Source organism: Balaenoptera physalus, assembly GCF_965194825.1.
Source record: "Balaenoptera physalus genome assembly, chromosome: 16".
Taxonomy (NCBI): Eukaryota; Metazoa; Chordata; class Mammalia; order Artiodactyla; family Balaenopteridae; genus Balaenoptera; species Balaenoptera physalus.
The window spans coordinates 36,128,728-36,200,816 of record NC_138898.1 but is presented as its reverse complement, the minus strand read 5'-3'; positions in this window follow the sequence as shown (position 1 = coordinate 36,200,816).

Genomic DNA, 72,089 nt, shown 5'->3' with positions numbered 1-72,089 from the left:
TTCTGTTTCGAGAAGGACTATTTGGTTCTTTCTACCTAATGAATTCTGCCTATTCCACCCACTGACAGAAGAAAAGCTAACAAAATTCATTCATGGGGTCTTCCTCTTAGTGCTTACCAGTCTATAATTCAACAGAATTTCACATCCTATGATATATTTCAAATAAAAATGGGATGTTTCTTTTAGGACAATAAAAGACCGTGATATACGTGTCTGTTTAAAATTTTCAAATAAAAGTTTGGCAGTCATCACAAGACACAAGCAATTTCATTTCCCAGTACATTCTTTTAAATGACATTCTGTTGAATAGGAAGAAAACCAAAATGATGATCACTCTGGCCATAAATTGTGGAAATAGGAAAATGGTTTTCATGTAGAGCTGATCAGCATTGGACACAGAGGACGGACATGTCATGAGAACCACCAGCATGAAAGAAATGCACACAGAGCCTGAGTCCACAGGTCCCTGAGGCATCTTGACCCTCACGGAGCTTTTGGATGGGCAGGCGCTCTGCCACCTTTTGAACCAGATGATGTTTCCAAATGCTTCATTTATTGCCTGGTCATGTGGCAAGCTCTCGAGAACAGTGCTGTCTAGCAGAAACAATAATGTGAACCACGTATGTACATTTACGTTTTCCAGTAATCAACAAAATTTGTTTAAGTGAAATTAATTTTAATAAAATATAATATTTAACCCAATGTTTCCAAAATACTATTATTTCAACATGTGATCAACATGAATATTATTAATGTCATACTTTACCTTTTTTTAATACTAAAACTTTGAAGTTGGGTGTATAGTCATCTCAGTTGGTCTAGTCACATTTCAAGTGTTCACCAGCCACAGATGCCTAATGGCTACTGAATTAGACATCAGAGCTCAAGAATACGTATATAAAATTTCCCGTCAGCAACGATTTGTTCTCAAATTTCCAAAAAGAAAATAACTGATGTCACCTCATAAACATGACCCCTTGGTAGCTCATAAAGAGGGGCTAATAATTGCCCAAAGATCTGTGACAATGTAGCATAAGAATGGCAACTTTGACCTTTGAGAAAATATGATCACATTTTAATAACTCATGGCTTCATTTGGACTGTTTTTTGAGGGTTCAATGCGTTGCTTTATTACACTTGGAACCAAAAGGATACACACACACAAAAGAAAAGTTGAAAGGTGATTTTTTTATTCCAATTTTTTAAAAAAGGATGAAACTGCAAAGGAACAATAAAATTATCCCTAAAATATTTTTCAGAGCTCCTGAATGTCTATATCTGGACTGACTCACCTTTTCATGTTTAAATAATTATAACAGGACCGTCTCAAGGAGGAGAATCTGTAGAACAAGATTACAGCTGGGTGCCAAGGAATGTATTTTGGTATTGCCAGGCTGCAGATAAGAAAATCATAGCCAGGAGGGTGAAATGGTCCCTTTGGCACCACAGTAAGGGCAGATGTGGCAGACAACTGAAACAGCACTTGCCTCCTCACCCCCAGGCTCTGCAACAGCATCATCAGCATTATCGCTGCCTCGCCTGTCCTGGGATGCATGTGATGACCCAAGTCTTTGCAAGCCGAGAGGCTTTGTGAACCTCTCATGCAATGTGACATGAACTGATGATACCAATTTAAGTATTTTCCCAAAGTCAACTTAAACATCATTTTTACACCTATAATTTATTGAAACTGCAGTAACTCTGGCCAATTATGGATAGATTTAAGTAAGGAGAACTTTCTGAACTAACTCACCCTGAAAAGACAGAGAGAAGGGTGTCATAGGGATAAAAACATCCTCAGAGTGGAGGAATAATCCATGGATCTTTTTGATGACAAATCAGAACTTCTAGTTTAGAGAAAGTCTTCTCCTCCTACAATGTGACCAGTGAAAATGTATTTTCTAGGAACACAGCTGAAGACTTCACTATTTTTGAGAGCCTGAAAGCCTCTTACAGGGCAATCAAGAACTGACAATAAGTCAGAAACAAATTTTTGGCATCCCTAGAATGGCAGGTAAATATATGAATAGCAAGGACATAAAGATTTTTCTCAACCAAACCAATATTTTAGTAAATGAATGAATCAGTGAATCAATGAATGAATAGATACATACACACACACATACTAGTATTTAGAGTTAGTCACTAGTCATGGTTTTTAGACCCTTTTACTTTACTTAGATGCATTTTACAAGGAACTGGAGTTTGCAGAGTAAAAGTCTAATACAGTAGCTAACCTACTTGACTGGGAAAAGATTACTACACATCCTCTCTTTCTCTAAATGCTAAAAATAATAATTCTTTTCATAAAGAAAAACTTGATATATCAAAGAATCATATTTTCAGGGAGGAAAAAGCAGATTGAAGTAAAATGAGCTTGAATCTGGTGGCAAGTTTTATTTGGTTTCCACTATCTGGGGCAATAACCTAAACTCTCTAAAATAATAAGGGTGAAGTAAAGCATCTCCATTCACCAATACTCTTTGCAATGTATAACTAATAGGCAATTCCTAAGGCACTGTTGAGACCATGACTTTGCATGAGGGGATTGTCTGGGGGAGGAAAAGCTGCACTTCCACAAAAAGTGAGATGGAACTGATTTTACTCTTCCTCCTTTATTCTTTTCTTTCCTTGGAATATCCATGGTAATAACACCACTGAAGCCTAGGCCCCAAACTCAGAAATCCCTATGGATTGTCAATTGCAGGTCAATTTCCCTCAATCTGTTCTAAGTGATCATTCAGTCTCTACTAACACCTCCACTGCTTCTCAACACAGGTATTTTTTTGTTCGTTTGTTTTTTTGTTTTTGTTTTTTGTTTTGTTTTGTTTTGTTTTTCCTTTTCATGGAGAGCTCTATTCATTAGAAAGTTTTAATTTATGTTGAATCAAATTATTTCTAACATATATCCACTGGCCTTAATTCTTAGTAAATAATGTACAAAGATAGTCCCTCATTCCAGACTCTTGAGGATAGCTGTAGCAGACAGAGAACAAGTATATAACACAATTCCAGCACTTAAGAAAGCTGCAATCTGAGGAGAAAGGCAGATTTTATCAATTAGGGAAAAGTTAGCAACTGAAAGGGGTCTATTGCTCTGCATGCAATAGAATTAAGGGTCCATAAAAGATGGGAAAGGTAAGGAAGATAGCATAGAGAAAAACAAGCCTAGATAAACAGAAGTAAAATAGAGAACCTCCCCGGATGCAGCAGAAGGAAGAGCAGGAGGCAAGACAATTGCAGGGATTTGGATAAACTGCATGTCAAACACAAAAGAACACTTAGTAGACAGACACCTGTGATACAGATAAAATGTTTTTCATTAATGAAGTGATGTGTAGGGCATTTAAAAAATCTGGCAGGTCTAAATCATTTTAGGAATGATTTTTCTAGAAGAATATGAATTAAATACAAGTATTGTACATTTAGTTCTGTTTTATTTTTCAATTAGCTTTATACTTACTTTGGACAGCTGTATGGCACATGCATTAATTTATCTCATTTCAAATTTTTAAGTATTGATATATCTGAAAAACTTTTCTTATCCAAAGCATGTATTTCAAACATATTTTACATTCTTGTTCCTCCAATACCTGTCAGCGGTCAGATACCTAAATTCCTCATCTTACTGTAACTTTTGTGGAATCATGTTCACATATGCCATGTAGGGTAAAAATGTTGTAGCCAATATGCTTTTGATTTAAAAGGAAGGCTTGCTTTAGTCTCAAGTCCAGTCTTTCTAGCTGTTATGACAGCAGCTACAATAGCCACAAATATACAATATGAATACATTTTTCCTACTACATCCAAAAAGATGGTGAACATCTCTCTAAAAATTTATTTTTCAGCTCATCTTCCTTCTCTCCATTTGAAATCAAATGGCAATAACATCTCGAGGAGGTTGACAGGCATACAGATGCTTAAATTAAGGAAATAATATAAAATTGTCATAAAACTTTTGGATCTCTTAAGATCTTTGGCAAGTCAGGTATAAATGAGTAGACGCAGGCTTGAATAGGTCTAGGTTTGAATTCCATTTTTGCTATTAATTAGGTTATATGAACCTGGGCAGGCCACTCTGAGGGCCAGTTTCCTGATCTGTAAAGTGTAGACAATTATGGTGAGGAATAAATAAAACATTTATATTAGAAAAGGAGCTTACAGAATGCCTGGCATATTATAGTTATTCCAAGAACAGCTTTATTCATTTATTCACTCACACATCTCCATTAATATAAATAAAATATATACCCAGTTATTTCTAAATTCTTTTGGATCAAAATAAAAGTAAAGAAGTAGAATGAGGGCTTATGTTGAAACTGTGTGGAAAAAATGCAATGTATGTTTGTCACATACTCTGCTTCTGACTTCCTATCTCAAATGACTAGGCCTTTTGGGCTGGCTTCAGTCTTTTAAGCAGGGATACCATATGCTTTGTTCTAATATTGTTATTTGGAGTCAAGGATGAAATCCTGGATATATTCTGAGGAGAATTCAGGGTGACCCAACGGTGTGTATAAGGAAAGGCTGGCATTGAATCTCTTACTTGGAAGAAGTTGACCATATTTCCAAGGGAATGTTGTAAAGTATGGTTGCCTAGAGGCAAACAATTTAATTCCTAAACCATTTCACTTACCTTTTGCAAGTCAGATTTGCCTCACAAATGCTAGCAAAAAATAAAAATGTTCCCTAATATATGATATGGTGTTCCATTTACCATCCAGCTCTCAGGTAATTTTAGTCGTTTGTTAATCCAAAAAATTCAGAGAATTATTGTCTTATGATTTCAAATCTGATCTGGCCTCCAATTTCTGGTCTTTGCATTGGCTATTCTTCAGAAATGGGTTCCCAATGGCTTTATTTTTATTCTTTTATTATCCACTGAAGGTCCCAGTTCTAAAACCACCTCAAATGCTTTGTATTCAATGAAGTTTACAGAACACATCCATGAATAACCTGTAGTTTAGGATTTTAACTCAAAATATTATAATATCCCAGAATTAAAAAAAAAATACATGGTCCTAATCTATATCTATATATCTATATCTATATATATGAATAATCATACATGTACATACACACACACATTCACACACAACTGTTACATAAATCTATGGCTGTAGAACTATTTTACATCCATCATTTAACATTGTGTAATTTTAGGAATGAAGCGAAAAATTACACAGGTAATCTTAATAAAGGCTCAGAAACCTTGAAATAATTTGTGTAGCCTTCTATATCATCAGACTTTAGCTCTTGAACCTTCAATGGCTATTGTATTTATTTTTAATGTAAATGAAAAAAGTTAAAGAACTATTTGTCATTTCTTTCTTTCCTAGACTAATATCGCCACCTGGGTTGTAGGACCAGGATTTTGAGTGGCCAGTACAAATGAAGGGCTAGAGAAATCTTTACCACAAAAAAATCCCTTGTGAGTCTATATCCACAACTTCAAGAAGTTAGGAATGAACTTTATCTCAGCCAGGCCGACAATGATAAGATTTCTAAAGGAGGGAAGATTGACCACCCACAGCCCAGCTGTCTCTGAATCAGATCCAGCCAGACTTGCAAATACCACTATCACAGTACAAGTAGCACCTCCAAACTGACTGACCTGTTGATTGGCAGGCCCTCAGGGAGTTTTATCTAATTGCCTAAGAACAGGAAGGAAAGGAAAACACATTCATTTTCAAGTAAATGTAGACAATTTTTACTTTGAGCCTGGGGTGGAGGAAGGGAAACACAGATTTACTCACACTGTTTTTACTTGGAGCCAATATGCCCCAAGTGGAATCTCTCGCAATTTGATTTTTTCTTTTCTTTCAAAGATTGCCTGAGAAGATACCAAACTGAGGCCCTCCCCTTGGAAAACCACCTGGGAGCTGAAGAGACACATCTCATTTCCATGTGTATGAATAATACTGAAGGTGACAGGGTGGCAGCTGACAGCCCAGGAAGTGAATGACTCACTGTCTTTGTTTGTTTCTGTTTTGTCAGCAGAGCAAAAACATTAAAAATAACCTACACAAAGAAATCAGTAAGTAACCTATCATCCATGTCTAGGACCTGAGTGTCTCGTTGCCTCCATCTCTCCCATCCTTATTATTAAATGAGTCAATGGTTGAAAAACTCCAAATGTTTCATATGGAGTTAAATTGGATGTTAAATCACCTTAGTCTAATTTCATATGGCAATAAAGGAAGACCTCAGAAAGAGTATGCTGGCGTTGAGAGAAGTGAGAAGTTTGAGGGACACACCATACTCTAGCAAAATCATCCTATAAATTGAGAATGTGTTACGCTCCAGCACAGATACATTTTTAAAAAGAAAAGAAATCTAGTTGCTGAAAGACACAAGCGACTCCTCTCTGCCACTGATCAGTTTGCTGGAAGGACACATGCTTTGTGGCGGTAAATATCATCTTTTTAGTTTTAAAAATATGTCAAATTACTTGCCAGTAAAGCATGATGAAACCTTTACCACTTAACTCTCCAAAGGCATCTAAAATATCCAAAGATTTAATAAATCATTGCCAATATACTCATACATCCAACAAAAGTAATCCAGGAAACACACCAACACCTTCTCAGGCAGAATACTATTTAGGAGATTTGTTCTTACATGGCCATGTTGTATGTTATGTGGAAAATATTTCAGATTTTACCTCCTCACCATTTAGATTCATAGATGCTATTTTTACCTTCTCCAAGTTTCCTGGATGACTGAAGTCCTTACAGTTTTCAGTTAGTCATATCCCATATTCTACTAATTTTCAGATGCTTGGAATAAGGACAGTGATTGAGACCATGATGAACTTTTGAGGCTGAAGTCCTATCTTTATCAATGAGGACATAGTTACTATTTTATGAGTCACCCCAAACTACCTCTTGCCTTTGGTGGCAGAGAGTCCAGAGGGCAGATTTTAGAGCAGCTATTTTTGTTATTGACGTAAGAAGTGGGAAAGTTATGAGTAGTTTTGACCATGTAACTCATTTAGACCTCACTTCCCATGTATGTTACAAATCTATTCTATCCTCCTAAAGCAGTTGGTTAAAATAAAGCTAGATAATTCTCTAACTCATCCTATGAGGGAGTCATCATTTGCAAGATCTTGGAAAGTCCCAGGTTAAAGTCCGCTGAAAGCCACAGTTCCCATTTGAAGCTCAAAACCAATTTAAGGGCCATCTAAACAATTTACAAGTCAACCAGCGGTGATGGGAATAAAGTACAATTATCCTCTTCTTCCTGCGTCGCGAAGCGCAGCTGCAAATGTCAACATTCAGCCACTCTCCAGCCCCCACTGACTGCACCTCCCTTTAATCTGAGTTTCCTTTTCACTCTTGGGAGATTAGCCAGCACACTCCTTGGTGAGACCCACTTTATATGGCCTATGATTGCAGTGCACAGGTTCATAAATGCCCAGGGACAGAGCATGTCTCCTGAATGACAACAAATTTCATGGTATCATGCATGAAACTAATGATAGCCTAACTTCCATACCTCTAGTTCATCATACACCAAGAATGACACCTTTGGTCTAAAACCAAAAGGATGGAGAATTGCTGAGAAAAAGAACACGGGGTTACAATGGAAGCTCCATTGAAAGAAAGCTTGCAAAGAAATTATAAAAAAATCAATGTTGTTCTAAGAAACATAAGGACAAGTTCCCAGTGTAGGACTAACTGAAACCAAAGGAGAGAAAATGACTGATTCACATGCCAGAAAAATAGAAACTCCATAGAACTCAGTCAGTGGCAAGCAACCAGCTCTGTGAAATGGATTTAACCATGTGCATCCCATGTTTTGGGGTACTTCCTACTATCATGTTTCAAGCTAAAATATTATAAGTTATAGAAAAGAGGAGAAGAATTTGTAGCACTATAGATTTATAGCTGTTGTTCTGAAATTACTGTGTAGAAATACTCATATAATGAGGCTCCTTTTCCACAATTTAATAATGCAGAATTAGGAAGAACATTTATATTACAGATTGAGGCTTAGAAACATTAAAAATATTTTACAGTTATAAGTAGTCCTAAAATAACAAAATTGTTTAATGTTGAATTGGCATTTCTATATTATATTTCTACTATGTCCTACTTTTTTATATTATTCTATATTATACTATATATTTACTATTTATATATTACTACATATTATAATACAGTATAGAATGACAACATACTTTATTACTAAATATATGTAATTATATTCTATAGCATAATTCTATTACTATATTCTGCTTCCTCCTCTTTGCCTGAGTTTAAAAGAGGGACTTCCTCCCACAAGGACTCAGAGGCAGGGAATATACAAATCAATTTTCACTGCAAAGTAAAGGAGCTGTTACAGTGGAGGATTACTGGACTGAATGGCAATATTATGACATAGTATGAGTGTGTTTCATGTTTGGTAATTGCAATCATTGTTGCTTTTGTTGTGGTCATCCATGTACAATGCTTGGTGTCAGTCTATTTATCTCTTGTAAAAATAAAATACAGTGTGTGTGTGTGTGGAAAAAAAAAAAAAAAGAAGAACATACATATGGCAAAAAAAAAAAAAGAATTCAAGGAGCTGGGATATAAAGATACCTATATGGTTTCATTTCTCCATTTTATATGGAGAAATAGAATACTAATTTCAAGCAGATCAGGAAAGATTAAGAATGTATATTGTAATCTCTAGATCAGCCTTTAAAAATAATATAAAGACATATAGGTAAAAAGATAATAAAATTGCCATATTTAACACACTAAAATAGGATACTAAAAATATTCAAATAATTCGAAAGAGGGAAAGGGAAAAACAAAGGAACAAAAAAACAGTAGAGAAAAACAGGAAGCAAAAAATAAAATTATTAAGTCCAATCATATCAATAATTATCTGAAATATTAGTGGTCTAAACACTAATGAAATGAAAGAAATTATATGAATAGTTAAAAGAGTGAGACCCAACTATACACTGCTTACAAGAAACACACTTGGAATATAAAGACACTGATTGAAAGTAAATGGATAGAAACATATACATTATTCAAACAATAGCGTAAGAGAACTGGAGTGGTTACACTAATATTGGATAAAATAGATCTCAAGACATTATTATTAGAGATAAAATGGAATTTCATGATGAAAGAGACAACTTCAGGAATCCATAATTATTAATGTGTATACATCTAGTACAAGAGCCTCAAATACATGACACAAAAATTGATGGTAAAAAGGGAAAAATACATAATTCCACAATCATAGTAGGAAATTTTAAAATTCTTCTCTCAGATCTTGAAAGAACGTTAGACAAAAACTCAATAAAGACACAGAAAATTTGAACAACAACAACAACAAAAAAAAAAAAAAAAAAAAAAAAAAAGAGGGACTTCCGATAGCTGAGAGACTTTTCTGACACATAATTAAATCAGATAATTTTATTCTGCTCAATGAAGAAAGCCAACAGACACTGTAAAGCTAAAAGCATGCTTGAAGAGGATTCAGAGTGAAACTTTTCTGACATCACTGTCAAAGTCAAAACATATAATTCTCCCATTTCATCATTTTATTAGAGTCTTTATGATATCAACAGCTACTTAACATGTGACTTCTCTACATCAGACATTTTGATGACTACTGCTGGGTAAATTCTAAACCTATACCACCCACCTCCAATTCCACTCCTGACAAAACATAAGAAAATGGAGTAACTTGAAAGTGTAAGTAGCTTGGCTTGGCCACATTAGTCCCGACCTGACATGAGAGCTTAGGAATTGAGGTGAGATATAATAATTTGTAGATTATTATTGCTGGACTATTGTATTAGAAGGGGCTAGCATTTGATTTAAACTATAGAATTGGCAATGCCATTGAATATCAGTCCACAGTAGGAAATCCTAGTTGGGTCAGAAATTATTTTGGGTAAAGGGACAACCATGTAACTACGTCAGTTGACAGTTTCACATTGAAGGAGGCTATTGAATATATGCATTTCTCCCCTCCCTCCCAAAATTCCGTAGGAAAAGTAAAATGAAGAGAATAAATTTAAGGCAGCAGTGGAAAACTGAGAGGGTTACACCAACCAGCTCAAACAATGAGAAATATCCAGAAGATACAAAGCAGATGTGAAGCCCAAAATGATGAAGAGCTCACAGGACAACACAGGCTTAGACAGAACTGTTTTTTAATATAATAGAAATTCTCATCAGAACTTCATACTAACCTGATACTGAAGCTTCAGAAGCAGGCCATGGTAAGGGTCAGTGGAATATGTTAGTGAACACCAGGGCAGTCTGATCCTCAAGGTAGCTGATGACTAAGACATTTGCCCTCAGGCAAAAACCAAAAGATCGTCTTTCTGAGTAAAGTTGGGGATCTGCCCAACAGTAATCCCAAAGATGTACTGGGGATTAGGGCAGGGAAGCAGTATGGCAGGCAAGTTTCTATCACTACAAAGAACAAAGAGGGCTCTTTCTGGACACTCGATAAGGCAAGCTCTCCCTCCATCCCAAAGGAGAGCCACCTGACTACATACTCATCCCTACCTGTCTCCCTCCCATCTTACCTGCCTCTTTTCAGAGCCAGAGAGCTTGTAATTACTCTCAGAGTACAATTTTTTCCCCATTTGTGTCATGTGTACCTACTTCAAATACTGATATCAATAAATCAAGCCATCATTTGCAAATATAAATTGATATGCCAGAATAATCCATTGAAGAAATCAATATCCCAGAGAGGCACAAACTGAACAGATCAACTAATTCAAGAGAAAAGAGATAATCCAGAGCATAGATAACTCTAAAATAAATGTAATTAGTCTTTTCAGATTAATTATAGTGTATATCATGGAAATACATTTGGGCATTGAGTGCACAAGTATCTGTATCTAAACATGATTCTCAGAAATTTTTTATGTATATTAACATTTACAAAGCACAGTCTTGATCACCTTTAAAACCCACCCAAGCTGAGGACCCATGATTCTATTTCAAGTGCAATTCCTGGGTTTTATACTTCTCATGGGATACAAACAACTGCTGATATTACACAAAGGAAAGAAATTAAAATATTCTGAAATTTTGAGATATCACAAATAATGCACTGTTCCATTGAACATTGAGCCCACAGGATTTAAGCACAAGCAGTGTGGAGTTTGCCTTGCTGTAAACAGGACACTTGCTCAGTCTTTGGATCATTTATCATTGTCTCTGTGGATGGTGTACTCTGCTGAGATGGCAAGTAAATCTGGGGTCCTGACATCGAAGTAAAGGACTACAGTACTTGAGAAATACTTGGCCAGGAGTGAGCGTTCAACAGGATACTTGTGAATACTACAGGGGAACTCATCACACACAGTGCTTGATCTCAACACTTGATTTATCAGTCTAAAGTATCTTTTAAACAATGCTCTATGCTATAGCCTGAAGAGCCTAAGTGGGACAATTGTTAGAACAGTCAACATAGAGAAACTATTTGAGAAAAGCCAGCTTCCAAATGGGGATTTTCATCTGTGTATTGTATTCATTTTAACCCTCTATGTATTTTCAGTTTCCTATGAAAGAATTGAAATTTCCTGAACAACAATACTGCCAAGAGTTATTATCCCTCTTGCTTACCTTCAAAGAGTCTGCCTCTATTAAAATGGCTTATGTAAAAATCTGAGCATTATTAAGATAACGTGCAGCTCTCCAGACATCCACCTAATTGGAAAGAACAGTCCAGAATGAATATATAGACTTCCATATTCACTTACGGTGCAGTTTAACCCTGGAAAGAAAGCTGATGGAAATTTTCTGGAAAAAAAAATGGCTTTCTAAACTTTTATTTTTATGAAGATGTTTTGACACTAGCCTTTTGGTACACAATGCAGAGAATTTATGCATTAAAAAATGGTTCGCTAGAAAAGATGTCTCTGTGTTTTGCTTTATTTCATTTATTCTTTGCATAGAATTGTTGCATCATTTCCAGACCAGGTTGAGTTCACGTCTCTTATGCTGTAAGGGCCTCACATCAGACCAAACTCTGCATATAATGTTAGGGTGACAGACGTCAGGGCTCTTAAATATTAAGATTTCATATACTTTTTCCTTATCTGCTAAGAGGAGCTATCTTTTTAATGTATTTCTAAATAGAAAAGAGAGAGAATACAAAGAGATGGACTCACTTGCCTCTTGCCATTTTCTCTAGTAGGTTTAAAATTTTGGTTGTGACTTTGGCCCAGTGGCCAGATTAGAGGCAGAGGTCACACAGAAGGATGAAGCTTGCCTACCATTAGGAGAGGAAGGACGACCAGGAGCGTGTGTGCACCTGGTGTTTCTAGCCACTCATCCTCAGGTGACACTCTTGTCCCCGCTCTCCTAAGCCCTGGTGTTCACCTCTCCATGTGGTAGCAGGGAATTTTTCACTATGGAATTAGGACACTGTACTGATCACACCCCAAATCATTTCCTCCACTGACAGGGCTGGGCTCCCAGAATGAGGCATGTAGTCTGGAAGTTAGTTGAGTAATCAGCTAATTCTTCCCTGTGGAATGCTCACACTTCACAGTGGGTGAGCATACTATACAAATATCACAAGATATTTGAGAGATACATTCCACTGTTGCCCTTATACTACAACCTGACTAGTTATATCTATGAAGTTATATCTACAAAGTGTGTTGATATTTGTCATCACCAGGCTTACCAGCTCATCTCCTCTCAACCAAAAGGACTTCTGGGACCAAGAGAACACTGACTTGCCAAGCTGCTCCCTTCCAATTCCATGGATTTTATTCTTCACTATTAGGACCATCTTACCAGCGGAAGTATTTGCACAGTGGTTTGAAAAGCTTGCTGTCACTGTGAGCCGCAATACATTTTTTATGTTGAAATACTCATATCATCTCATCTTTTGAGAGAAATTCAAATGAAATGCATGCACTTAAAATCTATAATTAGGGCTTCCCTGGTGGCGCAGTGGTTGAGAATCTGACTGCCAATGCAGGGGACACGGGTTCGAGCCCTGGTCTGGGAAGATCCCGCATGCCACGGAGCAACTGGGCCCGTGAGCCACAACTACTGAGCCTGCGTGTCTGGAGGCTGTGCTCCGCAACAAGAGAGGCCGCTATGGTGAGAGGCTCACACACCGCAATGAAGAGTGGCCTCTGCTCGCCGCAACTAGAGAAAGTCCTCGCACAGAAACAAAGACCCAACACAGCTATAAATAAATAAATTTATTTTTTTTTTTAAAATCTATAATTACATATCACATTAGAACTGGAAGAACTTTGAGATGATCTCTACCCACAGCCATGATTACAGATGGGAAAAATGAGGAGCAGAGGTGAGACTTATGAAAAGAATCCAAAGTTAGTTGCACCTAAAGTTTTTTCACTTTGTCATCTCTCAGCAAGCCACAGGAAAGATGACTTAATTGCTGTGCTGGGGGATCCCTACATGTTAACTGTGCTTTTGCACTACCTATATTAATTTATTGTGAATAGTCCTTTCTTATGTTTTGAAGAAAAAAAAATGTGATGTTTATAGCTTTTCTTAGGTGAGCTCATGACAAAATTGAGGGAGAAAATCCATTATTAACTTACTAATGAAGAAACCAATCAGTACAACTATTTAAGTAAAACCTGGAGTAGTTCTAGGATTATAGCTCCAGCTTGAATTCCCCTCCCCGCCTCCTTGCTTGAGACAGTAGGAATGTCAAAAAGAAAATAGAGGCCCTGATGGGCAGTTTCCAGCACTAAAGAAGAGAAAGCTGAACTGATGTGATTAAAAGTTGCAATATATGACTCTAAAATCAATAAGTGATGGCTTTAATAGGTAACTCCACAAGTAAAAGAAGGCATATCAATTGTAGCTAGAGGAAGTTGGGCATTTGAGTAGCAATGGTCTCTCTTCTTTGACTGGTTGGTTAGACCAGTAGGTGTCCTGCTGGCTACAAGAAGAGCAGGGCCCTGCCCCAAGCTCTCTGTGGGTGATGAAGGAGACGAAGGCTGACACAGTCTAGGAATTTTTCTAGCTGCTGCCACTCTAGAAAAAGACAAAAAAAATTTTTTTTAATAAAATAATATAAGAAACAGAAAGTGACAACCAGAGAAAAGGATAAAGAGAGAGAAGGGGTAGGAAGTAGAAAGAAAAAAGTATGACCAAGGTGCATTAAGTTCCCTAAGATTCTTTTTTTTTTTTAATGTTTTTATTGGAGTATAATTGCTTTACAATGGTGTATTAGTTTCTGCTTTATAACAAAGTGAATCAGTTATATATATATACATATATCCCCATATCTCTTCCCTCTTGCGTCTCCCTCCCTTCCACCCTCCCTATCCCACCCTTCTAGCTGGTCCAGGATTTCTTAACTCCAAAACCAGCTGCCAGAAACCTTCTCTGACTTGTTAAGGGCGGGTTTGAGTGAAACACATGGGAGGAGGCAAGTTGAATACGGATCAGAAATTTCTTGCAGGGTGAATTGTAGACCCATCACAGCCTCACGAGGTAGATAAGTGTTAGGAAACAAGTTTGCTCAAAATGATTCCTTTCCAAAAGTGTCCAATCTTGAACTTCACTTGGAAAAATATTCTTTAAATCCTGATAAGATCCCAAGACAATATGTCATCTCCCCTGAATTGGAAAAGCTTTGGGAGATAAGCTGCTGAATCTTTTACAACTCCAGGCCCCTAGGGATTCCTTAGACTAGTGGTGATATAAGCAAAATGGATAGCATGTTCTACCTTTTAATTCTGGTATTTCTCTTCAGGACTCCTCTCATTATCAGTGGATCCCCTGCTAAGATCAAATGCATTCCCCAAAGCAATAGGACAGAGATATCTATTTTGTCACTATTAGTTAAAAGGGTGGGACTGACATTCCAGGCCTTTCTCTGTAGGAAATCAGCCTCATTAGGAATCTAACCACCAATAAAGAGCAGTTATTTTTGCACTGATATGAAAAAATATTTTACATCTGCAAACAGCAAGAGCTGAAAAGAACTTCAAGGGGTATTCAGTTGAGATCAATTTGAGCTGCTAAAAAGTAAAATTCACGAACACATGCTGTTCATAAACTGCTGACTGTTTTGTTTTGCTTTCCTTCACACTTTTAACCTTGTTGACTCAGAAGAAATCATTCCTCCAAGATAACAACCAGGAATTGTGAGTACTATGAATTCAAGCACAGTTTTGTACGAGGTAAAATAATAGTAGTGATAATAATAATTATTATCATCAAAATGTTCAAAATGAAGAAATGTTTCACAAAAGCTAGAGTTTTAAAGGCTATCTGCTTACACTATTGCTATTTCGCTCTGTATCTTAGGGGCAGGTATACAGAAAGAAATGAACCATCACCAACTGCTATGAAAATTGTTTAGTCAAGAGCATATTTTCCACCATGTGGAGGAAAGTGTATATGGGCTTCTCTGGGTATTTCTTCCTGTCCCTTCACTCTCCAATTTTTAACCTACCTTATCAATGTACATTGAATTGGCCAAGAAAACCCATGTTTCAGCAAGCTTGGGTGCCATGCTTAAGAAATCACAAAGTGAGATGTCAGTGGCTGATATATCATGCCTTACCATATTTGGGGGGGAAAAATATGAAGATAATTCAGGTTCATTGATTGACAATAATATACTAAAATATTTAGAGTAGGAAAAAAATAAGTAAATAATTACATAAGTAATCCTTTGCTTTTTTAAAAAAACCTTTCGGTTGGATTTCCAAGAATGACTTATGAGTGGAAGGCAGGAAGCCCAGTCTCCGCAAATTAGAAAATGCTGCAGCTTCTTTCAGGCAGACACAGCCCCTTGTCAGGAAGGCATGAATTTTAAACCTCACTCATCCCATTGACTGGGTGTCCTAGTGCAGTGGCACAATTATGTGCAATGGTCCTGCTTAAGAAGATTACAAAATTACTCTGGATGGCCATTAAATACCTGCATGAATTTTTCAAGACATTTCTTAGCCAAGGATGAGCGCGTTTGCTTCATAGAACACAAGTGTTAACTAATAAGAAAGGAACACGAATGACTAGGGAGAAACTTTATTATCACAAAACTTGTAAGGTAAATGATCCAAGTTTTACTAACCTACTGATTTTTGGAAACTATTTCCAAAAAGATGTTTTTCGTTTCCTGTATGGCTCAACTAAACTAAAGGTAATAGAGAGTTTTAATGAAAACAGTAAATTATTTAGGAAATGACTTGACAGAATTATCAACTAGCCATTCAGCCATGCCAGACAAAAGGATAAAAATGACTGACAATATATATAACATACAACCTTGTATTTTTCCTGCAAGATGGCAAAGTGGACAGAGTTTGTCTTAGAGGAACACAATCTTTCTTTAAGAAACTTGGAATTTAATATGGGCAGCAAGAAACATGGCATTAGGTGTTTCATGGTGTTTGGCTCCCTAAAGGAAGAAAACACAAAGGGACTCAAGCCACGGTTTTTACATTTTGTCCTGGGTGTCATTTCCTTGAACTGTCTCAATATAGATTCTGTTTTCTAAGCAGGCGAGCTGAGACTTTTTTCCATTACTCTTGGCTAGGATCTGGATTTAGTCAAACTGGCCACTGTCACTACTTATGTCTAATTAGAACCACCTGTGAGAATTTTGTGTCAAAAAGAAAAAACGTAAGCTAATGTTCATAATGATTACAAGATTTAATCTCAAATCTCATTTGTTGTTTTAGGCCTGATAATGAGACTTTCCAAACACCTCTCACGTTTTAAAAACTGATTTTCTTTGGATTTTGGCTGAGAGTGTTCATGTGTTTGTTTTTTGTTTTTTAATCTTTACTTTTTTTCATGTGTTTTTTTTAATCTTTATTTTTCTTCATGTGTTTTATATAATGTACATTTATATATAAATGTATGGAAATTTCTATATATATTTAGAAAGAAACTCTTCTTAAAAAGAAACTTCACACCTCTTTAAAGAAAAAGTGTACAATATTGAAATCTGAGTTGGAGTGAAAAAGTGTGGCCTGATGACTTTCTATTATTTCGAATGATACAGAGGGAGCTGAGCTGACACCTTGTCAAAGAAATAGCATCACAAGTGTTCACTCTCCTTCTACCCATTTTCCTCCCAGTCACATTTTCAACATTTTCTTAAAAAAAACTTTTTCCAGTGTTAAAGTCACTGGCTTTGGTCTTATCACAACAGTATGAACAGTTTTGGAAATTTTGAGGGGAGAAAAAAAAAAAAAGTCATGTTGAGCCAGGATAGAATTATGAAAGCAGAAGGGGGGAGGAAAAAAGCTTGTGCTTTTTTCCATTTTCTGTCATCAACTGTAAAATGTCAAATCCTTCAAATGTCTGGTTCTGAATATGAAAAAGTCAACTTTGGGAAAACAAATGAAGCTCTCTATGAATGAAAAAAATGCCACTTGTCATGAATAGTATAAACATTTATAACTTAATTTTTTGTTATAATGTTACGGCATAGAAGAATTTTTTACATTGCCTTTTAAAAAAGCACATATTGATCTAAAAAATCTATGAATTTAAAATTCAAGACTAAGCTCCATAAAATAAATGTAATTAAATCATTCATATATCCCACTTTTTCCTTCTCTTTTTCTTACAAAGTGAACCATATTCAATATCTAAGCTGACAAAAAAATGCAAGGTTCAATAAAGAAAAATACAATCCAAGCCTCTCATCCCCCCCAAATAAAAAGTATATTTAATATAACAATATGAACCCACTCAACGTGAAGAAATGTGCACTAGGGGCTTCCCTGGTGGCGCAGTGGTTGAGAATCTGCCTGCCAATGCAGGGGACACGGGTTTGAGCCCTGGCCTGGGAAGATCCCACATGCCGCGGAGCAGCTAGGCCCGTGAGCCACAATTGCTGAGCCTGCGCGTCTGGAGCCTGTGCTCCGTCCGCAACAAGAGAGGCCGCGATAGTGAGAGGCCCACGCACCGCGATGAAGACGGTCCCCACTTGCTGCAACTAGAGAAAGCCCTCGCACAGAAACGAAGACCCAACACAGCCATAAATAAATAAATAAATAAATATTTAAAAAAAAAAAAAAAGAAATGTGCACTAGAACTTTGGATAACTTCCCTTAGACACAATGGCAAAACTGTCACCAGTCATCAGGGAAATTAGTAGACATCCTCAAATGTCTTTATTTTATCCTTAACTTATCAAGGTCCTTGAGTTCCCTTTATAATTACTTTGTCAGCCCCAAATCCCATGTTTCCTAATCAGTGGCCAAAAGGGAGAATCGGGTGGTTTTTCCTCCTGAAGAAGATTCCAGAAGTGGAAGCTGGCACTGCTAGCACTGGGATTTTGCACGCTCTGGTTATAAAAATGCAGATGAAATTTTAGCTGTGGATTATAACTATTTTCTTTGAGTCCTATGGGAAATTGCAAACATCCTTGATATCTGGTTTCCCTTCTAGGCTGTTGAGGCTCTTTATAGGACAGGGAGTGAGGACTTAGATGAGCATTAAACTGGGAGGTGGGTTTAGGTTTGAATCTCGCCTCTGCTTTTAACTAGCTGAGAAGTTGGTCAATCAAGTGTCCTGACTTTTCCTGGACTTCGTTCACTCATCTGAAAAATAAACTTGACTATTCCCACTTCAAAGAGCTAGGCAGATTAAATATGGACATTAATGCAAAAATAGGCAAGTAAATTGTCAAAAGCTACACAGATATAAGATATTGTTTGAATTTTTGTTCTCAGATGTTCCCTTGCATCTAGCTCATTTCACTACATACAAACCCAATAAAAGAGGACAGAAAAAATGTCTATATCTACCTGGTATCTAGACCACTTCTTGTCTGCATGATACCATTTGCTCTTTTTATTCTTAGGACCCTCCTTTAAGATGGATGAGGAGTCCTTCCCCACTCACTTCTTCTCCCATAACCACAAAATACAAGAAATAATATTTACTCTATAGCTCATTCCTGAAGGCACAGTAACCATAACATTTCCTGACTTCAAGTTCACTGTTAAGTATTATATACCAACTCATCAATATACTTTCATCTCTTTCCTCTGGATCTCCTTTCTTTGTTTTTCTTTTCTCTCTTTTTATACTTCTGTATACACAAAATTCATACTTGTTCTTTCTTTGAAAATCTTTCCTTACACGTATCCGTCTATTTCTTTTATTTGAATTTGTGTTCATTGAACAAACTGACAAATATACAAAGTTCCCCAAAGTCCTGCATAATGTCGGAAAAACCTTTGTCAATAGCTTAATAAAGATTATTCTTAAAATGTTTAACCTGGGTCTTGAAAAAGCGTATATTTTGTTCTAAGTGCATCTCCTTGATGACTCATCTGTTAATAATCTACAGCTAGCCCATGTTTAACTAAAGCCTGTGAATGAGACAATAGATCTCACCTTCAGGGAGCTTATAACCAGGTTGGAGAGTGAAAGGGGATTCATCAACTCATAATGACGATTTTGGCACTGTGGACCTAATGTTTTGGTACCTTCCTGCCAGCTCTTTTTTCATAAGTAGCATCCATTCCTGCAAACACACGTGGCTATATGTGATAAAACAGATGGCATTCACATCCCAGACAATATCTAGAACGGATAATGCAGGGATACTAAACAATGGAGTTCTAAAAGTCCACTTTTAAACAAAACTGTCCCCTTAAAGAGATATGAGATGCCATATTAAAAAAACAAAACAAAACAAAACAGCTTCCACCAAATAAATATCACCAAGTTACAGAAGAGTCTTGTCAGTGGACAGGACTGGGGGGATGGGGGAGAGATAGGGAGTTGACTAAACATTGTGTGGCAAGCTGGCCGTACCTAGATGTGGCTTCTTAGCTGGCCTCTACTGCTTTTGAAGCCATGAACATTCCCTTTTCTTGGTTCTTTCATCAGTTCGGGAACCATGAAATTTTCCTGCATAAGGCGCTTATTCAGGTTTTTATATCTGCCCACCTATTTTATTACCTTTTATACTGCATGTGAGGCTGGATCCATTTGCAGCAGAACAAAGCTAATTACAACTTTCACGGCCTAAATATAGCATAATGACAGAGTGCCAGTCAAGGGTAGCACTGAGCTGAGAAACCTTTTGGCAGGCTAAGACAGAGGTTACTCAGCTTCATGTGGACAGCTCCAGGGGCTGAATGACTGCAGGGCTATGAGTTACCCTAAAGCTGTGAGCAGGTCACTGAGCAACCAGTTTGACCTTGGGAGGAAAGTTTGTCTCATGTCCACTTTGCTTGCTTTATGTTAGCCTCTATTTTGAGAGAATAAATTGCAAATGTATAAAAGCCGATAGCTGGATATAGAAGATCAATGCCAATTTCAAGGATTAAGAAACTCTGAGATGGAAGAATTGACAGAACCAAGGCATCCAGAAGAGAATATTCCTGGGAATGCCATTTGAAATCATCTCCCAAATGGCATATACGGCATAACTTCCACCAGAGAATAGTTTGTCATTGGGTTTCATCATTAAAGATGCCCCCTTTCCAAACCCCCTCCCCATGTTACTGTTTTTATTCATTTGGGGGTTTTGGTGCCTATTCTTACAGTTGCCACATTTGATTCTATGGATATATGTGCATCGCTTGTTTCTAATACACAAGCATCTCTCTCATGTGTGGGAGTTTCTATGGTATCGATGCATAAGTAGTAGTTGGTGGTCCTGATACTTTTACAGCCTTTATGTCAGACTCAGACTCTCCAGACCTGTCTGCCATCAGCAACTTCATTTTGCTGAGGATGTCTGACTTCAGCTACTTGGGTTGTCTCATATTCCCCTAGCTGTTCATTCTGCAACTTTGACTCTCCCTGAAATTCCATACTCATGCTTTGTATTAATGCTTGTTAATAGCATTTACTTAGAACCTTGCAAAGACTCTAAGTGAACAGAGGAAACAAAGGACATGCCCATTGCTGTCACCAGAATTCTACATTCCACCCTAGGGACAAAGTTGGTTCTTAGGCTTAGAACCCAAGGCAAAGCATATACAGTTTCTTACTAACCACTCTGCCTGCCTCTGTGAAAAAAACTTGAAAAGGCCTGGCTTACTACACAAAATGGGAAAAAGGCATAGCATTTTTAAAAAGAGAAGTTAGTTATAGGCATTATTATCTGACTAGACAAATGAGAACCGCTCAGGCCAAGCTACCTTGCTCTTTGGGGAAACAAACACAGCTTATATTTAGAAGGAGAAGAGGAAGGTCATTTGTGATGATATCTGAACCTCAACGTGAATCTGCCTTGAAATATACGATGATTTTTTTCTCATGGGTGAAATTAATATATGTTGCTTAGATGTAAAGATAGGCTGTGGTAATTAAATTTTTAAATATTCTATTGTTAAATGCAAGCATGGTTAAAAAGGACCAAGTATGTTTCAGTATTACTATTAGGAACTTTCTAATTGTTTTTATGCTCTGAAAATGTGCTTTTTGCTAGAATTATGAATCATATTATATTTTCTACATCATCCTAGAGAATTTTATTCATTTAAAGATGTTGTTATATTCTACTAAGTTTTCATAAGCAATCTTTGCTAAACTACTTTATGGGCTGCTTGTCTTACTGAGGGTTTAACCAGGGTGCAACTGCTCTGTTTTCCACTCTCCCTCTTCACCTTCTCTGTGCCCTTGGGTCTTATTATTATTTCTCTGCTTATGGGCACATCTATAGGAGATGGCAGAAAAAATAAAAATGCATGAAACCTCATCAGTCAGACTGTCTCCTCTGCAGCCGTTCTGGGGGGAAAATGGGGTGAAAATGTTGAAACTCTTGGCTTCAAAGAGGTTTGGGCACAATATGGTGATTCCACCAATGGCTCCTCTATTTACCATGCATGGTTATAACCTAAATTTCATCTTTTTCTGGAATTTAAGTGGCCTTGTCTTTGCTTTGTGTGGTCTATTTATTTTGACAACTTTGCAACAAAATCATTACTGTATCAACTTTTCATCTACTAACAAAAAGCCAAAGAAAAACTTGTAAACTTTAGTACCAGTGTAGCCTTGTGTATGTGGGAAGTGTGAAACACAAATTTTTTGACAGCTATAAAATTGTTCCATAATGAAAATAGGGGGACCTGTAATTTAGTTTTATATTTTTCACATTAACAATAGCATGAGCAGCTAAAAATATAGTTGAAGTCATGCAAGTAGCACTTCTCAATATTATGTCTGAGTTAAAAAAATATTCAGGTTTGTGTTTGGCTATGTGAACATAAACAACCATATAGTAACTTCTTTTCACACCCCATGCCATATTTATAACACAAGCACAGACAGAGTTTAAGAAATCAAGCTTCCCTAGAAAACCATTTGAATAATGCAGGAACCATAATGAAACAAAATACCAAAAATGTTTTAACTCTGAAAGTCTCTACTTTTCTCAAAAACAATATTGTTACGTGTAGAACAAGATTTTTATTTTTCTATAATTGATCTGTGTTGTATGTTTGAACTTTTACTAAAGTATAAATAGCTAAAGAAAGGTGTCTAAATCATCAGTGAACGGCTTGATGGATTTTCACAAACTCCTCAGTCTCATGTAACGAACTCCAAAAATGGAACTTGAATTGTCCCAGAATCCTCATCAGGCTCCCTTCAATTTACCCCTGTCCCCAAGCACCAAAGGTAACCCTCTCTCACTGATCAGTTTTGTTCATTTTTGAACTTTTTATGAATTAATCAAGAGTAGCCAATGTTAACAAGCAGCTTGCATGTTTCAGTGATATTCCCACCTCCTACATGGAAAAGTCTGCGGTAGAAATAGAATATGTTACACAATTTAAATATGTAAAATATAGACTAAAACTTTGCTTGAATAAAATTTCAAAACCACAGAATATGTGCTTATGAGTGAGAGTCTGGCCCTTCTTCTGTTCCTGACAAGACCCTGAGGTGTAGATAATACCCAAAGGAATAATAATAAACAACTGTTGACATTCTCTGTGTTAGACACTCTTCTAAGTATCAGTGAAACATCTCATTTAATTCTCACAATAACCCTATCAGGCAGGAATCCATTTCACAGAGAAAACAAAGAGGAGATAACTTACCCAAGATCACATAGCTAGGAAGTGTTGCAGGAGAATGTGGGCTGGAGGGCCTGTGTCTTCATCCACTAGACTGACTTGCTTCCATGGCATAGCATCTCTCTACCTTCCTGCAGGCAGTGATTGTAATGCAACCACGGAAGAATAAAAAGACTTAGAAACTTGTGAGCACACCTGTTAGGATAAACAAGCAGAAGTTGAATGTCCTTTTTTTGTGAAAGTATGGAATGCCGAGAAAGCGGAGAAAACAAGCTGGCATCAATTACGAAATGTTTTTAGCCTTGGTTACCTGGAATCTTTAATTAACCAGAAGGGGGCAGTCTCATAAAAAAGTAGTTACATGATAGAGAAAATCAGATTAAAGCTAGGAGTAATTAGAACTGCACATATTTCCAGGCCAGTGGTTCCCAATTAGAGGTGATTTTGCCCCCAGGCAGACATATTGCATTTTCTGGAGATATTTTTTAGTTTGCAAGATGGTGGGAGGTGGGGGTGGAGTAGGGGAGGGGAGGGAAGGGAAATGGGGGAGGTGGAGGAGGTGGGGGGCAGGGGAGGGAAGATCAGGTTCAGTGAGAAGCTGGTGACTTGCTACTGGCATCTTGTGGGTTGAGGTCAAGGGTGCTGCTAAACATCCCACAATGGGCTCATCCCACAGGACAGCCCAGCAACAAAGAATTATCTAGCCTCAAAAGTTAATAACACTGAGGATGGGAAACTGGCTTTAGATAATGGCTTAGAATTAAAGTCTTCTCAATTTTTGGAATTGTCTTTTATGCAGAAGAGTGGAAAGAGGAAAAAATTCGCAAGAGGTAGCCCTGAGTGTGGGCTCACTGCGTGTGGTGCTGTGAATGAGCACAAAATCTCACTGGGACTCCTGTTTTTATGTGGGAAATATGATGAGTGATACTTGTGTCAGGTAGCTTTTGTTTAGAATAAATATATGAAGCATCAAGCATAGTGCAGGTACCTGTCAAATTCCAATGTGCCTCAGCACTGTCTGCATTACCAGATGCTCGTTTCCTAAAGATTTATGGCTAGTGGATAAAAATATTTTTGACTTATTTTAACAATTTGACACAAAAATGCAAAATGGTTACTCAAATGAACTTTGGAAAAAAATAAATACATTCATTTATCTGAATAATTTTTAATGCTGAGCCATCTAGTTATTTTTGTGGTAGAAAAATGGGCTAGTTAGACCCCTACTTCATAGGCTAAGTAATTCAGATCAATCGACTGACTAAATCCTTTCTGACCAGAGCTTCCCATCTCTAAAATGCATGATAATCATGTTTGGATTTTGTTAAGGGACAGATTCTGATTTGGCTGGTCTGATGCACGACCTGAGATTTTGCATTTTAACAACCCTCCAGGGATGCCTGTGCCGCCACTAGTCCTGGACTACACTTTGAATAGCAGATCTCTGAGCACAAGAATTGTTAAAGCCCAAATAAGTAAATGGGAAATGCTCTTGGAGATACATGCAGAGTCTATAACACTAGTCGCTTAGCTCACATAATGGTTGAATAGGTACACAGATGCTGGGCTCCCTCTGGGCAATGAAATTCAACTTTCTAGCCTTATATTGAAACAATTAAGAAAATAAGCTCAGCATCTTTTAGGGGGAGAGGGGAAATTGAAAAGGAGAAAGGCAGACATTAAATCCAAGACACCTCAGATACAGCTGACTGTAAGCCCAGGACACTGCACTCCCTTGTCGCGAGCTTAGCCAAGGATCGAAATGCGGTCTTTGTTAAGTGGCTGAACATCAGTAGTTAAAGCTCCAGACAAGAGGAAGCCCAGAGCTCTATAATGAAAACATTCTGTGGCTGCTCAGGCCCCTAAGCTCTGCAAGGAATGGATTACTGTCAGGGGATGTGTCAAAGGGCTTATGTTTAGGGCAATCTAATTACTGTACTTAATAAAGTCCCAAAGCGCTAGAGTTCGACTTCTTGAAATGACTGGGAAGACATTGATGCTTCTTAAGAAAGAAAGGAAGGCAGATGGAAAGGCCAGAGGCCTCTGTAAACCTACTGCACTGTCACCTTCTGAGGTTCCAAATATGGGTGTCCACGAACAGTCCTCAGGGATCTAGATTCTTCCAACTGGTGCACACACACATACATTTCTGAGAGCAGAATCCACACATTTCTTTAGGGTATGAGAATGAGTCTGCTTGTTTCCTGCTTTTCTTTTTCCTTCATAAATTCTGTGGTTCTATCTATTAACAACTAATCAATGCCATCCTGATCCCTTCAGCTCCCCCTCCCCTGGACATATGTCACTACAAAACTTCTATTCTCATTGCCAATGTCAGTCTCCAGGATTCTGTCCTATGGCTCAAACATTCTCCAAATGGTAATCATGTCAGACCACTTGGAGACGCCACTAGCATATCCCTCTGAAAGTTGGACCTTGTGACATCACTTGCTGAATACGGCAAGATTAAAGTGGAAAGACAAAGCGGAGAAGAACTGACCGAGTTAATGAGAGTGACAGAATATGGACATTGACCTGCTCCTTCATCTTCCATCCTTGCTCTCCTGTGCCTGTGCCCTATAAAAAAAGAGATTTTTTTTCTTTATTTGAAAGGGAATTGTTCAAGTACCTTTCATATAAAAAGGTGGGAGTATTTTTTGGGAACTTGAGTTAAAAATGATACTTAACTATAAAAATATTTAATATTTGTCACCTATTCCTACAAATGCAAATAATAGTTATTTCAAAATACTGACCCCTGAAAAAAGTCATGTATTCATGTGGTGAATAGTATAGGCTCAAGAAAAATCTATTATAATATGAAATATAACACACATGGAATGCATTTCCCATTGAAGACAATATTTCTTTCTTACACAAATGTTTCACTTGCCACTGAAGTAAACGGAAGTTCATGAAGGTTGGCCAAACAAAGGGGCACATTTTTTTTTTAACACTGTACAGAACAAAGTGTATTCTACTGCCACTTACCCTTAACTGCAAAGGCTACCACATCTTAGGGACACAGCCAAGGGTCACAAGTGGTATATGTGTTCCCGCAAGAAGCAAAAAGCATGAAGTGACAGTGACACTGAAAATATACATTTACCACTCTATTAAAAACAAAGAGCACAGACTCACATGAGTACAAATTCAGAGTGAGAAGGAGGGAAAGAGAGAGACAGAGAGACAAGAAGAGATCGTGATGAAAATAAATTGTTTTTAGGACCTTTTTCCTCATATTTAACCACAAAACAGTAACATGCTGATCATGAACCAAAATGTATTCAGAATGTCTTGTGTCTACACTATGCAAATAGTACTAAGTTAATTCCAAGTTAAATTCAACTCAGCTCAACAATCTGGATTGGTTTAAAAGTCTCCATTATTCCCAACAGCATTCTAGAAACTGAAAAATTCAATCAAGCTGCTGTTATTTTGGTTAAAGTGGAAGACAATCACATTTATTATTTACAATTGAATTTTAATGACATGTGGTAAGATCATATAGACTTGACTTTTAAGAAAAATTTTAAATAGTGATTTATTTCCCTGAGTCTCAAAAATATCACTGCTCTAGTTAACAGTACATTCCAAAAGGGTATTTAATTAAAATCATCATATATCACATATGACATTGCAATTGTCCCTTTGCAGAAGCAGATTTACTCTTCAGGTGTGCCAGCGGCCCTTAAACAAAGCTGTTATCTCCCAATCTATTCCTTTAAAAAATTATTTATTAAAAATTGTTTTAAGTTGCAAGACAAGTACAATGAATTACCATCTACTTTTCACCTAGAGTTGAAATTGTTACTCTTTTATCAAATTTTTTTCTACTTTTCTCTGTATAGACAGATATGGATATGATATGGATATGGACATGGATATGGATATGATATGGATATGGACATGGATATGATATGGATATGGATAGCAGCACCAACGTGGGTACACATTTATCATATACCTATTCTTCTTCTGTTTGGTGTGTTGAACGATTTGAGAGTTGCATTCACCATGACTCTTCATCTTTAAATACTTCAGCATGTATTTTTAAGAACAAGGGCATTTTCTTACACAATCATGATACAATGGTCAAATTTAAGAAACTTGGCATTGTTACAATACTATTATTTTATACACAGTGCAAATTCAATTTTTACCAATTGTCCCAATATTGTCTTTTTTTTTCAAATGGTCCAGAAACCAGCCCAGGATCATACATTTCATGTAGTTGATAAGTCTTTTTATCCTCCTTCAATCTCAGTCCTTACTTTTCCTCGTCTTTCATCAAATTGATAGTTTGAAAGAGGATGTGCCCGTTGTTTTGTAGAATGACTTTCAGTTTAGGCTTGTGTACTAGTTTCCCTGTGATTACATCCAGTATCATTTTCAAAGCTATGCATAACACTGTTTCCCATAATACCATGTCTCTCCAGAAGAATATAGCATTTCCAAAGGATAATTTATTTATATATATAAAATATATATATGCATATTTATATATATAAGGTAACATTATATAGCATATACATTATAAAACATGTTATAACATATAACATATGATATTTAATGTATATAAAAAATATGTATGTGTATCACCCTCAATCCCAGTAGTGCCCCATTTTGTTAAGTAATAAACACCTCCACATATTCTCAAATATCACTGGGGGTGGGCAGGCACTACTTCCCTGAATGAACAACCAGGCAGATAGGTACAGACAGAATCTGATTTTGTAATTATTTTTCACAATTTACAGCATAAAAATGAATTTCACAAATATTTGCTTCTTAAAACTACTTTACATTTATTTTCCTTTACATTCTAGTTTCCAGTCGGTGAAAATAAACATTTTTTTATTTTAACATATCTCACAACTCAGCCTATTTTCCTTGTGACTCATTGGTTCAAATACTTCTATAGAATTAACATTTCAATTACTCTTTTTGACAGGATATTTAATCCAGAACTCTTCCACATTAATCAGCGGTTGTCTGGATTTTGTCACCTGTTATGGAAGTAAAGCACTGGATACAATTCCATTAACGTCAAAACAGGGAAAGAAGTAAAGAAAAGCAAAGGTGTCAGAGGGGCGATGGGGTGGTTTTGACTTTGAGCTCCATTCAAACAACTACAATATTTGTGGAAAAATAATCTGACAAACTTCAGAGAAATTTGTAGGAGCCCAGAAGTTGGTCCAACACCCTTTTCTGGCCTGCTGCCACTGGTAATAGAGTTTTCTTTTCTCCATTTAACAGATTTCTTAGATCCTGCTTGCATCTCTCCAGTTACCCCATCATGCCAACACAAGGCTGCTGTGTCTTGTGATCATCCAAAGTCCCATACATCCAAAGAAAATCATTTCTAACATAGGTGCAAAACACTTTCCTGGAAGCAAAGTCTATCATATTTTGAGACTTCTATTTTAGAAACTCTTGGTGCATTTCATGAAATATATATACTAGCAGCCTTTCACAATTTCAGCCTTCAGGATTTTCACAAAGAGAGAGTTTGGGCATGTTCAGTTCTAAGAAATAGGTTTTTGTTTACCAAATATATTAATTTATGGATTCAGCAAATACTGATTAAGAATTTACTATATGCTAGGCCGTGTACATCATAGATGTCAGTAGCCACAGATACAGCAGCAAAGTGTCTGCTCTCAAGCAGCTTACATTTTACTACAATAAGCGTTTAATTTCCTAGGAGATTATATTAATCTTGTTGATTATGGTAACAATAACCTTCAGAAAAGCCATCCAGTCACCAGAGTGATTAACCATAACTAGTAATCAAAAGATAACATGAATTAATATGAAAGTGATTTTTTATAAATCTCTTAAGTAAAAAACAATAAAAAGTACTTTAGCAAGTATAATACCAAAAACTAAGTTAAAACTACATTTGCAACATAGCCTACCAAAAATTAGCTAGGATTTTAATGGCGAAAATAAAAAGGATAGATAACATGTTTCATATTACGTTACATTCATATCACATATTGTTTCATATGTGTTATGTTAGCTTACAAATGTTTCAATTCTTACAAAACTGTGGGAGGTACAATTATTACCCATGTATTAAGAATAGAGATGAGGGCTTCCCTGGTGGTGCAGTGGTTGGGAGTCCGCCTGCCAGTGCAGGGGGCACAGGTTCGAGCCCTGGTCTGGGAGGACCCCACATGCCGCGGAGCAGCTGGGCCCATGAGCCACAACTACTGAGCCTGTGCGTCTGGAGCCTGTGCTCTGCAACGGGAGAGGCCGCGATAGTGAGAGGCCCGCGCACCGCGATGAAGAGTGGCCCCCGCTCGCCACAACTAGAGAAAGCCCTCGCACAGAAACGAAGACGCAACACAGCCAAAAATAAATAAATAAATGAATAAATTTATTAAAAAAAAAAAAAGAATAAGGATGAAAGTTTAGGGAACTCAGACTTGCCTAAATTCCAGAGCCAGCAAAGAATTGAGACTCCAGAACTCTTCTAATATGATTTAATATAATACTACAGACTATTACTATTTTTTCACCCTAAGCCATCCCCACCACACTTGCAGATATGACATAGCCATTTGGTGTCCAGTATGGAAAAACACTAGTAGTAACAACAACAACAACAATAGTAAGTAATAGTAGTAGTACAATTGGCAAGCATTTTTAAATTGATTCTATGTATTCATTAATTTAGCTATTCATTCATTCATTTATTTAGATAACAGTACTTTATTGAAGTATAACTTACATACAGCAAAACACAAATCTATAACTCTATTATTTACAACAAATGTATACACCCTTGTAACTGTCACTTTGATCAAGATATAGAAGACTTTTAGGTCCCCACAAGGTTTCCTTGTGCCCCTTCCCAGTCAATCCCCATCCCACTCTCAGAATTGGGCAACTGTTATTCTGTCTCTGGTAGATTAATGTCGGCCAGCTTTTCCACTTCATACAGGTGGAACCATTCAGGATGCCAACTTTCGTGACTGGCTTACTTGTCAGTCAATGTTCATTTTTTTTAAGATTTATTTATCCATGTTGTTGTATCTATCAGTTTGTTCTTTTTATTGCTCCGGTGCATCTATTATAAGAATATATCAGTTTGTCTTTCCATTCTTCTGTTAATGGATACTTGTTTATTGATGGATGTTTCCTTACTACTTGGCTATTATGACTAAGGCTGTTATGAACATTTTTGTATGTTATTTGTGGGTGCATGAACTCCTTTCTCTTTGGTATACATGTAGGAATGGAACTGCTGGGTCATAGGGTAAGTATAGTTACTATGTTAGTTTTTCAAAGGCATTGTACCTTTTCATACTCTGGTTGGCAGTATATGAGAGTTCCAGATACTCCACATTCTAAACCAAATTAGCCTCGGGTGGGTGTGCAGTGACACCTTGTTGTGTGATAATTCATGTTTGCTAAGGTATGGGATGGAGTCTCACATGCTATGAAGCTGAAGCATGACTTCCTTGCCTCATTTAATTAATACCGGGTCCATTTCACCCTCAAACTACCAGGGGAGACAAATATTACTGAACCGTTTTGCAGATGAGAAGAGTATAAGCTGTAATGTTACTTTCAAAGGACAGCATTCATTTTCATCAATCAATGTTTATGAAGAAGTGGTTGTTGATTACACTGAAAATGATTTAGTTTGTGTAAAATAAATAATAAATATATCTTAATACATGGAACAAGATTAACAAGCCATTATATGTTGTCTCTTTTTCTTTATGTATATTTTTTTCCTTTGCCTTTCTTTATTCTGTCTCTTCTACTGAGCATGCTTTCACATCCCCTATCTCCATACCTCCTACTTATCTGATTACCATGTTTATTAGTCCATCTCAAATCCAGTGTCTGCAATGAAGAGTTCAGAACTGCCCATTTCTTTGATAGTACAGTTTTGTAAGTTCCAACAATTCCAAACTTTTGGAATTAATTTTAGCACTCACTGTGCCTTGACTAATATTCAATACATTTTCATTTGTGCATTCCTGATAACTCAGATATCCTCAAATATAAGTTGGATCCTATTTCATACACTTTTTATCATCTCAGAAAGTTTCAGAAAGTTTCTTGTACCTTTAGTGATACTTCTTGAATTCCAAGGCCCTAAGTGGGATACATAGTTCTCTGGCCAAATTCAGAGAGTAACAGTCAATACGAGGCCACGTCTTCATTCACAAATAACACTCCCAATTCCTTTAGTTTCCTTTTAAGAAGGGTAAGTAGCAGTTCCTTTTCTTTCTTTCTTTCTTTCTTTCTTTCTTTTTCTTTCTTTCTTTCTTTCTTTCTTTCTTTCTTTCTTTCTTTCTTTCTTTCCTTTCTTTCTTTTTCTTTCTTTCTTTCCTTCTTTCTTTCTTTTTTCCTTCCTTCTTTCCTTCCTTCCTTCCTTCCTTTCTTTCTTTCTTTCTTTCTTTCTTTCTTTCTTTCTTTCTTTCTTTCTTTCTTTCTTTTCTTTCTTTCTTTCCTTCTTTCTTTCTTTTTTCCCTCCCTCCCTCCCTTCCTTCCTTCCTTCTTTCCAAATTCAGTTACCAGATTATGGGCATGCAATATCTACTTTCAAAGTTGACTCTCTGATGTAGCAAGGCAAATCATAATGAGCCTTTCAGAAAATGATTTGTTTTCCCATATGTCTTTAATTCCACATTATCATCTTTGATTAAACAGCCAACAAAGAGACAACAAAACAAGCTGAGATTTCACTGCATGAGCAGGTGGTCAAGTCTAAGTCTTCATATTGTTCAGTCGTCATTTTAACAGGAATATTTTAACTTATTTCCATTCCAAGGTATGCAAAAATCAGATGCAAAATAGTGATTGCTGTGAATTCTACATTTTAATTAGATGCCTTATTAGCTGGTGATTTTGGGTTAAAAAAACTAGAGAATTTAACACTTTCCCCCATACCTAAGCCTCATCCTCCTTTTTCCTTCCTAATCTTCTCTTGGACAAACTTACTTGGGGATTTTCCTTAAAGTGAATCCCAATTTATGGATTCCTTAAAACATCTTAGGAAACACAGTATCTTGTTGACAATCTAGAATATCCAGACTTCCAAACTTTTAACCTAATATGATAATACATCAATGCATTCCTGTGTGCATGTACGTGTGTGTGTGCGTGTGTGTGTCTGTGTGCCTATGTAAAGAAGGAACTATTCCAGAGATGAAATATTAAATTTTTTATAATGATTTTGCAACCAGCACAAGTATTAAATATAGAAAAATTATGAACTCCTTAAAATTATGATAATATCTTTGAAACCACGTTAATAATCATGAATTCAGTATTTTCCAAGATAATATTCTATATGGAGAGTGATAAAAAGTTACATTTTTTAAACTTTTGCTACCCAAGTCTTGAGAAAAGTTTAATATAGGCACATAGATTGAGAAGTGACAACTGACAGTGTTCCTCTAAGTCAGATTTGCCCCTCCCAGTGGCATTGTACTAAAAAGAGGTGCTGAGTTGTGGCTTATCTTTCCTTAGAAGTTAGTTACTGGTAGACCAGACCAGTGATATGACATATCCAGAAATAAAATTGATATATAAAAATAAGTAAGTTTTGCTGAATTTATTTATAAACTGTAGCCCTTTATAACTACGTTCAGAATAACTATATATGTACAAATTAATAAAATATTTTAACATTTCAAAAGGAACAACTTTTCACTTAAGTTTTATTAATTGTGTAACTTATGTGAAATATTTTCCATATGGAAATTTCAAGTATTACAAAAAATGAGATAATACCCTAAGCCTCCTACCCTAATCTCATGCTCCTCCCCAAAGGTAATGAGTATCATAGCTTTGTTTATTTGATTGCTTGTTTTTTATCATTATTACATCCAAATAATTTAATATTGAATCAAGCAGATTATTTTAGTATCTGGGTCCAATCAGAATATAGAAACAACACAGTAGGTTAAATAGGGAAAGTTTGCTATAAAAACACTAAATAGAATACTACTCAGCCATAAAAAAGAATGAAATAATGCCATTTGCAGCAACATGGATGGACCTAGAGATTATCATGGCAAGTGAAGTAAGTCAGAAAGAGAAAGACAAATACCATATGATATTACTTATATGTGGAATCTAAAATATGACACAAATGAATTTATCTATGAAACAGAAACAAACTCACAGACATAGAGAAAAGACTTGTGGTTGCCAAGGGTGAGGAAGGGTGGGGGAGGAATGGACTGAGAGTTTGGGATTAGCAGATGCAAACTAGTATATAGGATGGATAAACAACAAGATCCTACTGTATAGCCCAGGGAACTATATTCAATATTCTGTGATAAACCATAATGGATAAGAATATGAAAAAGAATGTGTATATATATATATATATATATATATATATATATATATATATATACACATATATATACATATATGTATATATACACACATATATATACATATATGTATATATATATATATATATATATATAAAATGTGTCCAGTATACAGATTAAAAAAATTAAAAACACTAACTATAGTAAAGGAGTAAGTATAAGATCTAAGGGAAGTCTACAAGATACTGTAGGGCTAAGGGAGAGTATCCCAAGAAGGACAAACGTGGAAGGAGTTTAAACCTTAGAGGAGAAAGTATGATTCAGCCACCAGATAACAGAGAAGTTCAGTAGTTCAGCTAAACCACAACAGGTCTGGAGATTCTGGGTAAACAATAGGTAAGCCTCTGAAGGGCAGGTGAGGGAGCAGGTGATGAGGAACTGGGTGCGTGGGCACGCAGTAGGAATCCAGGTGCACAGGGACTTGCAGAGGGAGTGGAAGCTCTGGGTGGACTCCACAGCCCCCTGGCTGCACACAGGCTACGTGTGGACTCACAGGAGAGGCTGCCCGGGATATGACCCTCTGCATCACAGGTGCTGCATGCAGACAGTGTGGGGACTTTGGTTTCTGTGTTGAGAGGAATGCAGGAAAGTGATCACCAGGCAGAGGTGCCAGGTCACAGAGGGATCATGGCTGGATCATGGCATGGCTCCACTGGATGTCCTCACACACCCACCGCCACCACCTCCTCTGGGGAAACTGCAGTTACCCTCTTCTTCCTGCAGTGTCTCCCCAGCACACTCTGCCGAGAAATTTAGCATCATGCTCACTTTGAAGGGGAAATGCTTGAACAAATCCTGTTCATCACAGAACACATATTGAAAGGTATATTCATTGATGAGAGACAAATAATTGAAAACAGTTCTCACCCTTGACTACTCAGCTTCCATTTGTTCTTTTCTACACACGATCTCTCCTGCAATAAGATGCAACTTTCCTTTTTACAAGTGAAGGTGTCATTCTTCCCCCATATAGGAAGACACACAGTCCCAATGATGGATGCAATGACAGTGTGTTGTAAGCTGTATTAATTACTCCTCATATTCAGTCACATATTTGTCTCAAAATATTCTGTAACCCAAATTTAAATTACAATTATTTATTACCTCCAATAACTCCAGTTATTTATCTCCAATAAATGTATTAACTTCCTATAACTTGTATATGAATTTTTTCATATACAACAAGGAGAAAGAAGAGAATGAGTCATATATGCAAGTAAACATATGCATGTAACAAGCATAAAGCACTTTTGCAAAGTTACTACAGCCCTCATTTCTGTAAGTGGCCACAAGGTCATAACTGATATCTATGGCATATTCATCTACCATCCCCATATTTCCCTTGACCTCAGCCAGAACCTCAGCTGTTCTGGGTTCTTTACTTGATGCAGTGACCCAAATCTTCATTTCTGAAGGGTCTGAGTCCTTAGTCATCCTGCCTAATATCAGTTGATACAGTTTTCCATAAACTTTTACAGCTTGATGTGGAAATGCTAAGTGGCTCCCTGGAGATCCTGTGAATTTCAGACATAGTTCTCTTTGTCTTTATTGTACAGCAGTAACCAGATTTACCCCTTACCCTTAGTAATCAAAATCATCTACTAGGTTTCCTCCTTTTTAGCCCACCTCCCTTTTCTCTTTCTTGGATTGGTGGCATAGGGAACTCAAAATGTCCAGGTGGAATTCTCATCTTCCAATTTGGTGGAGCCAAACACCCTTGTGGTTTAAAATCACCAGTCCAGCAGACCTCAAAGTTGCCAGGATGGGAAGCAACAAATTTGCAAGGGGTTATTAGGTATAATAGTGACAGTAGCCACTTTCACTTCCACCCCTTGATTCTGGCTACAGGAAAAAAACTGCTGTGCAATGGTCTCTGATTCAAAGAATAAACTCCACTCCGTAAAACAGAACCTCACCCTTTCATAGTGTTATTTCCCAACTGACACCATAACTGAGTCTTTAACAAGCCATTTCATCTTTCAATTAGGTCAACTGCTTTGGGGTGATGAGGTACATGGTAAGGTCAATTGATTCCCAGGAAGGAGCTTGCTGCACCTTCTTTGCTGTGAAATACATTTCTTGATCTGATGCAATGCTATGGGGAACACCATGATGGTGGATCAGGCATTCTGTGAATCCACGGGTGGTAATGTTAAAAGAAATATTACTAACAGGGAGACAAATTCATATCCAGAATATTTGTCTATTCCAAAGAGGACAAATCTCTGATGCTTCCATAATGGAAGAGGGCCAGTGTAATTAGCCTGCCACTAGGTGGTAGGGTGGTACCCAGGAATGGTGCCATATTGGGATTTCAATGCTGATCTCCAATGTTGGCAGATTAAACTATAGATTCGGGGTAGCCAGTTCAGCCTTAGTAAGAGGAAGTTTATGTTGGGTCTATGCATAGCCTATATTTCTACCATTGTGGACTTTTTGTTCATGGGTCTGTTGAGCAAGAACTGGGTTGGTTGGGGAAAGAGGCTGACTGATATCCACAAATGCATTATTTTGTACACTTATTAAGCATCTGCTCTGCAGTGGATATCCTTTGATTAGTGTTCACATAAGACAAAAAAAATCTTCACATTCTGTGTCCATTCTGAAAGGTCTACCCACATACTTCTTCCCGAAGCATATTTGTTACCAATCTTCCCATCTTGTTTCTTCAAAGTCCCTAATCATTGAACTGAACTATCAGCAAGTGACCCATAAATCAGTATAGATCTTCATTTTGGCCAGCATTCACTTCAGACATAGTGGGCAACTAATGTACTCCATAAAATAGACTTCTGCCTCCTAGGAGGATTTTTCTTCACCACTGTTCTTCAGGATAACCCTGGAATGGGGCTGTATTCCCATATCAATTAATTCAGTCTAATCCAGTTTTATATTTCTTCCTTTTTGGTCCAACACCTTTGGAGATCTTTCCCACACATGTTCCCCAGGTTTCTGCCAAAACATGTTAGCAAATTCTCACTTCTTTTTCCCGGGTTACAGTGTCTAATTGTCACCCAGAAGCATGCCGAGATTTGACCCTAGCTATGAGTTGCTTTTTTCTTTATTCAGTGTTTGTTTCACTGCTGTAAACTTCTGACAATTTTCCAGAGTTCTGATAAAGTTGATTGTGAACGTTTTTGCTCAATTGTTTGGTGTTTCTCCATCATTTTCTTTGATGTCACTCTACCAGTGAGCTAGCTTTACTCTTTACAATGTTCAAATTATCCTCAATTATTTTCATTTTGCCCCTTTAAGTTAACACATGTGTACCTCTGAGTCTCAGTTTTCCTTTGAGAATTAGAAGTTATATTTGTATGACACTTAGCACAATATTTAGCATGAAGAAGTTCAATAGCTCCCCATTACCTGGTAATATCAGGTCCCCTTCATGATTTGTACAGTTACTTTTCTTCCTGAGTCATTCAACACATATTTACTTATCACCTCCTAGATGCCAGTCACCCTGCTAGGAATGGGAGCTATACTAGGGAACAGCATACAACCCCTGCCTCAAAGTGGTCTGTACACTAATGACAGAAAGTCAATAAATAGGCAAGTGCCATACTCAGAAGAAGAAGGGTAGAGCATTAGTAGAAAGCCCCACAGATAGACTTGGTACAGTCTTGAGGGAGATTAGAGAATCCTTTGTAGAGAAAATGACATTTGAAGATAATAGTTTATAGAAAGTACACAGGCTATATTTTCTAAAATGAACAGAAAAAAAAAAGTAGATTTTAGCCAATTTAAGGTAAAGAAAGAGGACACTTCAGGAATAGGAAATGTCATGAGCAAAGGCCCAAAGAGCATGAAATATTTGGGAAACTTCAAGAGGCTCTTTAGTTCTATACTGAAGAATTTGAGACTGCAGAGAGGAGAGACTACAATCAATGTTTTAAGGAAAAGGACACAATCATATTTTAAATATTTGTTAGACATTTTAAAAGACCAACCATTAATTAATCCACAGAGAAAATATTACCTAGTGCCAAGTAATAGAAATTATAGAGGCCATATTCTATTTATGATGCTATGAAACTAGAAATTATTAGAAGAATAGGTTTCAAATCTATCCACTCAACAAAAACATTCTCCCATGTATAATTTTAAGTGTAAGGAGAAAATTAAAAATGGAAATCAATTATCATTTAGAAATAAATGTCAGTGAGTGCAATACATACTAAAACGTTGTAGGCATGGCCAGAGCAACACTCAGAGGCATTTAGAACCTTTAACACATTCATTAGAAAAAATACTAATAAACAAATAAGAATCTAGGAAAAGCAAAATTAAGTTTTTAAAAGGTAGAAGAAAGAAATTTCAAAGGATAAATATAAAGTATTTTGGACTTGATAAATAGAATGAGAGATATTTATAAGATTAGAACAAATTGGAATAGAATATATAACCTTATGTTAATAAATCTAAAACTGGATTATTTTTAGCAAAAATATGCATCTAAACAACCAAATGCATCTAAAGAAGTATCTGTATGAATAAATAATAAATTTAAAGAAGAGTGTGCAAAAATCATAAATAAGAAACTGATATAAAAAGACAAACAATTGAATTTTTAAAATGGGCAAAAAACTATGATCAGAAATTTCACAGAAGAGGAGCTGGATAGGACCAATAAATCCATGATGAAAATGATCCACCTCACTAGTAATCAAGTAAATGCGAAATAACACAACACGACCATAGTGTTTGCATTTGGGATTAAAAATATAAAAGAAAACGTCTAGTGGAGTTCAGTATGGAAATCAATTCCAGAGCTGGGTGTCCCCCAGTGCTCTTGTTTATTTCTTTGGTCAGGCCCATCTCTCTGAGTAAGTTTTCCAAGTCTTCCTCAGTCTTGCATGAGTGGCTTCCCAGCCCTCCAGTTTCTTAAACATGCTTATATAGGTTTAATTTATACATGGAGTCAAGCTCAGACTCTAATAATATATAACTATGAGTAACAAAGTACCCACCTTTTACTCTTCATGGATTAAATATTCAAATAAATACCTCATGAAGTCCTTCAACATATATTTTCAATGAGCCTATTATGTGTGAAGTTCTTTCTCAGGGCATATATATGATGAGCATGCATCATATACATGTATTAATTATTGAAAAAAATACCTAAAATGGTAGTCACCCTCCTAGATGGTTTCCAGTAGCCCCTGGTGCTTGGTCTTCATGCCCTTGTGTGGTCCTCTCCCACATTCAATCAGGGCTGGTCATGCAATCAACAGAATATGGAGGAAGTGACATTGTCACTTCTGAGGTAGGTCATATAAAGCACTATAACTTCCATTGTGGTCTCTTGGATCACTTTCTCTGGGATAACCAGCCACCATGCTCTGAGGCCACTCAAACAGCCCTCTGGAGAGGCCCTCATTATGAGGCACTGGAGCTTCCCATTAACAACCAGCCCTTCCTTACCAGCCACATGAATGGCTGACCCTCCAGCCAGTGAAGCCTTCAGTTGACTGCAGCCTGGCTGACACCCTGAATGTAAACTCAGGAGAGACTCTGACACAGAACCACTCAGCCAAGCCATTCTTGAATTCCTGACCCAAGGAAATGGTAGGAGATATTCAATAACTATTGTTCCTTTAAACTAAAAAAAAATTTCAAGGTAATTTGTCACGTAACAATACATAACTAAAACATCTATGAGTGCTTATTTACTTCAAATTTAATGTCTATTTCAAGTAATTTTTGATGTGTCTGGTTTTCTGGTATGAAATGCAAAACATTCTACGTTCACACAGCTGATGATGGTCTTCGGCAAAGATTGATAATCTAGGAAGAAACCTTCCTTAAACAACTCACCTCAGGAATAGATATATAAACAGAGAAATAATTCATTACTGAATATTTCTTCTCTGCTTTGGACACTAATCATCATTGGGAAGTTAAATAGTACATATACACATGGATAGCAAGTAGTTGAGTTCTTTACATGAGTAAATGGCAGTTTCCAGAAGCTGTCATTATGCCAAGAACAGGTGAAAGCCTGCAAGGGGTTTAGACAGGAGCATTCAAGGAGCATACTGTGATTCTGATAATAAAGAAGGTTTCATGTAACAAGCATTCTTATAAAAGGAGCCGCTGTTTTAAAACTGTTCTCAGGTTAGATATACTAAGCTCGATGGCACTCTAAAAGTCCAAAGCCACCTCACCTGTATTAAGTATGGCTCTCCTCAATTCTGCAAATAAGATTTACACGATCTTTGTTTCTCCTCTATGTCTCTACTACATTCCCATTTATGTTCTTAATTTCATTTTTGTTTTTTCCACTGCCCAGACATTTTTTATTATATATAAACAATAAAAACAATTTAAATATGCAAAGATGACATCCAGGTGCTAACACAATACATAGTCACAATTAGAAAAAATAGGGTAGTTCTGGTTCTACAAGAAACTTCCCTGCTGCCAGAATCTGAACATATGATTCTCCCTTCACTCAAGAAAAACTACTTAATAAGAAAAAATAAGTCACCCCCAGAAAGTCACAGCAAGATCCAGGCAGTCTTCATTATATGAGGCCCCTTGTCTTTGGATGTGACTGGCTATTGTGGGATTCACGCAGCACTCTGGGTCGATAGTGTTTTGTTAGGATCCACACTCGTGGTGAGGCTGCTGGTTCCCCATCTCATACTTCTCATGTGAAAACACCAACTGAATGCAAGGTGCTGACAATTATTCCTATGGCATTTTGCTTCAGTTCACTCCATGTCTTCGTATTTACTAGCTCATTGATTTCTGTCAAACTGACAGATAAGTTTTATTGCAGAATGGAAATTTGATTATGTGCAGAATTCTGTTTTATAGAGCTGTTTAATCTACTTGTCTAAACCATTATAATATCCTCAGTAAATAAAATGGTTCATCATTCAATTGGTCTGCGCAAGCCTTCTCCCAGATATTAAGGTTTGGCTGTCTTTTGGCCTCAGTTTCAATGTATGATTTCTCATCATACCTTCAGAAGCCTACATCAGCTAAGTGACCTGAAGCTCTCCTCCCTCTCTGTTTATGCCCTTCACTTGTTATATTTGAGGAGATGAGGTTTAGGAGAATAGAGCCAATCATGGGAAGTGGGATCCTACTTATTTGACGTCATAAATCTCTAAAGGTTCATGCAGGTTTTGCTTTTAAGAGAACTGGGAAGTGCATCTTCATTGCTGTGTTTTGCAACAGGTTAAAGTGTTATTTTTCAACCCCTATAGCTCAGCTGAAGATGCTGTCCACACAGGAGGGTCCAACCTGAGAAATAACTTCAGCATATGGCTGTAACTCCAGCCCTCACCCCCTTTCCCTTACTCTCACCTCACAGGCTGCCCCTCCCCACAACAGCCACTACAGAGTGTGCCTTTTTGTTGTGAAATACTTTGCCTTGAGTTTGTCATACATATGGTCATGAATTTGAAAAGAAAGAGAGAGAGAGAGAGAAAGAAAGAAAGAAAGAAAGAAAGAAAGAAAGAAAGAAAGAAAGAAAGAAAGAAAGGAAGGAAGGAAGGAAGGAAGGAAGGAAGGAAGGAAGGAAGGAAGAAAGAAAGAAAGAAAGAAAGAAAGAAAGAAAGAAAGAAAGAAAGAAAGAAAGAAAGAAAGAAAGAAAGAAAGAAAAAGAGAAAAGATTCTGAGGAGTTTTCACATGTTTCCTTGATGGAATGTATTTAATCGTTTTCTCCAAGATATCTCCAAGATATGAATGGTAACAGGATGTTTATACCAGAGATAAGATTGGACTGAAATCCTAGTTCACTCTGGGAGCTAATAAAAGTAAAGATTTGAATTTAAGTATCACTTTCTCCTAGAAGCACAGGAACAAGGAAACAGGGGTCAAAAGGGCAGCGACAGTGTTGTAAGCACTTTATCTGAAACATAAACATCACTGGAGTGCATTTTGGACCAAATTACCTCTCTCAGATCTTGGATGTTAGCATTCCTGCCCTACTGAAGCATGCCAGTTTTACTGTGGCTTTGAGGGGGGTTGATCAGGGGACTTGGTTGGACACTTGAGAAAATGATCTTACCTCAAAGACTAATATAACTTAAGCAATTAAAAGGCATCCCACTGAGGAGAACCTCATAAAACCCCAAATCCCTGGAACAGAGTCCTTACCATAAATATCACAGGCAAAAGGAGCATGTACCCCTCCATTCCAGAAGATAATGCAGTCACCTTTCTCTTGTAAACACAGTTAGTGGACCCAGAGACACTGAGCTTGAAAGACTGGCTATTCTGCACAATATAAAGGTTTCCAGGAATATTTTATTCCTGGACAGAAAAATAAATAAATAATATGTATGATTTCAATACAGTGTATCTGGATCTCAGTTTTTCAATGGATTTTGCTATCTTCAAATCCAACATGAAACATTGTGACAAAACATTAACACTTTGAGTGCAGAGAACTTTTCCTTTCAAAATGAAGGTGATAATCATTATTCACTATAGCCCAAAGGTGGAAAAGCCAAGGGGCCATAGGCAGATGAATGGATAAACAAAATGTAATATATATATATATATATATATATATATATATATATATATATATATATATATATATACACACACATACACATACACAGTGTAATATTATTCAGCCTTTAAAGGGAAGGAAGTACCGGTACAGGCTATGAACATTGAAGACATCATGCTGAGTGAAGTAAGTCAATTACTAAAGAACAAATACTGTATGATTCCACTTATATGAGGTACTTAGAGTAGTCAAATCCATAGAGCAGAAAGTAGAAAGTGGAATGGTGGTTGTCAGGGGCTGGGGGTAGGGAGGAACAGGGAGTTGTTTAATGAGAACAGAGTTCCAGTTTTGCAAGATGAAAAGAGTTCTGGAGTTGGATGATGGTCATGGTAGCACAGAATGTGAATGTCCTTAATATCACTGAACTGTATACTTAAACATGATTACAATGGTAAGATTTTTGTTATGTATATTTTACCACAATAAAAAATAATTTAAAAAATTGAAAGTGAAGTTTATTATGAATGAAATCTTTTAAATTTATTTTGGGATATCTCAATTCACCCTGCTCCGAAAAAGCTCTCCTGCCATTAACTTGAGAAATAATAGCCCATTACAACAGGCTCAGCCCCTATACACTTCTTTTTAGAATGTCCTTGACTGAGACAGTTAGTAGCTATTACAAATTAAAGAGAAGCAAGTCAAAATGTTAACAATTATACTTTTTATGTCATATTGGTGGGTGCTCTCAGCACACAGAGTCTTGCCTCTGGGACTGATACACGTGAACCTGGCAGGATCACCCAGTCACTAACTCTGCAACCTTACTAATGAATGAGGAGACAAGGATTGCTTTAAAACCCAAACTTTGCAAAGCTGTAAATTGGTTTTGAGTGTTGCTTCCAATAGCATTAGCCAAAAAGTTGCTCAGCAAGTCTGCTTCTTTGCTCATTTTTTCTGTTACTGACCTGGTCTAGAAAAGTTTCCTGCTGGAACTCTTCCTCCTGGATTAGTAGCTTTGGTTAACCAGGCATTTTACTTGTTATAAAATATGGATGTTCTAGGAAAGATGAGAGCAAACAAATAAATGTGGGTTTGGCTGAGGAAGGGTACAAATTCCCAAGAATAAAAACATAAATTAAAACTTAAAATACGCTGCACTTCATATTAGTAAAGTTGGGAGAGTTTAAGATTTTCAAACAGTGTAGCTTCCATTGGCTCTGAATTGTCTTCAAGAAATCTTCCCATTTTCACTTTACCTATTTCTTCTCCATGTTTTCTAAAGATGCTTGTAAGGTAAGAGTCATATTTGCACTGCCTTAACAATGAGGAGCTTGAGATTGCAATACATAAATGCAGCCCAACTCCACAATCATTTGATTTTGCGTAAAGACGCGTTCGCGTGTTGAGTGCTTGCAAAGATTTGGCAAAAATACTATGTTTACACTGGAACAGGAGTCTCAGCCTTTGATCTTAGACTGACATCAGTTCTTCCCTCCTGTTTACATTAATCTAAAACCTTTTTGCCCTCAACAAACTGCACAGTATCTCTTCTGTGGTCCCATTCTCCACCTGGGGTGGATGACTCGCCTACTCAGTGCAGGATTGCCTGATGCTCTTCCTACCTGAGAGCAACAGAGATGGGAGACTTGAGATAGGGTGGGGAGGAGGATGTCTCACATAGGATAATAACGTCTGGAATTCTAGTGAAAATGACAACAACGATGTATGATCTGCTTGTCAATCATTGTACAACACAGAAGCAGCCTAGGACTCAACAAAGTGCTTGTTCTCTCAGCCATGGGGATAACCAAGTCCCCTGGAGTAGTTTCCTGCTTAATGAAAGAGACAAGACAAATTCAAATGAAGAAGATGGAGAATCCCTCTAAATAAAAGTAGCAAGTTTAAATGAATATGTGCCAAATATGTAAGTAAATGCAGAAGGCTTGTAGAGCCACAGGAATGTACAATATCAAGGAGAAGAGTAAGGAAAATAATTTTAGACTCATCATGTTTCAGTCAGACCTTCTTCCCTTTATGTGTCTCTTATTTGATAAAATTCATTTATTTGCATAATTCAGTGTAGACAATGCAAATTCACTTGAAAGAATGGATGGTGAATTGGAAATGAGAAAGTAAAGATAGTTGCTGCAATATGTTCATTATACAAGACACATGAAGAACCCTGCTATGCTAAATTCGTTCATACAATTATTTGTAAATCCAAACATCTCTGATCAATTAAAAAAATCAAGCATCGATTTTTAAAATTAAATAGGAAGAGCAAAATGTCCTTAACTAAAATTCAGACTAAATAACTGCTTTCTTAAAATACTTTGATTTCTAAAAATATTTTTCACCTTTTTCCTGTGACTTTTAGGTAGCCAAAAACATTTTTAAAGCTGATATTATAGCTACCCTTGGGTAGCTGACTCCCATTCCTAAGTCCTCAGTTGTTTAACTTTCTCTTAAATAATTATTTCTCCCTTGTTCTTAAGAGTTTGCATGAAATCCTTTTCCTAAAGTTGTTTAAGACTAAGCCATTGTGTACATTTATCATAGACAACTAAGGAAGGTAATGCAAGTAGCCAGGAAACTAAGAAGAAAAAGATGGCAAGGACTAGTGCAAAGTATCTAATTCATTTGTATAAATATCAGTTCTTTCCCATAAATGACTGGAGTGGTTTGGATCAGCCCACAAATATTGTTATTGCCCCAAACTCTACTGATAAGTGGACATAACCAGACAACTCCAAGCCCTCAGACATGAACATCATCTGTTAAGACATCATTTGGTTCACCAGGGAACCCAATAGAGAGAGAGTAGATCCTTTCTGGACAATATCAGGCTTCATTAAAACTCAACAAACTCAGTAAAAGGGTAAATTCCCAGTCATGGCATGCACAGACACACATAGATACACATATCCATACTCACACACACACGCACACACACACACACCCTGGAGATAACCCCTTATATGAAATAAACACTTGAAACAAGACCACCTCAAATCTTGGGGGAAGAATTTAATCTGCAAAAAAGTCTATCATTTTTCTTAGATAAAGAAAGTTAACTTTGTGTGTGTGTGTGTGAATGATAATCCAAGATAAATCTTAATATATTACAAGGCAGTACAGAAATATTGAAAATTGTTCAATTACATAATAACAACGACAATGAGGTTCCTGACGCTCTCCCTCAATCTTCATCCAGTAGTGTATAATAATGGACAAGGGACTTCAATAGCTATTTCTCCAAGGAATATATACACATGATCAACACACATACAAAAAGATGCTTAATGTCATTAGCCATCAGGGAAATGCACGCTAAAACCACAACGTGGGACCATTTCACACCCACTAGGATGGCTGTAATAAAAAAGACAGGCAATAACAGTGTTGGCAAGGATGTGGAGAACTTGGAACCTTCATGCACTGCTGTGAGAATGTGGAATGTTGCAGACACTTCGGAAAATAGTTTTGGCAGTTCCTTAAAAAGGTTAAAAGTAGATTTGCCATATGACCGAGCAATTCCACTCCTAAAAGAAATGAAATGTGACTTCACAGAAAAATTTTACACCAATATTCATAGCAAAATTATTCATAATAGCTGAAAAGAGGAAATGACAAAAATGTCCAGAAATGAATGAATGGATAAACTAATTGTTGTGTCCATTCAATTACACAGCAATAGGAAGGAATGAAGTACTGGCACATGCTACCATATAGACAAACCTTAAAAACATGCTAAATGAAAGAAGCTTGTCACAAAAAGATCACATGTTGTGTGATTCTATTCATATTAAATGTTCAAAATAGGCAAATCCATAGAGACAGGAAGTAGACTAGTGTTTGCCAGGGCTGAGGTGAGAAATAGTATGTCATGTTTGCGAAAGGGTACCGGCTTTCTTTTCGGGATGATTAAAGTTTTTTAAAATTGATTGTGGTGATGGTTACACAATTAATATGCTAAATGTACTAAAGACCACTGCACTGTATGCTTTAAATGGGTGAATTTTATGGTATGTGAATTATATCTCAATGAAGTTGTTAAAATGAAACCTGATTGTTTACTCACCAAATTGGTTAATCTACTGCTTGTCTTTTTTTCAGTATTAATATCTGAACTCGCCTATAAATTAGGAAACTGAGAGCATAAACACGGAGATAAGAACCACTTAAATAAATAAACTGGAATTAAACCAATGTCCTCATTCCTAATACATTGAACATAAACTACAATCTTCACAACTGAGATTCCTCCTTGTACTTCTCTCTCAGCTGTCACTAATATGTCTTCTAATTCAAGCTATAAAAACCTGAGTCCCTGAGGACAATTTTTACAAACTACGTTGAAGTCATACCTAGAGGTTTTTTTCTTCTCTCCATAACACTGAGATTTGGAATCAGTCGTGTCAGTCAAGGGTTGTTTGTTCCCTCTCTCTGATTTGGAGTTAGAAATAAAAGGATGGTAGCTGCAGTGAGACCCTCTGAAATAATATTATCTATCAGCAGAGTTTTTTTCTACATGGAAACATTTCATGAAAATACAATTTACCTGTCTTAATAATGTGAGCAGAAATCAAGGAAGAGACGTTTTAATTTATAACAAAAGCTTCCTTTCCACTGTTTTAGAGCATGTGGATCTGCTTTGTGAAGTTACAGTTTCCACTTCATAGAAGAGGGAGGAATACAGGGGAAAGACACTAAAAATATTGTTGGCAAAACCCACTTTATAAAAATGTCAGTCTCTCTATAATCCAGAGAATACATGTGATAGAATTTACTAAGTCTACTTTAGAATAAAACTACACATTTTGGTCACAAAGTGCCTTATAATAGCAAAATTTACTATATATCTAAATTCATTATAAATTCAGACCATTCTAGTTCTAGTTAATGAATTATCAAAAGGACTTCATGTATTTCATGAAAATTCCTACAGCATAGAAGACATACAACATAAATGTCAATATCAATTAAAATAATCTTTTATTAGATGTCCCATAAAATTTTATAGTGGCTTCTTAGGTTAATATTGGAGGTTTCTCTGAAAGATTTTAAAATTGACTTATCACATTTTGTTCCACAGAACTGAAATCCCTTCCATATAACTCTTTTTCTTCTCTTTTAAGGTGAGATCGCATACAACCATTTAAGGGCCCTGTTTCTCGCTTTTCCTGTTGAGTTTCTTTCTCCCAAATCCATCAACAATGGCATTTTTGTGTAAATGAGTGCTTTCCAAACCTTAAAGTACATATGAATCATTGGGGATCTTGTTAAAGTGCAGATTATGATTCAGTAGGTTTGGAGTATGGCCTGAGAATCTGCATTTATTATGTGTTTGTGGTGTGGCCATTGCTGGTAGTCCACAGTCCACACTTTGTGTAGGAAGGGTTCAAGCCATATAATTTCACACTAATTGTTTTTCAACTCTTCCTTGTGTATTAGTACATCCAACTAAGAGCCACTTAAATTTAGAAACAATTCTTTTCCATTTTCTATTTCCTCCATCTCCTAGCATAATGATCATTAAAATTGTCAAGTAATTGTCAGTTGACTCGGCTAGAAGCAGGACTATATTGAACCATGAAGTCACAGCAACCAGGACAATTTACAGGTGAATCTGTGGCAACTAGAGCATCATTCTTCCTTATTGTCTCAGTGACATTCATAATTGCATCAAATGTGCTGACTGACTCCAGTAAGTCTCTAGTAAGTGATGTCTTGGAGGTAAATAAATTGAGTGATGCAAAAAGACAGATTGAGATGACAAGAAACAGCTGTATGCCTATGGTTAACACTTAGAAATTCTGATGATGTAGCCAAGCTTGAGGAAGGAAAAAAAAAGAAGACAATTTTTCTGTGCCCAGAATGAAGAGGAAACCAAGGAAGTAAATAAGAGCTGATTCTGTGGCAATGCATTTGGGTATTAGAGCAGAGGTAGGCCCTTATAGGTGGGAGCAAGGGTTGACACAAACCCAGTGACAGGCCAAGAGATCTCTGGTAGGCATAGTGAGGCCCTGCCAAGATCTCCCTTCAGGAAAGAGCACATTGCCCTTCTGCAAGGAGTGTCATGAGCTGACAGCCTTCAGGTGTTATTGAACTTCATCAGGCTCCCCTCAGCTTTACGGCCTACAGTTGCTGCAGCCAATGACTGAGCAAGCCTTTGGTCCAAGGGCCTGGCCATTTCCACACCACATGGGAGTCCTTTAATGGGCCACCTTTGCCCTGAAGCCCCCTGTTGGACTAGCGGACTCGATTAGATCTGTACTGGAGTCAGATGCCTCCTTCTCCCAGTTGGAGTCCTCCCTTTTCGTTTCCCAAGTGTTATTCCCCAGTAAATTGTTTACAGTCCTGACTCCATCTCAGCATCTGCTTCCTGTAGGACCCAGCTGACACTTGACCATCAGTACCTGAGAAGTGGGGAACTAAAACCATCTCCCTGAAAGGAAGATCCCCCTTTAGTCTAGGTGTGGCCATTATTGATTGAATTACTCAAGCTTCATTACACCCTCATTCTGACTGGAGGTGTTGAAAGCAAATCAAAAGAAAATAAATCAGAAACAAAACTGAAATTGACTACATTTCCCAGATTCCACACAGCAAGGGAACTGGAAAATGGTTGACCAATCATTGCCCTCACATGAGATTGGAAGGTGGAAAAGAGTTGGGCTCATTTTTCAATGACTTTTGTAAGCAAAGCTGTGGAATTGTGTTTTCAGCTACATCTGTCTAGTGCCTGTTCTTTAGCTTTCTTGGATTAGAGAGGCACTGGTGGTAGTGGCAGGGGTGCCAGCAGTAGCTTCATGTTTCTACCACAGAACCGATGGTGATTTCTGACTGAGGGTAGGATGAGATTTTTAGTCTGGGGGTCATTTCTAGAATCTACTTCTTCAATTCTTCAAACCTAATTCATTCTATTAAACCCTTTCCTGTACCTTGCATTGAACTCTGGTTGATATGCCAGAGAAACAATAAGAAAACATACAAACAAAATAGGACCATAATATTCCCCTGTGAAAAATGGAAACTGAGCCAGCACCATACTCATATGTAGGAACACCAAGTCAGAACTTTAACAACACAGCTCATTCACACCCATGCCCTAGCAAAAGCAAAAATTATTCTATAGGGAACTCTCCACAACCCATGGTAGATAGAAATTTCATAATAAAAAGCAAATTGTGCTAAAGGCAATAGGACATTAAAAGTTCCAAACCATACCAGGAATCATCTTCCCAAGAGGAAAGGCAGGAAAAGCAACAAGCAGGAGATAACAGCACTGCTAAGAGCTAGAAAAGTTAAGGCGATCAGAAATATTCTTATTACAGTTAAAAAAATCAGAAAACACAATGAGAAAAAAACTAAAACAATATGGAGGAACAAAAATCAGATTTGAAAACTTACCAAACCGAAATTCTAAGAGTGAAAACAGTTAAATGATAATATTTTAAAAAATGTAAAATCATGACTCATATAAATATAAAAATAAATGTATGCTTAAGAGTTTAATTCATCAGAAAGATAGATGTTAATCTACTTCAAAAAAGAATGCTAAGAACAGATGCATTTATAGATCATAAATGTTAAAACAAATATGCAAAAGGGGGCAAACCAGGAAGAAAAATGGGAAGGAAGAAAGGAAAATGTGAAAGAAAACTATAAGAATTGCAAAAGAAGAGTCTAAATTGTCATTATTCATAGATTAAATATTCATCTAAATAAAAAATTCAGAAGATTCTGAATATATAATTAGAAAAAAATTAGAAAATTTATACAGAGAGTTCAGTAAATATAAATAACATACATTTATAAAATAGAATCATTAAAAATTAATTGGCATTTGAAAAATAAATTTAAAGTATATAGGAATAAATCTAATAAAATGTACAAGAATTTTTCACTTTTTTTGACTATGGAGAAAATATAAAATTTGATCAAAATACATAAAAAGGCCCAACTACATGCAGTGTTAGACCATATTTATTTTCTACATTAATCTATAAATTCTATGCATTTCCAAGCAAACTCCGGGAAGATGCTCCCTGCCTCCTGCCCAAAAACACACCCAATCAATTCTGACCAAGAAGACTTAAAGAGATACCTGCTGATGCCTTTTTAAAAAAATTGCTTTCTCAATAAAAGAGATAGATTCAACTGGCATTCCCATGCCCAGTGCCTTGATTACAGATGTGTTGCCTGGATGTGTGTCAGTCAACTTGCATCCATGAAGCTCTATTTGTGAGAATTAAAAAGGATCTGGCTATAAAGAGAAATAAAGGAATTTTTGGGGGAGTGATGGAAATGTTCTATATATTGATTGTGGTGGTGGTTGCACAACTGTATGAATTTGTTAAAATTTCTAATACTGTACTGTACACTCAAAAGGGTGAATTTTACTATATGCAAATTATACCCCAAAAAACATACACATAAAAAATAAGTTATGATTTAATATCTATCACATGAGCAATGTTTAAGACTGACAATCTCCAGAATTAAAGATGATCCAGGGACCTAACGAGTCTCATAATCTATCTGCTGGGGGCGTTATAACCAATCTAGAAAGCAATTTGAAAATATTGAAGTTAGTTGAATATAAAATTATCTATGACTCAAAAATTTCCCTGCGAGGGTCCAGACTAGAAAACCTTATACCAGTCCACAAAGAGATAAGTACACAAATGTTCATTACAATTTTTTTAAATAGTAAATCTTGAAAACAACATAAATGTCCAGCCACATGGAAGAAGATACTGGTAGGGACACAAAAATCTTGAAGACAGTGGTTAACTCATGGAAGGAGAGAAGCCAGTGGAGCTGGGGAGGGGCACATTTGAAACTTCAGCCATAAGTAAAATTTTATTTCTATTAAAACTATAAGGAAGCTAAACATTATTCTTTTTTATGCATAAGTTAATTAATTAATATTAGAGCTCATTAGTGAATAACAGAATTAACTAATGCAACAGAGACTATGAACTTGTACCAAACTTTGTTTAGTTTTGTTTTATGAGATATGCAATAAATCAGATCTTCCACCTGTTAACATTTTGTTGCTGATCTTTCTTGCAATACTGCCTAATGAAAAACAGCTAATTAATATGTTTCTAATAATTTATTGAACCATATCCCTGGCACTTAAAAGCAACACTCACAAATAGCTAGAACCATGAGGCATGGGCATGCTTGTGACTTCCAATATTTAGGGAAGATTGTGAATTACATATAGTGTCTAATGAATTACTTATAATGCTAAGAAATGAGCTGAAACATGCATACCAGCCATGGAGAAGACTGAACTGTGATAGCTCTTGAGGCAATGGGCAAAATCTGGCTGCCAAGCCTACATTTTACTTTGAAGTTCTTTGCAAGCAATTTGTGGCTTATTCGGGCTTCAATTTTTTATCAAAAAAAATTAAGATAGCCCTTCTCAATTTCCTCTGGGTCTGTGATGGTCAATATTTTGTGAAAAAAATACCATCTTACCCAATATTCTCCACTTATTCTAGCCATTATATTTATTTATCTCAATATATTTGACATGATTTGTTCCTACAATTGACAGATGGGAAACTAAAACATGTTTGTGTTAGAACTCTGGATGGACTTTTTTTTGTGGGGGGAGTATAGTTGCTTTACACTGCTGTGTCAGTTTCTGCTGTACAGCAAAGTGAATCATACATATGTATATATATATATCCTCTCTTTTTTGGATTTCCTTCCCATTTAGGTCACCACAGATCACTGAGTAAAGTTCCCTGTGCTATACAGTAGGTTCTCATTAGTTATCTATTTTATACATAGTAGTGTATATATGTCAATCCCAATCTCCCAATTCATCCCACTGCTCCCCCTTCCTCCTTGGTATCCATACATTTGTTCTCTACATCTGTGTCCCTATTTCTGCTTTGCAAATAAGATCATCTATACCATTTTTCTTTATGACATCTGTGTCATGGCTGCATGCCCTGGAAGTCTTACATTATTCTCTGCACTTTTCTATATGTTTGAAATATGTCATGGAATGAGGGAAAGAGAAGAAAAAAATAAAAAGGAAGGAATAGAAAGGAAAGGAAAGAGAAGAGAAAAAAGAAAAGAAATTTTAAAAAGAAAGAAGGCAGTGTCACATTTTAGAAAATAAATCCGAAACAACTTGTCTTATCCAAATGCTGGTCAGTGGCTCTATTGGCCCCTTTCTCAGTAAAACACATCTCAAGAAAAATAATCAGTAAGGTTTCAAAAAGTAGAGAGAGAGAGAATGGAAACTGAATTACAAAGAAATTTCAGAAATACCATGATCAAGGGGGGATGCACCATAATATTTTAAATCTCAGCCCTTTGGTTTTCAAAGATCTTTAGAAACTATTAGGCAATTAATCACTTCAAGGATCCTTGGAGAAACAAAATACAATCTTTCTCATTTCAGAAATGGAGAAATGAGGTTAAAGACAATGGCATTTGCTCAGGTTTGCAAAGGAAGTCTGGTCAATGCTAGGATTAAGGCACCCTTCATATGTTTTTTTTGTTTGTTTGTTTGTTTTTTAAGATAGTACTCATCTTTTCTTTTTAAAATTTATTTATTTATTTTTGGCTGTGTTGGGTCTTCGTTTCTGTGCAAGGGCTTTCTCTAGTTGCGGCAAGTGGGGGCCACTCTTCATGGCAGTTCGCGGGCCTCTCATTATTGCAGCCTCTCTTGTTGCGGAGCACAGGCTCCAGACGCGCAGGCTCAGCAGTTGTGGCTCACGGGCCCAGTTGCTCCGCGGCATGTGGGATCTTCCCAGACCAGGGCTCGAACCCGTGTCCTCTTCATTGGCAGCCAGATTCTCAACCACTGCACCACCAAGGAAGCCCCCTTCATATGTTTTTTGAGATTTAAGTTCAAACGACTTTGCAATGTTTTCATTTCTGCTTATTTGGCTTTTCTTACATAAGAGGATAACTGATTGACATTATTTAATGTCCTTCTTTGTTTTATCTTTTCTCAAATGCTTTTTGGGAGTGTTCCAGCACTTTCATAAGTGTGTCGGTTACAGCATTCTAACTATGTAACATTTTCATTTGATACACCATATCCTGGGATAGATATTATCACTTCCTAAAGAAGTAAGATTCTGTTAAATACTTACTCTTCCATCATAAAAATAATAATCCCCCATGATGCTCTGTGTCTGTTATGCCAACACCTGTCTTAGGGATAATTGGATACTTAATGGAGGATTTAAAAATTACTGGCTGCAACAACATCAAGTTGAGTTTACTGTTTCCTACTAGAAAATATTAATCCCTTAATGCGCTATATACCTATTTGCCTCTTCATCACCTTTAGTTATGATTAAAGGTAGATTTTGGCATTGAAGGAAACTAAATTCCCAATACTTTTAATATGGAGAAAATCTAGGGTTTTTTTTTTTTTCTTAGTATACACACATACACAAGGTTTAATAAATACATATTTTAGGTAAAAATATCTTAGATATGTTTTGTTATCTTATTGAGTCGCTGCTTATATTCTATCCTCTAAAATCTTCTTAGGCTAGGAAAGCCATCTTTTTTCAATTAAACTTGACCCAGCAGGATGTTTGAAAGCCAAATGTTAGCACAAACAGTTTTTAGGCAATTAAAGACCTAGGCCTTGATGGTTTGGTCTGGGAATTCAACAGGCTGTTAAATAATCATCTAATTGAGGCTGTGGATAAAACATTGGGAACTCAAGCAGGAATAACTCCTGCATCTAGAATTGAGATGAATTATGTGTCCATAAAATATGAGGCAGATATCAAGTTACTCATTATGTTACACAAAGAATCAAGGAAACAGAGCAAGCAGTGAAGCTAGTTAAGGGAATCCATGAAATTAAAGCTTATCTGTTTGAAAATCAACTTCGACTAGACAGAGAATACCTATCACTATAAGTACAGTAGGTAAATTGTGATTTGAGTGGAATGTATTTGTATATATATCCTTAGCTGATATAATGTATTTTTGTAAATTTTCACAAATTAGGCTTTCTAAACAGGGCTGATTAGGTTTATTCTCTATCATTATCTTAGTGGCTCAAAAATGAGATACATTTTTTAAAACGTGCCAGGGTGGGGTGGGGTGGCAGAAGGCCACTGTTGAAGAGAGACACGGGCTGGCCAGGGAAGGTGACTGAAGGTGGCCTTGGACTGGAGATCTGGGACATATCAGTTCCAAAGGATGAGGAAAATAAATGTCTGTCTTGCCTTTCTATTCCAAAGTAGTCCCTGACGTCCTCATGATCTTATTTCTTTGGAAACTCCTAGTTTAAAAGAGAAAACATTAGATTAACTTCCTTTTACCATAAGCCTGTCCATCCCCCTTTGTTCTGAGGACCTTTTTATATTAAGAGTTGATTAGGTCTGGATCAGGTAACATCAACTGTTCTAGATATTTTACAGAAATTTAATGTCAGCATTTCTCATAGGACTGGAATTTCCCACCAACTTCTAATGACTGGCAAAGGAAATTCAAAATTGAGAAAAATTTCTCTTTCAAAGAGGAACTTTCGGGGCTTCCCTGGTGGCTCAGTGGTTGAGAATCTGCCTGCTAATGCAGGGCACACGGGTTCGAGCCCTGGTCTGGGAAAAGCCCACGTGCCGCGGAGCAACTGGGCCCGTGAGCCACAACTACTGAGCCTGTGCGTCTGGAGCCTGTGCTCCGCAACAAGAGAGGCCGTGATAGTGAGAGGCCCGCGCACCGCGATGAAGAGTGGCCCCGACTTGCCACAACTAGAGAAAGCCCTCTCACAGAAACGAAGACCCAACACAGCCAAAAATAAAATAAATAAATAAATAAACTCCAATCTCTAAAAAAAAAAAAAAAAAGAGGAACTTTCTACAGAGTCTTAGGCTAGCTACATTCATACTCAGCCTTTCTAAGCCAACAAAAAGGTAATCTAGAGAAATACAAGAATGTGTAAACTACACCTACACACATCTACACATATATACACATTTGAAAACAGGAGTAAGTGGTATTTTAGTTGCCTCACTAGGGACATTTTATTGTAATAACAAAGAACTTGTATTCTAAAATGATAATGAAGATAATGATAATGATAGTAACAACAAAAGACAACAGTAATAATATACAATACAATAATAACAAATTCAGTGTTTTACTGAGATACATGTACATTTCTAGACAAAAGCATCATACTAATTGTTTGCAGCTTCCATAGCTTTCATTCCCACACAATCTTCTCTACCAACCAGGGGGACATCATGAGAGCTGTGTCTGAAATACTCTCTCAAAACTACTGTTAGAGGTTCTAATTGGAAAGGGTTTATTTTGTCCTTTAAGAGGGAATAAAAAAAATGAAATATAATGCCTTTTCCCAGGATTAAAGTGACTGACACACAGTCCAAAGACCATTTCACAACCACTGTGAGCCTTTTACTCCTGACGAATAAGACAAACTAAAGCTATTTGACAGGTGAGAAAATATTAAGAGTTAAGTAGAAAGTGAGAAACAACAAATGCTTGTTGACTCTTGACCCTTCAAGATTCTTACAATTTCCCGATACTGTTTCGGTAGCTTTGCTGTGGGAACCCAGAGGAAGCATGAGTCAAGTCTTACTGTGTCATCATCCACAGAAGAGAGCAAAGCCTCCATTTCTAAGGTCCATCCTTACAAGACAGATAAAACCATACTGATGTTTTGCCTCCATCACTGTCAGAGGCAAAAACAGGTGAGTATGATGTAGGTCCTGAGGGGGAATAAACAATAAGAGCAACCTGTAGATTAATGCAATTTCTTGGAATTTAGAGCATAGGATATTCTTGGCCTCTCAGCAATTTTTTCAGTTAAGTCATTACCATGTTTAAAGGAGATGTGGCTGACACTGCTGCTTGCTACACACTGTCACATTCTCTACTTTCTTATTTAGTGGCAATGTCCTCAGTTAAAAATGCTCACTTCCTTTATATTATATAATTTTTATATTTTATAAAGGGCTATTAAAATTATCTATTTCACATTAGGTGAGCTGCGATAGGTTGTACTTTATGAAAAACTGGCCCATTTCATCTAGGTGTCAAATTCATGTGTATACAGATGTTTTTATGATATTCTCCTTATCATTTTGATGTCTGCAGAATCTGTAGTGATATTCCCTGTTTCTTTCCTGTTATTAGTAATTTGTGTCTTCTCTCTTTTGTTTATCTTTGTCATTCTTGCTAGAGGCTTGTCAACTTTAATAATCTTTTTAAAGAAATTTAGTTTTGTTGCATTGATTCTTTATATATATATATATATATGGGTGTTCAATTACGTTGAGTCCTGCTCTTGTTTTATTTGCTCCTTCTTCCTTCTTGCTTTGGGTTTATTTTGATTTTATTTTTTGAGCTTCTTTCTCTTGAAACTTCCTCTTTGACCCAAAGTTTACTTAGAAATGTGTCATTTCATTTCTAAGTATTTGGAGATTATCTTTTTGGAATTGATTTCTAATTTGATTCCATTGTGGTCAGAGAATGTAGTCTGCATGATTTCAATTCTTTTAAATTTGTTGAAGGTTGTTTTATGGCCCAGGATATGTTCTATCTTGGTACGTGTTCCACTGGTGCTTGAAAAGAATGTGTAGCCCACTGTGGTTGAGTGGAACATTTGAGTTGAACATTTGAAAAATATTGTTTAAATCTTATTGGTTGATGGTAGGGTTTGAATTCTTCTATATCCTAGATTTTCTGTCTGGTTGTTCTATCAATTATTGAAAGCTGGGTGTTGAAGTCCCTAGCCATAATTGTGAATTTGTCTATCTCTTTTCTCCCTTCAATCAGTTTTGCTTCACGTACTTTGTTATCTAATACATGGGACAAGTTGGATGAACCTTAAGGACATTACACTCAGTGAAGAAAGCCAATCTCAAAAAGTCATATATTATATGATTCCATTTATATAACATCCTCAAATGACAAAGTTAGAGAGAAGGGAAATAGATTAGTGATTACCAGGAGTTCGATATTTTGAGGTGGGCAAAGAGAGGAGAGTACAATGATAAAGGGATAGCATGAGGAAGATCTTTGTAGTGGTTACATAAATTTACACATTATAAAATGACATGGAATCACACACAAAATGTACCAATATAAAATTCCTGGTTTTGATATTGTACTATAACAGTATAAGAGCAATCATTGGGGGAAACTGGGTGAAGTGTACATGGGACCTCTATATACTATCTTTACAACTTTCTGAGCAGATATAATTTCAAAGTAAAATGTTAAAAAAAATAACGGGATGCCAGTTAAATTTGAATTTCAGATAAAAAATGAATAATTCTTTAAAATACTTAGGAATAAACCTACCTAAGGAGACAAAAGACCTGTATGCAGAAAACTATAAGACACTGATGAAAGAAATTAAAGATGTCATAAACAGATGGAGAGATATACCATATTCTTGGATTGGAAGAATCAATACTGTGAAAATGACCCATACTACCCAAAGCAATCTACAGATTCAAAGCAAACCCTTTCAAAATATCAATGGCATTTTTCACAAATTTTCACAATTTGAACAAAACTTTCACAATTTGTATGGAAACACAAAAGACCCCGAATAGCCAAAGCAATCTTGAGAAAGAAAAATGGAGCTGGAGGAATCAGGTTCCCTGATTTCAGACTTTACTACAAAGCTACAGTCATCAAGGCAATATTGTACTGGCACAAAAATAGAAATATAGATCAATGGAACAGGATAGAAAGCCCAGAGATAAACCCATGCACATATGGTCACCTTATCTTTGATAAAGGAGGCAGAATATACAATGGAGAAAAGACAGCCTCTTCAATAAGTGATGCTGGGAAAACTGGACAGCTACATGTAAAAGAATGAAATTAGAACACTCCCTAACACCATACACAAAAATAAACTCAAAATGAATTAAAGACCTAAATGTAAAGCCAGACACTATAAAACTCTTCAAGGAAAACATAGGCAGAACACTCTATGACATAAATCACAGCAAGATCCTTTTTGACCCACCTCCTAGAGAAATAGAAATAAAAACAAAAAGAAACAAATAGGACCTAATGAAACTTTAAAGTTTGCACAGCAAAGGAAACCATAAACAAGATAAAAAGACAACCCTCAGAATGGGAGAAAATATTTGCAAATGAAGCAACTGGCAAAGGATTAATCTCCAAGATTTACAAGCAGCTCATGCAGCTCAATATCAAAAAAAAAAAAAAAACAACAACCCAATCCAAAAATGGGCAGAAGACCTAAATAGACATTTCTCCAAGGAAGATATACAGATTGCCAACAAACAGATGAAAGGATGCTCAACATCACTAATCATTAGAGAAATGCAAATCAAAACTACAATGAGGTATCACCTCACACTGGTCAGAATGGGCATCATCAAAAACCTACAAACAATAAATTCTGGAGAGGGTGTGGAGAAAAGGGAACCCTCTTGCACTGTTGGTGGGAATGTAAATTGATACAATCACTATGGAGAACAGCATGGTGGTTCCTTAAGAAACTAAAAATAGAGCTACCATATGACCCAACAATTCCACTACTGGGCATATACCCAGAGAAAACCATAATTCAAAAACAGACATGAACCACAATGTTCATTGCAGCACTATTTACAATAGCCAGGATATGGAAGCAACCTAAGTGTCCATCGACAGATGAATGGATAAAGAATATGTGGCACATATACACAATGGAATATTACTCGGCCATAAAAAGAAATGAAATTGAGTTATTTGTAGTGAGGTGGATGGACCTAGAGTCTGTCATACAGAGTGAAGTAAGTCAGAAAGAGAAAAACAAATACTGGATGCTAACACATATATACGGAATCTAAAAAAAAAAAAAAAAAAATGGTTTTGAAGAACCTAGGGGCAGCACAGGAATAAAGAGGCAGGCTTAGAGAATGTACTTGAGAACATGGGGAGGGGGAAGGGTAAGCTGGGACGAAGTGAGAAAATAGCATTGACATATATACACTACCAAATGTAAAATAAATAGCTAGTGGGAAGCAGCTGCATCACACAGGGAGATCAGCTCAGTGCTGTGTGACCACCTAGAGGGGTGGGATAGGGAGGGTGGGAGGGAGATGCAAAAGGGAGGGGATATGGGGATATATGTTTACATATAGCTAATCCACTTTGTTATACAGCAGAAACTAACACAAAATTGTAAAGCAATTACACTCCAATAAAGATGTTAAAAAAAATGAATAATTCTTTAGTATAAGTATACCCCATGTAATATTTGGGATAAACATGTACTGTTTACTGATTGTTTATCTGACATTCAATTTAAATGCACATCCTGTATTTTATCTGGCAATCCTACCTGGGATACCATATCTAATTTCTTTGGATAGAGGTAGAGAACCAAAAGATAACATTTCAAAGTACTTGAGACTGGTAAGCTAAGGGAAAAGAACAGATGAATGGTCAACAAAACCTACCCATTTGACATATAATCATAATCTTTTCTCCCAGCCTTCAACCTAGGTTGGTCCAAGATTGAATTTAGCAGCTGGTCTTCAGTTATCAAAATGTCAGCTTTTACTCTTGAAAGTTAAGGCTCCAGACTGAAAAAAAAAAATGCTGGAATGAGTTTCCTGTCAACCCTGCTGCTTTCCAGGGATCCAAAAATACAGGAATGGACTTATCCCCTTCTATAAGCTTTACTTTGGGCGTGGAGTTCATTCGGGCTCCAAACACGGTTCTCACCTAGAGCCCAGCAATGCTCTTGTATGGGAGAACCTGGACACCACCCTCAGAATCCCATGGCTCCTCTCCAGAAGCCAGGCTGGAGCTGCAGGGGCAGCTACCATCCTCACAGCATATGCTATTAACATTGGAGAAGCTAAGCCCAAAAGCAATGCAACTGACCCAGAAAGACCTACATCATGAGGAAAGAGAGGGCAATAATAGACATTGTCCATAGGTCTAACACAGGAAGAGCTTATGTCCTTTGTAACAAACAAAAAGTAGAGCCCTTGCCAGGTCTTCCCTGGCAAGAGGACAATGGGGATGACATGAAAAGACACACTTCTCCAGTCCAGTTTCTGTGAACCAGACCTCTGGGTACCTGCCTGTGTGGCTGACCTCTCAATAGTCACATATGCCTCACAACCGGGGATCACAATGTAATGTCAGAAAAGGCCCATGTCCATGGTCAGCCAAGCAGCTGGTCCATGCATATTTAGAGACTGGCTGCCCATCCAGAAACATTCTCAGAGATACACCCAAAATAATGTTAGATCAGATATCTAGGGACCCATGGCCCTGTCAAGTTGACACATAAAATTAATTCATCATCACAGCTAAATTACTAGAACAATTTAGGAAGGATAGACAGGAAGGAAAAATGGGCTTGGATCCTTGATAGCAATAGGGAATGAGCATTAAAGAAAAAAATTTAAGCTCTCTAGCTCCAGTCTTTTCTCTGTGTGAGAAAAATAAACCCATTTTTGGTCACTGGTATTGGATCTCTGCCACGTGCAGCTGAACACATTCCTAAAAAATGCACTGTCTTCACAAACATAATGCCTACACCCTATATCCCGTGCCCATGACAGACATCAGCAATGGATCCCAGATCTCCTTCCAGCTGATTTTAAGCGAGCCCTCTGAATCTTTATAACATAGTAGTCTAGAGACAGGCAACAAACTGATAAGAGCTGTTATGCAAAAGGAAATCTATTTACTACCTTGTCTGGTAGTACCTACCAAACTGGGCTTACTAAACTTGTCAAGAAACTAAATTGTGAAATCTCAGATGTTCTCTTCTATTGTTTCCTATGACCTGGGAAGCCCTGCGAACAGTTTTCTTTTTCTCTAAAATTTTGCCAGCACTAATGCCATTCAATTTTTCTTTCTCCAATAATATTTGTGGGGTGGCATCTGATATTTCCTGACTCTCTTCTGCCTTGCTACTTAGCTGTCTCCAAACACCTTCACGTTTTAATGCTAATCCTGACACTGAAACAGAGGGGGCCTCTCCTGGGACAGCAGGAGGAGGTGAGCAAGCCATGTATCAATATTTGCTAATTCATTAGTGAAGTTTGCATTCAGCTGCCTGTAACTCTGTCAGGAATGCCACATCTATTTCTTTGACAGAACGTTTGTTCATGACATTCCCTTTCTGGAAACATGCTTTGCATTTCTTATCCCTCAAAGCCCAGATAAAGGACCATTTGACTCTCAAAATCCTTCCCAGCCTTCTCATCTCCTGATGACAATTCACTCCTCCCTGCATGGCTCCCACTTTGCCAGTGTGAACCACCTTGTTTTGTTATTTACCTGTGCAGATTTCCTTTGGTAAGCTTTTAGTTTCTTGTATCTCTTGTATAGCAACTGTATTTCCAATCTGTAGCTCAAACATTGTTGAATAATAATGGTTGTTCCAATAGTACCTTCTCTGATTCCAAATGTTAACTGCCCTCCCTTCTGTTCCCCTGAGGCTCTATATTTTTGCCTTCTAAAGGACAGCCTTATTGTTGTTCCAAGAAGATAGCAAGCTTTGTCTTAACCCAAAGTCTTTGCCACTCGTTCCATGAGTCTCTTTCAACCCTTGTGGCAGTTGCTGTTGGTGACTTAACCATGTTTCTCTGGATATTTTTTTTCCAACGATTTGTTTATATTTACATGATACATTTTAAAGCAATGGCTACATTTGTAATACATATTAGAGAACATAAAAAAAGTTAAGAACTAAAATGTATGTTATACATTTGTATATTTAAAAAATTTTTTTTAACTTTTTATTTTATATTGGTGTACAATTGATTAACAATGTTGTGTTAGTTTCAGGTGTACGACAAAGTGATTCAGTTATACATATTTACAGAGGCAAATCATTTGTGCACAAATGATTGCCAACTGCCAGCCTGTGCATCTCCACACGAAGACTTTCTTCAAAACCAGGAAATTCTACTCTGCCTCTCAGATCTGGAGAGTTAACAATCCAGACACAGTCCCCAACCAATAACCGATGGGAGTTGGTTATAAACACCTCAACTCTCTCACTCCCTGGTAGCGTAATCCTGAGGCTCATGTTCTACTCTATTTCCAGATTTCTCCCATAGGACTGGGCCCCAGTTGCCCACAGATAGTTACTTGATTCCACACTCTGTATTGGCTGTCTTTCCTCCCCATCCTATTCCTCACTCTTCTCTTGGTATTTTGTGGCATCACCTGACTCCCCAAAAAACCTGCTAGCACTTGAATCCTTTTCTTAGGGTAAACTTTGGGGGAAACCCAAATTTAGATACCCTTTACTGCTTTTGTAACAGATACTTATCCTTCACTTCTTATCTTAGAGATCATTCCTTCATTGAGGACATCTCTAAACATCCATGCTGGTTAGGACTCCATGGTATAAATTTTCATAAGATCATTTACTTTTTCTTCTATAACACTGATAACAAGGCATTAATATAATTCTTTGTGTAATTATTTGTTTAGTATCTGTAACATCCATTGTCATTTCTTAACACAAGGCATAGCACAAGGCATATGCTACTTTGGCATTTAATTAGCATATATAAATTGAATGGATAAATAAATGAATAAACCTGGGACTGCAACTCCTGTCAGTTCTACCTCTGAAGTTTATGTCCTTCCACTATCTCCATTTCCATCTCCAGCATGTTTCAAAACACTATTTCTGAAAATATTGTAGTACTCCTCAGAGTAATCTGCCTGCTTCAGTCCTGTCCTCAACCACCCCAGATGTCACCTACAGTGGCCTCCCATTGCACTTAAATTCATGCTTTTTATTCTGACCTACCCGTCTGTATGATTTTGTACCTGATTGTTCCTTCAAGCACATGTCCTGTCACTTCCCCTTTTGCTCCCACTGCTCAAACACACTGGTTTATACTTCCTTCTGGAATGTGCCAAGCCCTTTCAACCCTCAACACCTTTGTCCTTGATCTTTTTGTCTGGAATCCTCTTGTGCACCCCCTCCTCCTTGTATTAGAAGAGTCCTTAGTGAAAGGAATATCAATTAGGATGTGGATAATAATCAGTCAATAAATGAGAGGATATGCAAACACCCAAGGAACTGTCACTTGCAAGAGACAAGGGGAGGAATTGATGATACTGGAGCCACAGAAATTTGAAGCTATAGTCATAGAGGGACATATTACTACCAGAACCTCTGAACCTGTTTCCTAAGGTCCATGGGAAGAAAAAAACTCAACTTCCTTCTTCACCTATTCTTTTATGTCCTAGTAGAATCTCATTGGTTGAACCAATGGGAAGCCAGAAAGGAAGAAAACCCAAGTGATTCTCATCACAAGAAAAAAATAAATAAATTGTACCCATGTATGGTGATGAATGTTAACTAAACTTATTGTGGTGATCAGTTTGCAGTATATACAAATGTTAAATCATTGCATTGTGTGCCTGAAATTACTATCATTGTTATATGTCAATGATACCTCAATTTAAATAAATGTGAAAAGAAAAGAAAACCCAAGTGATGAAGACTGTAAGAGTCAATTCCACATGGTACAAGGCAGGAAAAAGTAGTGTGGGAAAGATATGTAGGATGGCAAATTAACAATGAAAGACAGTTAGAAATCACTCAACTCTTGCACTCAGGAACCTGTCTTACTCTGCAGGTGTGGAGTTCAGCAATCCTCACTGATAGGGCAAAATTCTTCTGCATAATTTTCCTAAATTGTTTACATTTTAATTTTAACCTAGAGCAGGCATTTAAGTGGGACACCAAAGCCACTCTGTTCAATCTCAGAAAATTAAACCCTTTACAAAAGGCCTTGAAATCAAAACATTAAAAATTGATTTACTTCATATAGAAGTAGCATCATCATCCATTGCTACTCTCAAGATCAAGGATTTGGTGTCAAGTTTGTAACAGAACTAGTAGCAAATGTAATTTACTGTATGGTTTAATCAAATGTGGTATACCAACACGTTACAGCTTTCTAAAATATCCGCAAATCAAATGCTTTCTGGTGAAAGTGTACTTTATTGAGATAGGTAGTAGGAGATGGTGAAGGTTCTATTTGCCTTTTATGAAAAATTCTAAATTCAATGAAGAGATGTCCCAGAGGATGAATGGATGAGGGATCAAGGGCCATAAATGATAAATACAGGAGAGAGACGTTTTCCTGAGATTAGAAGGAGACTATGTCACCTGGTCTTCATGATTACATTGTTATCTAGGACCTAATCTCTAATCTGAAGGCTAAAAAATCCAAGCATGGTTTGAAGCCAGGGGACAGAGAACCAAAAGTAAATGGTGGGAAAGTGACTGAGAATCCATTCAATGTTGTAAGTAGTCTCCCAGGGTTGGGTAGAAGAATTAAGAAATCAAGGCCTGCCAAGGAAGATGAGACCTGATATAACCACATGCTTCCAGGTGAGGTCCAGAAGGGTTAAAACCTAGTAGTTAATTCTGATTATAAATAAACAAACAATTACAAAGACTAAGCCCAGGCCAACTCCACCCATTCTCAGCCTGGATTAAGTTTAACCACATCTATCCAAACTACTTGCCAGAGGCAAACATAAATCCTTTCTAGAGGAAACAACATCACCTCAACTTATTTCTATACTTTTTCATATATTCCTGAATTATTTTGTACACCATGAAGCAAGAATTCTTTTGCACACCATGAGAAAAAATCAAATGATCAATAACAAAGAAAAAAGATAGATATTAGGAAAAATCTACAAGAGTTCTAGGTATTGGAGTTAATATTTTCAAGAAAATAGATTATAAAATGAAGCATTCATATGTATATTTAGGATATTTCAAAAATTAAATGGAAATTCTAGAACTGAAGAACACATTAATTGAAGGAGAGAATTCAATTCCATAGATGCAATTAACAGATAAATGTAAAGATAAACATAGACAATTATGAAAGAAAAGATAGGCAGTTAAAACTACCCAGACTTAAGCACAGAGAAAAAAGAAAATAAAAATACATAAAAGAGCATAATAGCCATTTGGATTTAGTAAAAAATCATGTAATTGAAGTCCCAGGAAAAGACCAGAGAAAAATAGTGAAGAAGCATCCTATGAACATATAGTGACTAAGACTTTTCCAAAGTAGTGGAAGATATCAAGCCAAAGCTTTGAGAAGAGTAATGGATTCCAGGTAGGATAAATACACAAAGAAAAACGTTCCTAGGTATTCTATGGTGAAATTGGTGTAAAACCAAGAACAAAGGTGAAACTAAGATGAATCAGATACAATAATAAAGTAAATGTAATAGAATTACATCTACAGAGTGACAAAAGAAAAAATTGCTAAGTGAGAATTTTGTCCTATGGGTAAGTAGTCTTTTAAAAAACATCAAAATAAAAGTATTTCGGACAAAGCCAGAGATGTGTTCTCATCAGCATATCTGCACTAAGTATTAAGTACTACTGTTAATGGAAGTTCTTTAGGAAAAAGGAAAATAATCTTAGATGGAAACATGGAGGTCAATGAAGGATTGAAAAGTAATGGAAATGGTGAATACGTAGCAAGCATAAATGCATATAAAAATAAATATTGATTATAGAAATAAAAATAACAATACATTTGGGGATTTGAAACATATATATAGAATTAAGATATTTGAAAAAAATAGCAAAAACATTTTGCTGGAACTGGAATTCAAGAGTTCTAAGGTCCTTGAATACTTGGTAAGTGGTAAAGGAATAAATTCTAATAGACTCTAATAAATTAAAACTACATATTGTTGAGACTTCCCTGAGTGGTGCAGTTGTTAAGAATCCACCTGCCAATGCTGGGGACACAGGTTTGATCCCTGGTCCGGGAAGATCCCACATGCCGCAGAGCAACTAAACCCATGCACCACAACTACTGAGCTCTAGAGCCCGCGAGCCACAACTACTGAGCCCACATGCCACAACTACTGGAGCCCGTGCACCTAGAACCCATGCTCTGCAACAAGAGAAGCCACCAACATGAGAAGCTGGCACACCACAAGGAAGAGTAGCCCCTGTTCACTGCAACTAGAGAAAGCCCATGCGCAGCAATGAAGACCCCATGCAGCCAAAAATAAATAAATAAAACTGCATGTTGTTATATCAACAAAATATACCTAACATGGTGAAAAAGTGAAATAATTAATAAAAATTTAATAAAAAAATACAAATAACTTGATTTATCTTAAGAGAAAAAGATTATAGACTATAAAATAGATGAGATAAATACATGATAAATAATAAAATGGTAGATATAACCAAATATATCAATAATTTCATTCAATATAATTGGATTAAATAATACAAACAAAATGATCAGAATGATTAAAAAACAACAACAACAAAACCATGTTATATGTTGCTCACAAGAAAGCACACTTTAAATTGAAGAAATAGAGAAGGCTTATGAGAATGTGTAAGGAAAAATGTATATCCTGAAAAACATAATTAAAAGAAAAGTGACACAATTATACTAATAGACAATTTAGACTTTAAGGAAAAAGGGGTCTGGAGATGAAGAGGGATGTTTCATATGTTAAAAAAGTTTGATCCTTCAGGAAAGTAAAACAATTCTTAAGGTGCTTGGATCAAATTACATAACCTGAAAATATATACAGTGAAAAATGATAGAACTAAAATGAGAAACAAAGCCAAACATATTGTGAGAAATTTTAACACACTTCTCTTAGTAACTGATAGAAAAAGCAGACAAAAATTACCAAGAATATAGAATAAGCAACATGAGTAACAAGTTTAACCCAACTGGCATATAGAGAACATTGCACTCAAAGTTTGCAAAACATAATTTTTTCCTTTCTTATTTAAAAAAAAAAAAAATGCACACAATAGTCTAGGCCTGTATGTGAATTCTCAACAAATTTCTTGGGTAAAAAAAAGAGAAAAACTCCAAATATTGGGAAATCAATTAATAAATTTATAAATAACTCTATGGGTCACAGACAAACTCAAAAAAGAAATTTTAAAATAGTTTTAAATGAAAACTATATTGAAAATAGGACATAAAAATGCTATAGGTAATGTCCTTTTCAGAGGTAAATTTATAAACTTTTGCATATAATATTTTTAAAAAGAAAATGGTTGAGAATCAATGATCTCAGTTTACATCTCAAGAAGTTAAACATAATAACAAATTAAACAAAAAATAAAATGTAATAAATAATACAGATACAATTTGAAATTGATGAAATAGAAAACAATTGTATAATAGAAAAAAAAATCAAAGAAGAAAAAAATGTTTCTTTGAAAAGGCTAATAAACTCCTGACAAGAATTATGAGAAAAAGCACAAACTACTAACATCAGAAACAAAAAGGAGATATTTCTACAGATTCTATATTATTAAAAGTATTATTATAATACATTTGAAAAATTACATGAAATATAATAATCCCTAGAAAAATACAATATATGAAAGTACCTAAAAAGAAATAAAAAATGTAAATAATCCTGTGTCTGTTAAATAAATTACATCTGTATTTTAAAACCCTCCCACAAAGAAACTCCAGTGTCCGATACTTTTACTGGGAAATGTTATAAATATATAAGGAAGAAATAAGTCCAATTCTAGACAAACTCATTAAAAGAATAAACAAAACGATATTTCCTAAGCAGTTTTAAGAGGCCAGCATAACTTTAATAACAAAACCTGCTAAGAACAATTATAAGAAAGGAAAATTACAAGACAATCTCTCTCATAAGCATACTTCAAAAATCTAAACAAAACATTAAAAATTCATATTCAGTGAGATCCAAATTCAGAAAATAGTTTATGATCAAGCTGGCTTTATTCTAGGAATATGCGGTTTACGAGTAGAAATCAACCAATGAAACATATCATATTAACAAGGTAAGAAAGAAATGTGATCATTTCAAAAGATGATACCAAATCTTACAGCAAGTATATGCTTATATATATATGTCATAATTAAATACTGAAAGATGTTCATTGAGACCAGTAACAAAAAAGAAATTACTATGCCCATTTCTATTGAACATTGTGCTAAAGACCCTACAGTGAAGTAAACCAAACAAGAAAATAAGTAAAAGGCATGAGGATTGGGAAAGTAATAATATTGTCTTTATTTAGAAACTACATAATAATTTTTTTTTAAATTAATTAATTTATTTATTTTTGGCTGCATTGGGTCCTCGCTGCTGCGCACGGGCCCTCCCCAGTTGCAGCAAGCGGGGGCCGCTCCTCGCCATGGTGCATGGGCCCCTCACTGCAGCAGCTCCTCCCGTTGCGGAGCACGGGCTCCAGGCGTGTGGGCCCCAGGACTCGTGGAACATGGGCTCAGTAGTTGTGGCTCCTGGGCTCTAGAGCGCAGGCTCAGTAGTTGTGGCGCATGGGCCCAGTTGCTCCGCGGCATGTGGGAACCACCCCCCGGACCAGGGTTCGAACCCGTGTCCCCAGCACCGGCAGGTGGATTCTCAACCACTGCGCCACCAGGGAAGCCCCATAATAATTATTAATAAGTAAATCGATCGTGACTGCCACGTATAAGATCAATTTACAAAAATTAAGTGTTTTCAATTTATCAGGGGCTTCCCTGGTGGCGCAGTGGTTGAGAATCTGCCTGCCAATGCAGGGGACACGGGTTCGAGCTCTGGTCTGGGAAGATCCCACATGCCGCGGAGCAACTGGGCCCGCGAGCCACAACTACTGAGCCTGCGCGTTTGGAGCCTGTGCTCCGCAACAAGAGAGGCCGCGATAGTGAGAGGCCCGCGCACCGCGATTAGGAGTGGCCCCCGCTTGCCACAACTAGAGAAAGCCCTCGCGCAGAAACGAAGACCCAACACAGCCAAAAATAAATAAATAAATTTATTAAAAAAAAACAAACAAACAATTTATCAGCAACAAATTGATAAAATGAACTCTATAAAAGATAACATTTATAAAAGGCTTAAAGGCAAATAAATTAGAATAAAGCTAGTGAAAAATAAGCAGCTCCTATTCACAGTAAAAATAAATATTGCAAAGAGTAAACGGAAAAATATGCCATATTTACATATTAGACCACTCAAGTTATTCTACGGATTCAATTCAGTCCTAATCAAAATCCCCTCAACTTGTTTGTGTGCATTTGTGTATGTGAGTGTGTAAGAAATATTCTAAAATATATATCAAAATGCAAAAGAATATGTAAGACAGCCTGAAAGAAGAAAAATTTTGAAATCCTTACATTACTGGACTTAAGGACATTACAAGCTACAATATATAGCATAGAGTGGCATTGGTACAAGAATACAAAAATAGACTAATGCAACACAACAGAGTATCCAGAAAAAGACATCCATGTATATGGACACTTGATCAAGAGAAAGGCAAAAGAGTGGGAAAAGGATCGTCTTTTCAATTAGTTGCATTGGATTAACTGGATATTTATATGGAAGAAAATGAATTTTGACTTCTATTCCACACTATTTAACAATGAATTCCAGATAGATTTTAGATCTAAATATGAAATGTAAAGTAATAACACTTTTAGAAGAAGCTATAACAGAATATATGTGTGATCTTGAAGTGTAATCGATAAAAATGTCTTAAATAAGATGCAAAAACACTAACCATAGAGGGAAAAACATAGAACTTTTACACTACATTAAAGTTAAAAACGCCTCATTAAAAAAGCATGAGAACAAAAGCTGCAGAGTGGGAGAAGATGCATACAATACATATAATAAACAAAGGACTTATATATGAAATGTATAGTGAGTTCCTGCCAATCTATAAGAAAAATACAGACCACCTAAAACAAAAATGGTCAAGGGAGGCACTTTATAAAAGAGAACATCCAAATGATCAATAAACATATGTTCAACCTCATCGGTCATTAGGGAAATACAAATTAAAACCATAATGCAATACTATTATATATTCTTCAGAATATCTAAAATTAAAAATTCTGACCATCCTGTGTGTTGACAAGAATGCAGGGCAAGTAGAATGTACATCCATCATTGGTGGAAGACTAGGTTGATAAAACCGCCTCAGAAAATTATTTGAATATACGCAATACAGGCAGAACTATGACCAAACAATTCCACTTACAGGTATACATCATAGAGAAATGCTCATCAAAAGATAGGTACGGAAATGTGCAAAAAAGTATATTTGCAGAAAACTCAAACTGAAAAAAATACAAATGCTCATCAATAATAAAGTAGCAATAAATTGTGATGTATTTATATAATAGAATACCATATGGCAATGGGAGATAATGAAACTACTAGTTCACAAAACAACTTGGAAGAGTATCAGAAACATAATATTGTGTGAAGGAGGCCAGATGCAAAAGAGACCATACTATATGGTTCCATTTATACAAAGTATAAAATCAGGCAAAACTGAACTATGTTGTGAATAAAGTAGTTATCTGTGAGGAGCAGCGGGAATAGTTACTGAGAGAGGTCAGGTGGCATTCTTCTGAGGTGCTAGTACTGTGTTATTTCCTGAACTGTGGAATTTACAAAGGTGTGTTCACTGTGTGGAAATTCATTGACTTGTAAACTTATAATTTGGAGGTTTTATATATAAGTGTGTGTATGTATAAAATTACAATAACAAATGCTATCAAGGAATCAAAGTAGCTGGAATACTGACATATTGCTTGTAGAAATACAAAATGATACAACCATTTTGTAAAACAGTTTGGTAGATACTTATAAAGTTGATAGATAGATAGATAGATAGATAGATAGATAGATAGATAGATAGATAGATAGGGATATAAAATTTATTTTTATGCAACAAATGGCTCCAAAACTTAGCAGCTTAAAACAATGAATATCTATCATTTCACATAGTTTCTGAGGGTCTGGAGTCTGAGAGCCACTTAGTTGGGTGACTGGTGGCTCAGGATTTCTCTTGGGTTTGCAGTCAATGTGACAGCCAGTGCTGCAGTCATCTAAAGGCTTGACTGAGATTGGAAACTCTGTACCAAGATGGCTTACTCTCCTGGCAGTTGGCTAGAGCCCTCAACTCACTGCTTATTTGTAGGAGGCCTCAGTTCCTTGTTCCGTGGCCTCTCCCATAGGGCTGCTGGAATGTACGCACAAAATGACAGCTGACTTCCCTGAGAGTGAATGATGCAAGAGAGCAAAGAGGAAACTGCAGTGCTTCTTACGCCCTTGTCTTAGAAGTCATATACTGTCAATTTTTTCCTGTAAATTCTTTAGAAGAGAGTCAATAAGTCCAGCCCACTCTCAAAAGGAAGAGAATTAAACTCCACCTCCTGAAGGGACTATCAAATATTTATGGACATACTTTAAACCATAACTATACACACATACACACATGTTTTACTTCAATTAAAATTGTTTTTAAAAGCATTCAGTTAAAAAAAAAAGACTAAAATGCATTTAAGGACGACTATAAAACTACAAAAAAGGCTAGACTGAGAAACAATACACAGACTATTTGCAAATGACACATCTGACAAAGACTTGTTTCTGGAATATATAAAGGACTCTTAAAACACAATAAAACCAACAACCCAATTCTAAAAATGGGCAAAAGATTTGAAGGCACACTTCACCAAATAAGCTATATGGATTGGAAGTAATCAAATGAAGAGGTCTATCATTAGTAAAATTAACCTAAAATTAAAACCATAATGAGAAATCAATACAATCTACCAGAATGGATAAAAAATAAATAAAATAAAATACCAAATAGTATCAAGAAATCAAAGCAACTAGAATACTCATATATTGCAGGTAGGAATGCAAAATGATACAACCACTTTATAAAACAGTTCAGTAGATTCTTATAAAGTTAAACATATACTTAACATATCACCCAGCAACTCCGCTCCTTGGTGTTTACGAAAGTGAAATGTAATCCTATGTCCACACAAAAAACCTGTGCGTGAATAGCTTTATCCACAATCGCCAAAAACGGTAAATAATGCAAATATCCCTCAACTGGAGAATGGGTAAACAAATTGTATATCCATAGAATGGAATACTGCCCAGTAATATAAAGGATGAACTATTGATAAAATAACAAGATGAATGAATTCAAATGCATTAATGCTAAGTGCAAGGAGTCAGACTCAGAAGACTGGGAATCTATTAATAGGACATTCTAGAAAACGCAGAACTATAGGAAAGGAGAAAAACCACTGTTTGCTGGGATTTAGGGGTGATGGTAAAGGGTGAACTGCAAGAGGCATGAAGACATGAAGAATTATTTGGTACAATTGAAATGTAATATATCTTGATTGTGGTGGTGGTGGTGGTTGCATC